Source organism: Thunnus albacares, chromosome 11 (genome assembly GCF_914725855.1).
Source record: "Thunnus albacares chromosome 11, fThuAlb1.1, whole genome shotgun sequence".
NCBI lineage: Eukaryota > Metazoa > Chordata > Actinopteri > Scombriformes > Scombridae > Thunnus > Thunnus albacares.
Window position 1 is genome coordinate 29,986,197 of NC_058116.1, and position 72,089 is coordinate 30,058,285.

At 42.7% G+C, this 72,089-nt stretch overlaps 2 protein-coding genes across 2 annotated transcripts; both read right to left on the minus strand.

Moving 5' to 3' along the window:
- Positions 1 to 12,572: 12,572 nt before the first annotated feature.
- efnb2a (ephrin-B2a) lies at positions 12,573 to 42,500 on the minus strand. Its single transcript, XM_044366461.1, has 5 exons — positions 41,542 to 42,500; positions 29,496 to 29,779; positions 20,305 to 20,397; positions 18,870 to 18,977; positions 12,573 to 16,839 (listed from the first exon to the last, which is right to left on the minus strand). Exons 1-5 carry the CDS (start codon positions 41,652 to 41,654, stop codon positions 16,436 to 16,438), a joined length of 1,002 nt encoding a protein of 333 aa, XP_044222396.1. The 5' UTR covers positions 41,655 to 42,500; the 3' UTR covers positions 12,573 to 16,435.
- A 3,564-nt stretch (positions 42,501 to 46,064) lies between these two features.
- arglu1a (arginine and glutamate rich 1a) lies at positions 46,065 to 57,304 on the minus strand. Its single transcript, XM_044365479.1, has 4 exons — positions 56,744 to 57,304; positions 52,093 to 52,318; positions 48,862 to 48,945; positions 46,065 to 47,987 (listed from the first exon to the last, which is right to left on the minus strand). The coding sequence occupies exons 1-4, from the start codon at positions 57,073 to 57,075 to the stop codon at positions 47,823 to 47,825; spliced, it is 807 nt and encodes a 268-aa protein (XP_044221414.1). The 5' UTR covers positions 57,076 to 57,304; the 3' UTR covers positions 46,065 to 47,822.
- Between the last annotated feature and the right edge of the window lie 14,785 nt (positions 57,305 to 72,089).

Genomic DNA, 72,089 nt, shown 5'->3' on the forward strand with positions numbered 1-72,089 from the left:
ATGGTCACAGGAATGGTAAAAATCGTTCCATTAGCGCCACCACACTTAAATACAGCGTTTTAGGCTAATTCCAGCTGTTTTAGGCCATTAACTGAATATCAGACACTTTGAATTACTGCAGACCATTTTCTGAAAAACATTTCCTACTTTTCAAGCAGCCATTTGTAACATTGTTCTTCATGTGAGAACAAAAAAAAAAAAAAAAATCAACCAAGTACTTGACATTTGCTTAAAATAGTTAAACCACCACTGTGAATGTACATTTATTATCAAGGGTACATATTGTTCCCAAGTGCAAATTTGTTTAGGAATTTGCACAATTTAAGTACATTATCATCTAAGACATGTCCTTCATGAAACTACCCTAATGTTGCTTTGTGTCAAAATAAAGTTTTATAGGAATAGTTTGACATTTTTTAGTTATGCTGCGTTCCAGACAACTCAAAACTTAAAAATATATCTGACCACCTGAAAAACCATCTACATATAGAGCACTTATCAGGCAACAAGCACAAAGAGCTTTCCAAGGTGAGGAAATTCAAACATAAGTAACATTAAGGACAATTGCAAAAGGTAGAAAACAAAAAAGAAAAATAAATATATCTATATATATATGTAGAAATGAAAGTATGATGGTCGCAGCATCGACAAGCAGACGCTCTGACGTCATTCAATATGGCAGCGTCCACAGAAGTGAACATGACATTGAGTTGATTAAGTTGAGTTGATTAAGTTAAGTTGATTACTTACCATGAATGGTAAGTAATCAAATTAAGGCCATATAGTAATTTCCCCTGCCTAAAACCACTGTAAATAAAATAAGACTGATTATCTATGTAAAGTGATGCATAAGAATCAATAAGAAGACAAGTTTCTTGTGGTCAGCCATTATGGTGTCGTGAGCCGCTTTACAACCTCCGACTTGAATGGTACGCCCCGTTAGATTTGAAGATTGATACCACTCTCATGTTTGAACACAAAAAATGAAGCTAGAGCTAGGAGGTGGTTAGCCTAGCTTAGCATAAAGACTGGAAACAGGGGGAACTGCTAGCCTCGCTCTGTCCCAAACACAAAAACTCCACCTACCAACATCTCTAAATTCTCTCATTAACATGTTTTATCTTGTTTGTTTAATCCATGGAAATAGTTTCCCTCTGTCTTTATGCTAAGCTAAGCTAAAGTCTCCTTGCTCAACCCTTATATTTAGCAGACAGACTCAGTTAAGTCTCAGCAAGAAGGAAAATCATCTATTTTGAACAGTTTCTTTTATATTGTGCTCACATGGTGCATATTTCTAAATAAAGTTTTATCAAATAGCTTCAGAGTAATTGACATACAGAAAACCTTTGGCCAGGTGGTGAAAGTCCAGCAGAGGAGTACTGGTTGGTTTTTGTGTATCCTGGGAAGTAAAGAAGCCACAGTGTGGATCATTAGTATCTGTGACAGTGTTTGTGTGTGTTTTAGGGATGTATGTGACTCACCACCACCGGGACAGCACGGTGAACTTCAAACACTGCAGCGACTCCTCGGGGGTCCATCATGGTGGGACTGACATGGTTCTAATGATGGTGTTGTGATTCTGGCAATAAAGGTGACTGAGCAGTTCAAGGGAAGGATGGTCCCATGACGACACGGTGACTGACAGCTCCCGGGTCGCCGTGGACAGCGGGAGGGAGGGATTCCTGCACCGATGCGTCCCTTGATTTGTTGTCGGCGAGCTTGATTGACACGTGATGGTGACATGGCTTCAGCTCCTCTCATTTCAACATCCCATAAGTATACAAGTTAAACCATCACACTGCACTGACAAAACATACTTTCTCACTTACCTCTAGTAGTATCTGACCTTGTAGATGTATGTGTTTAGGTTTTTAGATTTCCATTTTTAAGATTTCTGCATCTACTGCAATACAGTAGAGGTGAATTGAATTTGCTTGAGGTGAATCTCAAGAAACAATCACTTGTTTTCTCTGGATAATCCACACATCTCTCTGTGAACTGTTTTTTTTATTGGAACTACTTTCTACTGAAGGAGCAGTTAAGAACAGGACTGTCTTCACCAGAAAAACAACAGCGTTTGTCATTTTCTTCAAAGCAAACCATGTTTTACGTTCTCTTCATCTAGTGGCCATGCAAATATTAATCACTGTTTCTCAGAAGCAAAGGTGGAAGTGGTGTGAAATTGCAAAATTTCGCAAAACCCTGTCAGTGAAGGAGGGCTGGTACCAACAGTCAGCGCTGTTTTCTGTTAACCACGACCTCCATCTGCCCCTAACGTTTGCCAAGTCATAGTATTTCTATTGGAAAGCATCAGCTGTAGTTCATGTTTAGTGCTAATTATCAAATGTTATCATGCTAACATGCTAAATTAAGACGGTGAACTTGATGCGTTGTCATTGTGAGCATGTTAGTAAGCTGATTTTAGGTACAGCGGTGTTTTGTGGTAAAGCCTCAAAGAGCTGCTAGCATGACTGGAACTTGGTTTTCATAGACAGATCTGATGTTTTTGTCTCTTTGGTGAAGCTTTAGTGGATTTTTAAGTCAAATGCTTCATGTACATCATCATTTATTCGCTAAATCTGTTTCCGTTGCACTTTGTCACATTTCGCTTTTATCGCTACACCAACTTTTCCACCTCAGCCAAACATAAAAACTTAAATTGAACACAAATTGATAATGTGAATGTGAATAAAAACCTTTAGCCTTGTTTTAGCCCAAACTATGATCTTTCAATAACTTTAATCTTTAAATTAACTTTAAATTAAATGTCATCTGTTTTGCACCTAGAAGGAAAAGAGAAAATATGTTTTTTCATAATTTGGGTGCGCTGACCCTCTTTTAATATATTTTTAAAATACATGTATTTTTTTATTACTTTATGCATGTTTTATACTGATTTTTTTTATTATCATCAACTCTTGTGGATACTAATTTCCCTTCAGTAAAAGTTATGTCAGGAACATCACCAAACGACGGTTAGTTAAAGAGTCAGCAGTGTGTGTGTGTGTGTGTGTGTGTGTGTGTGTGTGTGTGTGTGTGTGTGTGTCGTCATTGTAAGGACCACACATAGAGGTTTAATTAGTGATATGATATGTCAGTTATTTGCATGTAATGTGTGATTAAAATCCAACCGGCCTGTTTTTAATTTTGATAACGGTTGAGACTGCATTGTTTCGGAGCTAGGTGAAGCTGATAACGAGGTAAGTGGAGCCCGATATAGACTCCACAATAGGAGGATTTGTATAACGATATATAAAATGATGGTTTCTTATTTGGGTTCAGGTTCTTTGTCCCGAGATCAAGGCCTCGGTTTGCTTTGTGTTGCTCTTGATGCACAGTAAACCTACTCACATCCAGTGTTTAGTGTGTTCTTTAAGTCTGAATATACATTTAAGTTTCTCAGTTAAGTTGAGGGAGATCTGAAGGTTTCCTACAACACTCTCCAAAGAAACCAGGGTGACTATTAGTGCTATTAGTGGTGTCTAACAGCAGAGTGACTCCTCTCACCAGTCTGATGTAAAATCTAACACTGAGCTGAACAATTAGCTGAAGTCTGTCAGGAAGTGCAAATAAAGAAGTTTAGAATTAGTGTTGTAGTGGTGGCTGCTCTGTTGTTCCTGAAAGAGACAAGAAAAATACCAAAAGCAGTTAGCATAGCATCCAGATTAGTAGCTAATACTAATAACAGATAATCACATATAAACCTTCATCATATTAGAACAAACAGGGGCAAAGACCAACATCACTGTCCTGTCACTTGTGAAATCTGGGAGTGTTGTTGAGAGTTTCATTATGTCAGACACATGTGACATTTAAACGGTATGACTAACAGTTCAAAAATAGAAGAAGGACGATGATTCTGAGTCATTACATTTTATCAAAATTACAGGAAAAGTGAGGGAATTAAAGAGGAAATTGCAGAACAGATTGAGATAAGAGAAAGCTTCTTTTGTTCCTTTTTCTACACGTGACACCGAGCGCCACCGACGCTAACGCCTTCCATTCATCCACACAACAGGAGAAGTGTGTCTGCGCGATATCCCAGCAGAGCAACAACAGGTGAGCGAGGCTCTCCACGCAGGGAATGGAGACACATTTCTTTTTAAGGAGTGTGTGTACACGTGCGGTTAGACTGTTGTCTGATTAGCTGAAGGTGTCGGCTGTATTTGAATAACTCAACACTGTGTCAACAAAGTCAACACCCAAATGGTCATGACTAAGAGCGGTGTGGTTCATCACGAGTTCAACACCGCGTACTGAAACTGAAACTCTCTGTTTGTTGTGTCTGAATTACACTGCTTCATATTCATCACTAAAATATGAACTAAGTATTTATTTACTGAGTTAAAACTGGGATGTTTGTGCCTCATATATCTTATTCCTTTGTGTCATAAAGCTCCATTTGGCCAAAAACTGTTCCTCCATTCCCATGAACACACACACTTTTAGTTTATTTTGACTCAATCCCACACACACCATCCCGCCGCTAGAAATACTCACACACACAGAGCACCAAATGTGGATTAATACGCAGCAGAAAATAGTCCCCAAAAATGCACTATTTCCTCCTGTTAGAGTGACGTTTCACAGACCGGGCAGGGAAGTGATGAGGGACGGACAACACATTGTTAGATTTGGTCTTTTTTATCAGAGTTTTGCTGACAATAACAAAAATATAGAATAACACCAGACCTATCCTTTAAGAGAAGGCAACTGAATTACACATGATTCATTTTAAAGACTGAAAACAGCAACTTTACATTTACTCTCTGAACAAAAAGCTCAATATTCAATTCTCAATCAATAGTTTATTTATGTAAAAATGTAACCATGTAACCATTTTAAACTGTAACAATTAATAAAAATGACTACATGTAATGTGAAAGGAATCACTTGTAGTGACAAATCCACTGAGAATCTCTACAAAGTGAGTCAGAAACAGGTTTATTGACAAGCAGGTTTGCAGGATTTACAAGGAATTTGCCTTCTTGTTGTGAAGCATAACATAGTATCACAAGTCATGTAATAATAGATAACAGAAAATTACAGTTAAAATATGTCAAATATATTCTAAACTGAAAAGAGCTGTTAGAGTTTAATATACATATATTGACCAGGAATGTGCAAATGTGCAAAAACTAACATGTTCAGAATTGTGTTGACGTAACGCAGCATGATGGATGTAGTGGGTGCAGCATTTAGCAGCTGAAGACTCACATATTTCTCTCAAGAGTTTGTAGAAAACAAAACAGAGCTATAAAAGGAAGAGCAAATATTAGACTTTCATTCATCAGGAGTTGACGAGCTAATCCTGCTTAGTGTCTGTTTGCTGCTGTAACATGTATATAACATATATAAGGTTATATAAGGTGATAATGTTGTGTTTTAAGCATGTTCCTCTGCTTCCAAATGGCCAAAATAATTCAATAAATGCAGCTTTAAAGATGCAAAATGTTATCTTAAGTTTTACTACAGGCTTCTTGTAATTGTTTTCTATATTATTGGACTTTGTATGTTAACTGTTTTTCCACCTGTTTATGGAGGAGGAGGAGATTAACTGATATGGAGACATTTAAGAATGCAGATGTCTGATGACCACAAGGAGTCTATTTCTTCATGTTAAGTCAGTGATATGATGAATATCTTCTATGCAAACACTCCCACGAGCAGCATTCATATTCCTGGATGAGTCATAAAGTAGGAGTCATGAGTTTCTGTGTGGATTATCTACTTATTGTAAGATATCGATGCACCCCGGTGACTTACATGTTTACTCCCTTCACATATCAGAAACTGGGAGGTAATTCCACCTTCACATGATGCAGCTGCATGCATAGTTGAGTAATAAACTTACTCAACAGAGCTTATCTGTGCTTGTGTCTGCCCACGAATGCTGCTGCAGTGGGAAAAAAAAACAATCAAACACAACGTGCATTTCAAATCACACAGGAATTCTCCACAGTGGTCGACATGAGTGCATCAATTTTTGAAAATAAAGTTATGTTAGTATGCAAAATGAGTGCAGCAATCACAGTTGTTGTTGTTTTTTTTTTATTTCACACGCCCAGAACTAGATATGTACAGTACGCCAGCACACGCAGATCTGCATTCAAAGCAGCCTCCAGAGAGATTTCATCCAACTCAAACAACTCCAACCAAAAAATCCCAGCAGCTGTCTTCACAGAGACATAATCAACATTGACACAGGAACCTCCTGAGTATTTAAGACACCGGCCCTCCGGTTCTGAACAATGTTAAATTACAGACATGTGGAGTGAGGTTAAGGGCCAAAAAAACCTGACTACTACTCGCCCGTGATAAACTCCTCAGCCTCCTCAAAATGAAAAACCCATTAAACACCCGCAACGCCTCGTCGCTTCTCAACAGCGCTCCGCCGTCCGAGGCATGAAAGCGAAGGAGATAAAACGGAAACGTTAAATAGGAAAAAAACATCAGAAAGTTTCCTCCTCCCCCCACCCCCCCCCCCCCCCCCCTCCCCCCTTTTCAAAGTATGTGAGCGAGATGCAAGGAGATGACGGACCACCGTGAGAGAGCGAGCGATGGGAGGCTCACAATTTTGTTTTCTCTTTTTGTTTCCTGCTTTTTTTTTTTTTTTTTTTTTCATCTTGGCTTCTCAGGCAGACTTTTTTTTTTTTTCTTTCTTTCTTTTTGATAAACAGTCAAGAGCTGAGCTACAGTGCAGAGAAGATATTTTCATTTTCTAGCTGCTGCCTCATAAACAGAAAGCTGTGAAGACAATGTGGTTAGAAATGATGAATATATAGCCAGTGGCTTTAATATCTTTAATACTCTCTGTGGACGTGGCGGAGAATGGAACAGTGTATTAGATAATGATGAAAAAGAGGAAAAAAGATGGTGAGCTCTTTTCAACTCTGAGGTTTTGTGTTCCATTAGGATTTTTTACTGCAGATGGTAGCCGTAATGCTTCACTCAGGGCTAACAAGACAACTTTTTTTTTTTTTTTTTTTTTTACGGTTATAGCCTCACAGTTTCAAGGCACTGAGTGTTAAATGCTGGTGTGGACAAAACAACAGGAACACCTTCAATCTGGTAATCCACCTGTACTGACGGTCTTCTTCATTACTAGTATTTTGTAGCAAAATGCACTTAGCGTGGCTAGTTTGGTTACTTCAACATAAAGAGCTCATTACAGTAAAACGTTTGCCAAAATGATGGCAGATTGAATGCAGTGTTAACTATGGCTTGATTGTGCAATTAGATAATGTGTAATGTTGTGTCTCCTCTGCAGGATGCTCAGGCTAAAAGTGTCCCCAGGGTGTCTGAGCACCAATTTAAAGATTCTGGGTGATACCAAGTAGTAATTATCGTAGGGTTGTTAGTGTATTTTGATATGCTGTACATGTTTCCTATGATTCTATTGTAATGTGTAACATAAATAAAGATCATGTAGACTATTTGACATTAGTGTAATATAAATGTATTTTAATGTGTTTGTTGTGTTTTGTGTAGTTTCCGTATGGTGTTGTAGGGATCAAGGTCGTTGCCACTGGCAGGTTATATAAGGCAGCCAGTTTCAAGCGCAGCTGCTGTCAGGATCACATGCTGCCTGTGGTCAGAATTATGACTGTTATTGTACTATGTCTTCATTGTGGGTGATATGAACATCTGGTTGGTAACCTCTGTCTCAAGCCTCCTGCTTTTAAGTCTAGCCGCTAAGCGGCCATCCTTAACACCACTGATGCAATGTGGGTGTTGAGTAAACACCATAAACCTTAAAGTCCAACTGAAATTACACATCATCCTTCTTTGCTGTCAAAAATAATGTCATTGTGTTTTTAAATGTATTGTTAATACTTTGATATTATTAAAATGAAGAAAAAAGGTCTTTGGAAAAATATCAGAAATGTTCCTTTTTGTCTCAGCTGGTGTCTGTGTTTGTGTTTGATTGACCACAGCTGGCAGACTACTGGTGTTACAGTGAACAGAAGACAAACATTACGGTACAGAGACAAAATCAACAAACTGCTGTAGCTACAAGTCACGGACAGACAGCGTGTCGCTAACAGGAAGAGCAACAACCAAACCAGCATCTAACAGGTCAGAAGTGACATTTTCAGGTATGTTTACATGATGTTTAATGTGCTGCAGCTGAGCAGCTAATCAGCTATCTTGGCTGCCAATTGACGTTAGCGGTGCACTTTCCCTGTTGAATGTTTGTTTGGTGGCTCGTTCAACAAGCTAAGGTGCAGGACAAGATGTGTTTATGTTTGTAATGCTTTAGCAGAAAGGTAAATGTGGGTTGTTGTGTTGTGGAGCAGGATGCAATCAGGCTCAGTGTGACCATCTACGCTTAGCACAAGCACAAGGACTGAAAATGGAGAAACAACTAGCCTTTGTTTAATCCATACAAAAATCAAATTATGGAAAGGCTAGTTGTTTCTCCCTGCTACTGGTTTTTGTGCTAAGCTAAGCGGACCAGCTGCTGGCTGTAGCTTAACATTTATCATACATGACAGTGGTATATTTTCTCATCTCCAAAAAAGCACATTTCATATAATTTCATACCATTCCTTTATGGTCAGGGTACGTTTGAAATCAATTATTTTGTATGATGAGTTCTCTTAAGTCAGAAAAGTGAGAGTTTCAGGCGCTGTTTGACAATTTGACAAGCACCTACAGTACAGTAATATGAAGCATACTCGCCGTTTTACACAGGTAAATACAGAACTGTTGTGCAGGATTGAGTTACAGTGTGTTTCTGTTGTTTTTTTTGGCTCTCTGTGGCTGTTTTTGGATGGCACAAAGTGCAAGGTTAATTTACTAATCCATGAAAACATGGGAATGACAGCACTCCCATCATAATCAACCAACACTGATTACAGCAATGTGACCATGATTGGTATAGCCAAAAAAAAATAAATTTTTTTCCTACAACATAAATAAATAAATAAATAAAAAGGAACCTCTTTTGATAGCTTGATACCTCCAACCTTGTTGCAAGGTTTTAATCGCAAATTCGGCAGTTCAGTCTTTTTCAGAAAGCAAATATAGACCCAAAGACCTTGGGTTGATGCTAAAATAAAGCCAAGACTTTAATCTAGACTTGGCTAAAAATGTTGGCTCGCTGGATCATTGGCTGTCATAGCTATAATCTTGCCTGTTGCTTGATATTCTGGCTTGCAGACTCTTTGGCTGAGCAGAAAGCTACGGTGGCTATAGTTGATAGGCTATATGAGCTGATTTGGTGGCGGGCTGATTGGTATTAGCCAGCTATAGTAGAAGGGATGTCTGGCTCGCTGTGGTTGAATCTCTGCCTGGTAATACTCTGGCAGGTTCCTGTCCTGACTCACTGGCAGCATGGCTGGTTATACAGGCTAGTTGCCTGGATATATTGGCCCACAATACAACAAGACTGACTCACCGGCTTAGTGACAAGTTGGCCCTGTGCTGGTTCTGTTTCAGAGAGCAGCCATCATCCCACTGATAGGAAACAGGATCCCTTAATCACCGTCTCCATATTACACCAACAAAGAGTGGGTGACTCTACACGCAGCTGACACACCTTCACTACTCTACGTCCTCGATACTCGTTGTGCTGCAAGACTGACGGTTTGTACACTCTGTTGACAAAAGTATGTGGACGCTCCTTCCTATATATCTGTCTTCTGTGGTTCTGGAGGAGCTTTCTAAACTCTTCTGTAAAGGCCAAAAACCTGCATCTCTTTAGACCTCTTAAAGGGGCTTCAGACTTGGGTTTGAAGTTCTCTCTGTCTCTCATTTTACATTCTTGACACAAATATTTCTGCCACTTTTCATGTGAGCAATTAAGTGGACTATAAATATCTTCCAGGAGAGATTATTGAGCTCTGATTGACCATAAACTGACTTTAAGCTTCTAAATAGATCCAACTGAACCTGACCGGTGCTGCTGCCTGATTCTGAGACTGAACCTGAAATGAGATATGAAGCAGTCTGTGTGTATTCAGGCAGTTCGTTTTTTTGTTTGAAACCAAATTTTAAAAGATGGATTTTTGTTGTTTTTTTTCCTTTTTTTCAAAAAAAGTGAGAAATGGATGAAAAAAACAAATTCATAAAACGGTCCAATTTTGTTTTTTGCAAATTCCTTTTTTGCATTTTTTCTTTTAAAGAATTGAAGAATGAAGAAAAGCAGACAGGTGACACGGAAGTTAAACTAAAGAGATCAAAATAAAAGCCAAGATGATAAAATGGCCTTTTTATAACATTATGAAAGTACAGGATCTGTACCTAATAAATACATAAATGCAAACATAGGCTACATAAATAAAGATCTTCTTTTGTTTTTTTCATTTAGACATGAAATATCTTTTATGTATCTGTCTTTAAGTGTGTGATATATTGATTAGTTGCATCGTGTGAATTAATAGTCTGATATGTGGAAATAGCCTGTGTGGTTCTTCCTGAATAGTGTCGTCTGCAGCGTGTTACCAATTTATTGATCAAGCTAATGTTCACTTTTTATAGCTATTGCTTGTTGATGGCTACGTTACGTATCCGTCCTGAGCTGTGACATGTCACATAATGGACAAATCAATCTGCCAAAGCTGTATTGATCATATTGATTTGCAGTAGGAAGCCTTTTTAGGTCATTTATTTTATCAATAACAGCAAAATAATCATAAATACATATAATGTAGGTATTTTTCTGTATTAGTGGCCTCTACGGTGGAGTTTATAGAAGGGTAGAGTATAGTATAGTAGAGTATACGATGCAATGTAGCTAGCCAAATATTCCATTTCTAATTTGTGTTGGTTAGGTGATGAATGCAAAAAAAGTAATATTTTACTGCACATTAAAATACACAAAAGTTATGAAAATGTGAAATTCCCTGATATTCCAGAATAAATCAATAAGTTTGTAAAATTCCCTGACTTTCTACGTCTGGAATAAATGCTTTTAAAGTCTGTAACTTTCCAGATTTTCCAGAAATAGTATTCACTTCATGTACTATTGGTTGCATACTACTAAATAGCATGTTAGTATAGAGTTTTGGACGCAGTCTTGGTCTAAATGAACTAAGTAGAATATTACCTGTAAATGGAGAAACTCCATTTTAAGGGCCCCTCGATGTCGGCCAATAGTGGAAGAGAAGTAACATTTAAGATTGAATTTATTTATTTATCTTCTAAGGTTACCCTGGTATATTTCAGCTTTTGATTTTGACAACAAAAAACCAAAAATGGCTTCTTTTTTCCTTTTTTTTATAATTAAAGAAATGTAAAAAACTATGGTATTTCCTCTTTTTTTGCTTTCGGTTTCAAATGAAAAAAATAACTGCCTGAACGTACACCGACCCGTAGCTACGTATATTCTGCTTTATTTCCTCTATAGTTGACTGTCAGCTAATGAAAGCATTGGATACGCTGCGTGTCTCCTCTTTCCACTGAGCGTTGCATGCAACACATTACACATCTGGATTCAGACAATATTGGCACAGTCAGACAGAGAGAAACAGAGAAGTTTCTTGACAAACTACATTTGAAAATAACCAAACCCAAACTCGACCAGAGCCAGAAGCTTTACAGAACACAACCGCCTTAACCGAAACATGAATACTTTGTCAGGACCTGTCAGGTTTGAGTTGGATGACTCTATTACAAACTGGGAGCTCGGGGAGTTATTAGAGACAGGAAAAATCCCATAATAGGGAATAAAACTCAGTTTGTGCTGCTTCTATTTTGATTTTCTTTTTTAATCTGCTACTCACAATTCCTCAACCTACACGGATACTAAATAAACATCCTTTCAATGCTACAATGATATTTTAAACAACTGTGTGCTTCCAACAGTTTTTAGGAGGCCTTTTCCTGCTCATCCAGCTCCATAAAGACACAGTTTTCCCAGTTTGGAGTGGAAGAAACTTGACTCAACATCAGTGTTGAACTTCCAGCCAAGGATTGAAATATATAGTTATTATAGCAGCAGATTAATCTGATTAATCGTTTTGAAATGACATTTTTCAGCTGTAATATTTGGCGGATCTAAATATATTTGACCATATAATATATACTGCACATGTTATAAATTATTATTATTATAAAAGCATCACTTTCAATGAGAATTTTTTTTTCTAAAAACACAAAATATGTCATCTACACAACTGAAGTTTGTTCCCCTGGAGTTGAAATAAGTAAATAAAAACTGTCATATGAACTTTTTTTTTTACTTTCAAGTTGTGTGAAACAATAAAAATAAATAAAGACATTATTTATTCATGCAGCGTGAACAACAAAGCATCACGAGCAGACAGCACGTCCATAGGAAAAACATTTTATTGAAAAACATTTTCAGTTTGTAACAGACTGGTGGAATGTGTGTCATTTATCCTCACTTTGAACTTCTTTAAATTTTTGAATGTTAAAACCATTTTTTTTTTTCACAGCCTGGCCATCTCATACTGCAAGGAAAGTTGGGGGGGCGGGGGGGGGGGGGGCTGGAGGGGGGAGAAGAGGGTAAACAGCCACACCCGGTAACCATGACAACCAACCATGACATGACGAAAGAAAAACCAGGGGGGGGGTGGGGGGGGGTAGACGAAAAAAAAAAACAAATAAAACAATGCAAATATAATACTGTGTCACCTACAAACTGGACTGAAATTAAATCATAAACAGACCAAAAAAAACCAAAAAAAAACAAAAAAAAAAAGAAACTAATTCAATAAATATTTATGGTACACACTTATGGCACAAATATGCAGCAGTCGGTTTGGCAACTTTTCTCTCATTTTTTTTTTTTTTTTTTAAAACCAAATTACCATGGAAACAGTGCAAAAGGGGAGGGAGTGGGGAGGACACGGGCTTTCCATCGAGCGCTAGCTAAAATACATAGCAAAAAATTCAAATTTTATACAAAACATCTTACTTTAAGAGTTTATAAAAAAATGTTTTTTATTGGGTTCTGGTCAATATTTACATAAGCTATTTACCAAAAAAGTAGTATGCTCTGTTTTACTGAAGTGTATTCCATTTTTTCTGTACTTTTTTTTTCCATTTACTTTCCTAAAAAGGTGAATAAGGCTATTGTAACAACCCAGGATCCATATACAATACAAACATTAATGTATTTACAGTTTCTTACCTACAGAAGTACGGTGCAAAATTACTGAGTCAAGTGACCAAGGGCTGACCATACGAGCAAGGCATTTTACATTAGCCTGAGGTGCTTCTCCTAGCCCGCGTGCTAAGACTCTCACAGCATCGCTACGACGTTTCATAACGGGGTCGATCGTAACCCGGTCGATGTTGGGAGAGTGTTAGTCGGGTGGCAGCTAAGAAAAGGACGCCAGATTCAAAGAAACTAATAAGATTGTCATATTCTGCCGCAGACAGACAGCAACTAAACAGCCATTTGTTTGTTGTATGTGTGTTTTTTTTTTCACCTTTTTCTTTAAATACCTGTTCAGGTGTGATATATATGCTTTTTTAATGGTTTCATTTTTCACAGTTTACCTTTGTACTACGGCACACAGTCAAAAAAAAAAACAGGAAAAAAAAAAAAAGGTTCAAATAATACTACAAATAATGCAGGAAATAAAAACTAACAGCAGGCTTGTGTGACGTACTTTGCTAGTTTTGTGTCATTTGTTTGTTGTTACATCTTTCAGTGGTTAAGAACACTTTCCATAGGTGGTTTTTTTTTTTTCTCTGAATTGATTAAAAAAATAAATAAGAATTGCATATTTGCAGATTTTGTAGCCTCTTAGAGGCACAAACCTCAGATCATACAAGGCTTGGCTTTTCGGTGAAATTTTGATGTTCTTTATGAACAAAATGACGATGATGTCGATGATGGGCTGATATATGCTCGGGTTCACGGCCTAAAGTCACGATTATGATCGTAAGCCGGCGATATCGATGAATGTGAAGTTACTGAAATATAGACTTGCTCAACACACGCACGCTCACGCACACACACACATACATACACACATGCACAGAAAACATGAAGGGTGTGTATGAGGAGAATAAAGTGAGGGGGGGTGGGGGGGGCGATGGGTGTTCATGGGAATTATCCTTTGGGAGATGCTACACTGAGTGAGTGTGGGAGACACAGCTACTCTGCCCTTGTGTACACCAACGTGAGCTATTTTTGGGTCAGATAACTCTACTCCCCTCGGAGCCGGGGGCCCGGGGCCCGGGGCCCGGGGCCGCCCTCCCCCTGGTCCTCCTTCCCAGGAGAGCTCATGAAAATATGGGACTCAGTGGGTCGAGAGATATCAAATAATCAAAAACCTAGATTGCATAATGTGCACTTATACCATAATATATTAGCGTTACTTCTTCTTCTTCTTCTTCTTCTTCTTCTTCTTCTTCTCCATGCCGCCTGACAACACCTGTGCTCTATGTGTCTATCATAAATAAATTCTGCTTTTTATTTTTATTTTTTTCATTTTTTTAATCTTTGTAATGTCCTTTTTTTTTTTAAATGTACATCTATTTTGTAAGAAAAAAAAAAAAAAGAAGTAAATTAAAAACTCACAATATGGAAATGCTAATGGAGATTGAGAAACAGTGACAATGTAAGTAAATGTCCCTGTGCTTTTTTTTTTTTTTTTGAAAACAAGAATAGGAGAGCACCGGTCACACTGATTTGGGCCCTCAGGGCACCCTTAATCATCCTTGGACATAAACATTACAGTACCTAGAGCTGTTTCAGCCAGCTATGCTAACCTCAACTAGATCTCGGGCCTCTTCTTCACCTGATGCGAAAAAAACGGCAGTAAGGCGAATTGAAATTTTTCTTATTGCCCCTAAAACTTTCCCAGAGAAGCTGAGTCGAGCCGTCGCTACTTAAATCTGACGGGATACAGCTGCTCTCCCATGTCTCTAGCTATCACTGTGTCTCTTTACTGTGGACGGCTGCGAAGAGTGGAGGTACCAAAAAAAGGGGGGGCGGGGTTTGGGGGGGTTGGGGGGTTGGGGGTTAAAAGTGCTGCTCTATGTATATGAAAGTCCTCCACTCTTCCCAGAAGCCACCTGGGCAGACGCCTCCTCCCTCACTCCTTTTTTTTTTTTTGCGCTCTCTCTCTCTCGCCCCCCCTCTCTCTCCTAGCAACTGTTGTTTGGGTCACTTTTGTGTTTGAATGTCACGTACGATATGACGTGTCACTAAAGGATAAGAAAACCTCTATCTGCACTTGAACTACACCAGGATATGAAAACCAGATACGACCAAAAAAAAACAAAAAAAACAAGACCAGTAAATGTTGACAGTACAAAAAAAAAAAAAAGAGAATCTATTTTTTTTCCTTAAAACCTTCAAGTAACATCTGAAAGAGGTGTTTTGCTGAAAACATAAGGAGAAATGGTGTAAATCCACACTGAAACCCAAACAGTTCACATCGACCGGTGAGACCATGTGTGTGTCTGTCTGTGTGTGTGTGTGTGTGTTTGTGTGTGTGTGTGTGTGTGTGTGTGTGTGTACATGTGATGGTGAGAATGTGGGTGAATGCAGGGTGAATGGGTGATCTCTGCGAATCAGTCAGGAAAAAGTCCCAGAGAGGATCGGTGCAAGAATCTCTCTCCTCTTTTTTTTTTTTCCTCTCGTGTCCGGCTGGATAAATCCACAGAGTCTCTCTGGCTAGTGAGCATCAAAGTGTGGGGGGGGGGGGAGGTGGGGGGGAGGGAGGGGGGGCAGCAATTTTTGTGAGTTCATGGTCAAGCCCACGTCCTGTATCACCTCTCCTCCTCCTCGCTCGTGTTTAAGTTCCCCTCTCTCTCTTATTCCAAGCAGAAGTCTCTCTTCAGGTGAGGCCGAATGACTTTTTCCCCTCCTCTCTTTTTTTTTTTTTCCCAGGAAAAAAAAAACACTTCAACGTCCGTACATCCATCTGTCTGTCCCATCCGAGAAAAAAAAAAAAAACATGCTGTGTGCATCTGTCTAACTTTCTGATCCCACAACACTCAGTTCCCCCCCCGCCCCCCCTCACACAAAAAAAATGCTGCAGTGCACAAAACAATACAGGGAGCAACATCGGGGAAAGAAGAAGAAGAAGATAGAGATCATTCTCCTCTATGTTTCCCAAAAAAGAGCCCCAGAGAGCAGCAGCAGTGGCAGCAGCAGCCTTCTCTCAGGCCACGCCCCCCCCCCCGCCGACCACCACCACCACCGCCACCACCCCGTCCCGTCCCGTCCGCACCGACTATGAACAAACCAGAGCGACAAGGTATCAGCAAAACTTTTGATAAAGAAAAAAAAATAGTGACAAAACATCAGAGGAGAGGAGGAGGAGTTGACAGAGTGAGAGAGAGAGAGAGAGAGAGAGATAGAGAGATAAAGAGAGAGAAAGAGCGAGAGTGTTCGTTTGCAGGCGTGCCGGCGGCGCCGGCCGGAACCAAAAAAACAAAAAACCCGCTCTGCCCAGGGATTGTTCCAGTTTGTTTCTTGCTTTTTTTAAAAAAAAGTTCCACCTCAGACTTTGTAATAGATGTTGGCGGGACTCTGCGGCGGCATCTCTTGAACTATGTAGACCGGGTGGCCGTAGTCGCCGCTGACCTTCTCGTAGTGCGGGCAGAAGACGCTGTCAGCAGTCCTAAGCGGGATGATGATGTCGCTGGGCTCCGAGCCGTTATTGTTCCCGCCGCCTCCGCTCCGTTTAGGCGTTGCCAGGGTGCTTAGCGACAGCGTGGCCGCGTGCTGAGGCGAGTGCTTGCGGTGCCGCCGCCGGTATTTGAGCAACAGCAGGACCAGCATGATGATGATGATGATGAAGATGACGCTGCCCGAGGCGATGCCCACGAAGATGGCCACCTCCGAGCCGATGACGCTGGAGGATTTCCCGGTGTTGTTGGCGTCGCTTTCTCTAGGCGCTACACCTGGGAGAGAGAAAGATAGAGAGGAAGAAGTGAGTGAAATGACAGTATGAGCTGTTTGTTCAGCGGCTCATCGTTCAAACTCTGAGTATAAATGTGAAATCTCTTCATGGAGGAAACACAGACTGAACTTTTAAGGTCGAGGTATGCTTGAAATAAACTAGTCCATACATGGTGTCGTCCAAAGATGACGTGGTGTTGTCAGAAAGGAGGGAACTAGTGATAACAGCACACATTTGATTTAAAAAACGGGGGTAGAGTAAAAGCGTTTGATTGTTGGAAAAGTTGTTGGAAACATTTCCGGATGAGGTCCCTGCAATCCTGACATCAGACAGAGATGTGAGAGGAAGGGAGGAAGGGAGGGAGAGGAGGGAGGAAGAGGAGAGGAGGAGGTTTCTGATGCTGTTCAAGGATCTGAAAAGCACTTTGGTTGAAGATAACTGACCCCTTTCAAGTCTTTTCTCTGCCTTTACCTTTGTATTGTTCACGCTCATTCCATCATGTCACAATAATAAAGGTATAGTGAAGCGAGCCGGCGGCGGCAGCAGCACGGTGGCTGAGAGTGAAGCCTGCTCACAGACGGGCTTTTTTTGTATAAAGGTCACATTCGATCGGTGGCTATTCAAATTCAGCCGGTGAAGACGGCAACCTTGAAACTAGGGCAATCAAAAGCTCTGATAGTAGATGATACAACGGGCTGGGGGGGGACGGGGGGGGGGGGGGGGGGGGATACAGAGGCAAACGGCACTTAGATAAATTACATTTTGAAAGACATAAAAAAAAAGTAACTTCATTTTCTAACTAACAGCCCCGGCAGGAAGAAAATAAGACATTTGTAAGATATTTGATGGCATCATGTGACATCAATTATGAAAGCCAAGCTGTGCTCTGACTCCCAGCGATGGACACTCTGGTTCACATCCAACACTGAAGGGTGGATGCGTTCTGTACTTCCCCCCCTGGTACAGGTGGATTACTGCGTCCCCCCCACCCCCCCTACAACCCTGTCTGCTGCTGTTTTCCTGAAGGTCCTAACAGTGCTTTTTTTTGCTGTGGTATGGGGGGGCGGGGGGGGGATAGGAGATGGCAGGCAGCCCAAAAGCAAGGACCCTTACGTTGTTTTACAAAGGGATTATGCTGCCTCAGACGCTCTGCCCATAGCACTCTGACGCCCATATGCTCCCGCTAGCAGCCGGGAACGGAGGGATGAGACATAAAAAAAAAAAAAAGCATGATGGGGGAACAGGAAAACGCAGAGACAAGATGCTGATGTCTGCAGAAGACGGTGCCAGCGTGGATTTAACGGGCAGGATGGCAGGTCGGCGAGCTTGTCATCGCAACGGATTTGGGAATGAAAACAGAAAGTGTCGGGTGAGGCCACGCCCTGGGTGAACCGGGACACATGGGGAAGGACTGGAGGACTGTTTATATAGGTCAGCTTGTTTTTGTTCTTGGCCCCTTCCTGTTTCTTTTTTTTTTTTTTTTTTTTTTCTGAGCACAGCTCGCTGCGGAAATTGCCAGCCTGATTTTCTTCTAGGCAGATTTTTAACTGCAATATAATAGCCGAGATAAGAGCGGTCTGCACGGAGCTGCACGTCGTCTCGTCTGAGTCGTGATTCGGTGCAGAAACAAGTGTGTGTCTGTGCTAAGAACAGGTCGTTAAAAAAAAAGATGGCAGACAGCGATCGGATCATTTTCCTGAAAATGTCACTTAAGCGGCGGGTTAAGGCTGGAATGGAGCCAGCGTGGAGATACCTTATAAGTCCTTGAGAGGCCGGAGATGCCTATCAGTTTTATGGGCAACATTCAATTACTGGCTGATGAATCGCTGACCTTTCTTTCCTGCGCTTTCACACACACACACACACACACACACACACACACACACCTCACACACACACACACACACATGCTTGCTATCTACTCTCTTAGCTGGCCCAACAATCGTGCGCCCCAAATGCCAAACTGTTTCAATAAATCCTACACTCAATTACCACTTTCCCAGGATTTAAGCCAAGAATAGGTGAGCTCACCTGGTTTTTCCAGCACGTCGTTAGTTTTGTCGTCCTTGCCGTCTGGGTGCTTGGGAGAGTAGGGTACTCTGGTGGGGTTGTATTTGGGTGAGATAGGGTCAGAGGGATCTGCAAAAAAAACACAGATAAGATGCACAGGGATTAATAAGGACACAGTTTATGCTAATGTTTAGCATTTGTCAAGTCAATCAGGTGAGTATCTTCATCCTGGTTGTCGTGTGGAGGTTAACTGCTGGTGTTTCGTTGGATAGACTTCACAGAATTCAAACCCATCCTTTAACTAATCACTGATGATCTTAAAAAAAAAAAAAAAAGTCATCTCCTCCTCTTTGAGCACCGATAACGCTTCTCAAAAGCAAATTTAAAGCCTTGCTAACGCAGCCAAATTTCCTTGACTTCCTCAATTTGGATCCACATAAAAGCAAAGTGTTTCCGTAGATACGGCCCCCTCATGATCCAGATAATACTGTAATCAGCCATAAAGAGTGGTTAATGGTTGTTTTTGGGTTCTGCGATGGGTCCATATGGTTTGAAATGCTGCTAAAAACGGCCGTCAGTATATATCCGTTGCGGTTCTGAAGCTGAGCAGACTACAAAACAGTCACGAGGCGATTCTCTGAGCATCTGTTGTTATAATCACTAGTGTTCTCAGGTTAAACTCCTCTTAACCGTACCAGAACCACACTTAATAGTACATTTCATCAAACGCATCAGCTGATTTTCAATACTATTAAGCACCAGAACCAATTTCCAGGGCTTGTTCGGCACCTGTTCTTCCCCTTCCTCAAAGTGCAGCAGCTTCAATTAATTCCCTGACCTTCAGCGATTCTCAATAGCTCTGAAGCCGGCGCCGACGAGAGAGGGTGGACCTCTGGAAATTATCACACCGGGTGGCAGTCGGGCAACTGATTTATGAATAATTATTGCCATAATTAAGATTAGGTTTCGGTCTGTCTGGTGTGACCACGTGTGCACGCTTCAGAGGGGGCGGGGGGGTGTGTGTGAAGGTGTCACACATGCAAAGTCAAAGATCATGAGCATTGATTGTGTTTGTGTGCGTCTAAACTAAATTTGCATGTGTAGAAAGCCTTCCGCTTGAAAGAGCTCATAACAGCAGATGCTTCCAGTGCATGTGTGCATGCAAGCATACGCAATTGCGTGTGAATATGTGTGTGTGTGTGTGTATGTTTCAGTGCATTAGGCTTCCGCTAGATTACATTTCCTGCCCCCCCTCGCAGCCCCCAGGTGTCATGGAGACGATGGAGCTGTATGCTGCACAGCCTCCTATGACCTTATTCGGGCATTTTCAGAGTCTCTCACACAATTTTGCACAATGTACAAGCGGTGCTGCTGCTGCTGCTGCTGCCGCTGCGTCGTCGCTGCCTGCTCATGCCTGCAGGCGCTCACCACCGTAATTCAATAATACAATACTCACTTTGTCCCACTTTCATGATTATCTTCATGGACTTGGTCTTGCACACTCCCCCCTCCTGGTTGTCGATGCCCTCCATGGTGCCGTTAGATGTAGCTACATCAGACAAGAGAAAGAGAGAGAGAGAGAGAAGAACAAGGTTAGAATTAGCTGTCACTGCGAGCATCTGCTACAGAAAAAAAAGATGTGTCGGGGGGTAATTGTGTTGCCATATATGCCTTAAGCCTATCTCAGAAAAACAGCCAGTTCCCAAAGACAACAGAGACACTGAAAGCTTTCCGTTGAGGAAGGATATGAGTCATACCCCCCCTTAATAAAATCACAATTCACCCGTTCATCACCTCAGTTGCTCCGCACCGGCAGAATATTTCACATCCCCAAAGTCAATTAGCTTGAGTAATTGTGACTGTAATATCTCTAACTGTGCTGATGGGCCTCATGAAGGAGGCAGTTAAAGGAGGTGAGGAGAGAGAGGGAGAGACAGAGAGAGAGAGGGGGAGAGACAGAGAGAGAGAGGGAGAGAGAGACAGAGAGAGAGAGGGAGACGACTACGGCGGCTACGGCTGCAATGACAGCGGCCATCTTGGCAAGCCGCAGGAAATTTGGCTGCTTATTGTGCATTAACGCTAACGACACTCCAGAGAGCGGTAGCCAGTTATTAAAGAACACACTTTTTGGATTTTTTAAAAAGCCCTCAAATACTCAGATCTAAAAGCCAAAACCTGCTACCAGGCTTAAAGAAGAAGAAGAAGAAGAAGAAGAAGGATCTGCTGACAACAGAGAAAAGATGAAAATAGGAAGGGCACTTTTTCAGGAGAGGCAGTGAAATTAAGGGTAACAGAGGGAGGTGATAAATACCTCAATGGCCCTGAGATGAAAAGAACTTAAAGGATCTTAAAAACTTGTTTAAACACAGGAGAAAACAGAAGTGCTAACCGCTAAACACTGTGTTTAAGGGACAGCGGCAGATGTTGGGAGAGGAATCTGGTGGGGCGGTGCAAGACGTCCCACGTGTGACGAGGAGGAACAAAACAGGCCCTGTAAGCAGATGCTGTGAAGGCTTTTTTTTTTTTTTTTTTTACAAAAAATGGAAACTGCACTTTTGAATTTCTAGTGTCAGACTTTTAGTGCAGATGTGGCCCACACACACATGGACAAGATCCAGAGGAGCGAGCTGCCAAAGAGCTCAATCAGCTGGAGGGCCATTAGCTGCCACCTCTCTGCATGTATCTGCTTTTTATCTGTGCTGCCTCCGGAGGCTGCAGGACGGAACTGCAGCTAAATCGGGATGTGAGGGGGACAAGAGAGCTGGCGAGGAGGGAGGGAGGGAGGGAGGGGAAGGTGGGGGAGAGGGGGGGGGGAGGAGGTGGAGGGAGTTGGGCTTGTGGTCTATCAGGTCAGTAACACAGAGGCTAACGAGCTGCCAGGGCTTAGCGGCTTGGCGTCCCGCCAGCGCGCAGTGGCCCGCATTCACTACGACTGCTGCCCCCCCCCCCACACCCCCCCTCCTTCCTCTCCAGCCTCTCCTTCTCTCCCCACTCCTTCCAACAACACCCCATCATCCCCAGTTTCCTCCTCTCTAGGGTGGCCACCTTACCTTCTTCCCTAAACTCCCTTAACACACATTCACCGCCTCCTCCTCCTCCTCCTCCTCCTCCTCCTCCTCCCTCGTTGCCACCTCAACATGTTCCACCTCCCGTTCATCCTGCTGCCTTTTTTTTTTTTTTTTTTTTCCCCCGAAGCTTTTCCATCAACTGCAAGGGAATTGAAAGGCAGGTGCTTCATCGAGATCCCGATTGAAATTGCTTTGAAAAATTAAGCTCTACTTTCTCTTTCTCCTCCTCCTCCTCCCCGTCATCCCTTTCCGTTTTTTTTTTTTTTTTCCTCTCTCTCTCTCTCTCTTTTCCTTTCCTCCCTCCCAGCTACCAATCATTTTGATCCGAATCCCCTTGCCTCAATAAGACGGTGATGGGAGCGGACACAAAGAGCATGTTAACAAGGACTCCCTCCCTCCCTCCCTCCCTCCCTTCCATCTTGCCTCCTCTCTCTCTCCCCCCCTTTCTCCCGCTCTAGCTGACCTATGGCTTTCCAGTGGAGACCGAAAAGCACATTACAGACAAAGCTCCTTAAAGGCTTGTGCTCCTGTGACCGTATGTGTGTGTGTGTGTGTGTGTGTGTGTGTGTGTGTGTGTGTGTCTGTTGCATAAACCTGTTAGCACAACACATTTTATATCTTGCAGGATGTCATTAACCTTTCTAACAGTTTTACTTTGATGAGCGATCGACACGACGAGGGTGCGTATGCGCGGTAGTGTTACGCGGGATGTGGACGTGCACACGCTCAAAAGCAAATATGCCTGAGGGGTCAGAGTTCACAGGATGTGAAGGGTGGTGAACCGCACAGAAGGTGTATTTAGGGCTCATCTGCCATGCCTTCTTCTTTCCTTCCTTATCTCGGTTCTATTTAACACTGAAGATAAAAAAAAAACACAAACATCCCCCTTTTAAAGTTTCCAAAAAAACACCTCCTTTTCAAACTGGGCTGCAACATTTCATTGACGTTTAAAAGAAATCTGAAAAACTCCAATTTGGAGTCGTTTTAAACTTCTTCTTCTTCCCCTTTAAATGCGGAGTAAAACACACACACACACCCGCCATGCCAAGGCTGCAGTCCAGGCAAGCCTGACTTGGATTTAAACAGAATGCGATTGTTGAATTGGCCGAGGCTTGCTGAATGACTTGGCCGTCCTCGGCTCAGCCAGACGAGGCCAGGTCAGGCCCGGACTGGGAGAGCAGACTAACTGGCTAGAGGTAACCAGATAATCCGTAATACTAGGGGAACATGGTTGGAGGAGGAAGGGTGGGATAGACCCGGTACATATAAGGCCCTCCACAAATGGATTTAGTCACAAACTACAGCTGGCATTACAACTATTCGGATAAGACTCGCAGACAGCGGAGGGAAAAAGGTGAGAGAGAGAGAGAGAGAGAGAGAGAGAGGTGGAAGAATACCAGAAGAAAAAAAACGGTGAGAAAGATTAACCCTTGATTCAGCTTGTGTGTGACCTTCTGCAGGCACACAGAGAAGAAGAAGAAGAAGAAGAAGAAGAAGAAGAAGAAGAAGAAGAAGGAAAAAGTCTGATTTTCCTTCACTCCATTATGACTGTGGACTCTGGAGCGTGTGGTTTCGATGGGGTTTTTTGGGGGTTGAAATAGACTGGTCCCATACACACACATGCGCTCACATATATATACTCATGAATGCAAAAACAGGCTCCGCAACAGGGGAAAAAAAAGACCATCAGGAAAAATCACTCACCAGCTGTGACAAGGTATCGCTTGAGACCAAAGTGACAGCTTGAGTGAGTCTGTAAAAAAAAAAACGTGCCAGCACACACACACACACCTACACACACACACCTACACACACACCTACATGTCACATGTAGTCTCAAACAAATGGTACAAGTGTGTCAAAGAAAGTGTCCTCAAGTGTCTCTATGTGTTACAGCCACCTGTGAAATTAGCGCGAGAGCACACACAGCTCTCCAACCACAATCCCACCCTACGCCATAAAAAACACACACACACCACAAGTCACTCAATCTCCCCCCCACCCACCCACCCCCATCCTCAACCTCCTTAACTTAATTTACCCTCTTTAACTTAATTTTCTCGTGTTTATCAAATCAACAGAGTGGAAAATCACGCCGTGTTTAACGAGACAGTCAATTGTGAGCTGCAGTCGAGATAAAGACGGGCGCGGGCTCTTAACTCCATTTCCTTCTGTCTGCTAATGCAACTAGCGAATAGCAAAAAAAGAAAACCCTCAAATGCTACATGTAGCTGAGCTAGTTTATACAAATATATATTTCAGATTGTATATTTGAGCATTTTCACAAATATGTGACATAACTCTTGAGCTTAAAGAGCCTTTTAAAGCTTTGAAAAACTACACTTTTGCCAAAACTCTGTGGGTATAATTAATACACAATGCACCGCCGAGAGACAATGCTGTGCCGCTCATAAATAGTGAATCAGAGCAAATGCATGGCAACATGAGGCGTCTCAGAGAGAACAGATAGGAAGAGAGACGGACTGTATTGCACACAGACAGAGAGAGAGAGAGAGAGAGAATGAACGGATGGACAGAATGAGGATGTGTCCCGGAAAGACTGAAAGAGAAGAAGAAGAAGAGGAAGAAGAAGAAGAGAGACAAAGGCAGCTATGATCTAAACACTGAGTATAATTGCCATCCGTCGGGTAGCTGTGGAGCGTGAAGCCATCATCTCAGCGCCGGGGTTTGTGGGCTGGTTAATGCCCGTCACTGCCGTGTGGCCTAATCGCCCGTGACAGTGGGCGCCTTTGCATTCAGGGACCCCACTGACCTCAGAAACAGGTCGGGTCAAAGCCGGGTTACCCCAAATACCAAAGCTGCCTATAATAACCAACTGCTACCGGTCAGCGCTGCTCCGCTCAAACACACACACACAAACATTCGAAATCAATTATTTAAAATCTGCATTTATGACCATTTTACATTACATTCACTCAGTTATTACAGCAGTGAGAAGTGGTAAAATTACAATTACAAAAAAGCAGAGTTTGACTGCGAGTTGAAGCAGGAATCCACTTGTTTTTTAGCCTTTTTTCTCTCTCCGTGCAGACAGACAGTAGAGTAACATCGACTGCTGCTGATTAATCCTGCCTCCCGTTTTCATGATGTGATAATAACGCCAGCACCAATCTAATACTGGTGAATCTGGATAGTTTGAATCAGTCGAAAAAAAAACCTGAAAGTGCATTTTAAATTCACGTCTAATTTAATGAGAGGGAATTTTCTGTCTAAAAGAGCTCAGAGTAGATTCACACAAACAGTCAGAGTAGTTTTCTGTTGTGAGTGAAGCAAAAAAAAGGTGATTAAATTCTTGATGAAATTTCCCTGTGCATGTCTGCTCTGACTGTAAATTCATGCCATGTCCTTCTCCTGCCCTCTTTAGCTCATCTCTCTCATACCGCCTCTCGCTATGCCCCCATTCCCTTCAGCTCTACTTCTCATCTCTCTCTCTCTCTCTCTCTCTATATTCCCTCCTTCTCTCTCTCTTTAGCTCTCTTTCCTGTTTCTCCCTCCTTTACCCGTCCCTTCCTCTTCAGCTCTCTTTCGCTTTCGTCACTCTCCTCTCCGCTTTCTGCCCCCCCCCCCACTCCCTCTCTCTCCCTCTCTCTCTCTATCCCTCTCTCTATCTCTCTCTCTCTCCCTCTTTAGCTCATGTAATCATCTAGCTCACTAGGTTCTCGGCTTCAGGCCATGCTGCCGCAAACAATCACATCAAACTCATCTGCTCTCAACTGGAGCAACACTGCGCGCTGCCTCTTTAAAAGCACACACACACACACACACACACACACACACATACACATACACATGTGCATGCACAAATACACAAACGTGCACACATGTATGAGCAGCGGCAGAAATCTCTGCAGATATACAGCAGCAGCAGCACAGGATACACAGTTTGCATATTCACAACCACATGGAAAGCTACACACACACACACACACACACACACACACATATACGTACAAGCAGGCCATATAACACACACTAACGCTGACTTACACAAGTTTTTTGTCATTGGTGCAGAGGAAAAAAAAAAAAAAAATCTGACCGCCTGTCAGTCTTTGCTGCAGGGTCGTACAGGAAGAGACAGACAGAACGCTGAGGCCTGATGTTACAGTTGTTTGAATCTAAAAGGGGAGGTTTGGGTGTTGGAGTGCAGGGGATGGGATGGGGGGGGGGTAGTGCGAGCACTCCCATGTAATCTAGGTCTAGCCTTGGCACAATACTCAACACAAGGCAGCGCTAATCCAATTGGTTGAGACTCAGATCCGTAGCATTGATGTAGGGGCCTTGGCAATTGTGAGAAGAAATGGAGGATTAAACGCTGGTTAATTAATTACGTATCGAGTGCTCACTCCAAAAAGACTAATGAAATCCTCGTGGTGAACTTTCTGAGTCGGTGTCACACTCTGATGGATCTTGGACAACACTTGTGGTGGGAAGGCGGAGGGGCTTGGGGGGGAGGAGGGAGGGGGAGGGGGGTTCGGGGATAAACACACACACACACACAACCACACACACACATATAATAAGATGGAGATGCTTCCACGTAGATGTACACAGGGCAAGTGCATCCATCAATACCTTTACCTCCTTCACCCAGCACACACACATTGATGCCTACAAGCAAAGATTCACACATTGCACTCGCTCCGACACTGCAAGGTAAAAACAACCATGACTCCACCTACGTGCACCTCTGTGTATTCGTCTCTCTCTCTCTCTCTTTTTTTTTTTTTTACTGTTTGCTTGTGCTTTACTCCTGGTGTTTACCCATGCAAAGCTTGAGAGATTCTCCAAGCGACAAATTCGTCAAAAAAAAAAACAAAAACAAAAACAGGAATACCACTAAATACACAACATAGTGCCACAATGCAACTGCAGTGGGCCGTTAAAAGCTGTAGAACTGGGGCAAGAGTTAGCCAAGAAGAGGCAATTAACAGCGAAAACGTGACACACTCCAATGGAGAAACGGCTCCTTCTTTCCCCTCTTTAGGCTACACATTAGCATTTTGGGTGAATGTGGAGGGAGGAGGAGGAGGAGGAGGAAGGGAGGTGGACTGGAGTTGGTGTTGGTGGAGGGGAATTTGCAAGAACTGCAAAATTGGATTTTCCAAACCCTCTTTTTTTTTTAAAAAAAGTTCCAAATTGAACTTTCCCCACCACTCTTTTCTGTTCCAACTTGTCAACTCTGGCAGGCGGATGAAGGAGAGACGGTGGGAAATTGAATATTCTCATCTGCTGAGGTCGTGATGGAGAGTTGTGATTGAAACACATGTTATAGATAGATGGAGCGAGGGGGACAGTTGTTATGTACCTGTGCAGCTGTGTGTGTGTCTCCTTAGGGACTCCTTAGTGTGTGTGTGTGCAGTATCTCACACACATGTATGCACCCCCTACATGTACCCCGTGTTGCTCCTTCTCATTCATGTCCTTAATTAACCTGGACTTAATCCTGTCTTGCAGACTCTCATCCACCGACTATGTGATCACATTCAGCGGCAGGAGCACAGGCAGAGCACCGAGGAGAACCAGGGTAAGTAAACACCAGCATCGGCTCATCAATAATTAACTGCAGCGCTTGGGTGGAGGGAGCCGAGGAGGAGACGAGAGGAGGGTGATCACGTCTGCGCCTCTTCAGTCAGAAGCCTTTGTAGTCCTTCAGCACACACACACACACACACACACACACACACACACAGACCACATCTAATGGTTTGTTCAGCTTATGTGGGTGTACATGCACACAGATTGTATTTGTGTGTGTGTGCGCCGGTTTATTTGCCACCTAACTGGAAAAGCTCACACTGTCACAAATTTAACCTGCTTTATTTGCTCCAACATATTTGCCTCGAATACATGTCTGACCTGTCAGACGACAACAGCACCTGTTAGACTCTTAACACTACGAGGCATGCCCCGCCATGCAAAGTATCCTGCAGCTATGACACATTAGTGGCAGAGCAGCTACTGTTGCCTGTTTGCTTTTAAACTAAAGTTAAGTCAAACTGGATGAGCATATTGTGTCGGCCTGTTTTTTTTTCTGAAACAGCTGCTTCACAGATTCTCTCGGCAGAACTTCTGAGCGCCGTGGAGCTCAGAAGAAAATGAAGGAGTTGGCTACTGCGAAAAAGAGAGATTTATACAGGACGGTATGACTAGTTGCTACCTTGCACATTTGTTTTGCAAAGCTGAACTTCCTCTACCATAGTAATCTGTTTGGATAAGATGCAGTATTTCCTGCTCTTCTTTCCTTCCCTCTTTCACTCTCCTTTCTTCCTCTTCCTTCTACTCAGTCAGAAATATGGCCCTTCCTCTCCTGTGACAGCTCACAGATGGCTGTGGCAGAGCCTCACAGATGGTCCTATCTGCGGCGCACCCCCCTCAGCGTCACACAGATGGTTCAGTCCACCTCCCATGTTTCAAACCAGGGGGCCGTCGCTAAAACCCCATCAAAACTTCCTTCCCAGGATGGCGTTAGTACATCACAGGCAATCAGCAAAGCGGAGTGGCCACACCTGTACCGCACAGGACTGGATAGAGAGTCATTTCTAAGCAAAAAAAAAAAAACACAAAGGGGGGGGGGGCTGTGACGAGCACAAGCTGCTGAGGGGACTCATAGCTGAAGGGTTCAATATGCTTTAAAATTCACTAGTGTGTACAAAGTGTCTCGCATGTTCAGAACGGCTGCACCGCCTGAAAGATTTAAGCGGCGCACACTCGCATGTAAAGTGAACTGATTGTGTAAAGACTGAGGAGAGAGCTGGAGAGAGAGACAACCTCGCATCCTTTGACATTTGCACACAACGCGTGCCGGACGATCACAGCATGCAAGCGCTCGTCGGACTGTCAGTTTCATAAAAATCGTCTGAGGCAGCGCCCCCAAAAAATTCCCAACATCAGAAAGGTGTGGAAGCTTCAGACGCTGCTCGACGATCTAACAAGCACTTTCACTGAAGCAACTACTTACTCGCACTTTTCCTCCAGCTTTGAATAGTTTGGCTTTAAGATTCTGACGTTAGATCTTGCTAGAGGCTTGATTTATACAACAAGCGAATCCCCCACGGAGAGAGAGAATCTTTGAAAAACCCCCTTCTTTGAAAGGTATTTTAACATAACTTCAAATGGACCTAAAATGTTTACTTGTGTGTAGTGTTGTTTACTTGCTTATATCTCTAGGATCTCCAGGAAAAAAATAAAAAATCATCCTTTGGATCTGTGATGTATAAGGAACTCTCGGTTATCTGGCGATGACACGTCGTCTACTTTCCCCCCTCAACCTCAGTTTCATCTACTTCAGGTTTTTTTTGTCCATCAATACCTTTAGAGAAGATGTATGAACTTGCAACAACAGTACATCTTGTAAGAATGACTCAAATGAATGTTTGCCAGGTTGTGGGAAGATCTCAGCTTAAAAATTCACCATCTCTAACTGACCAGTTTTTGATACAATCACACAACAAACTAGAACCAAGAAATTCAAGGTATGAACCCAACAGCTGGTTCTTCAACCTTGTGGAACTATTAAAGGTTGTTTTTCCCCTTTAGGGACAGAGCAGTTAGTACTTACAGATGATGTAGTAGTCTTTCCCCCTGAAGAACTCCAGGCCCCATAGATTAGGGCTGAACTCCTGAAACTTGAGGGTGAACTTGACGTCCTGGTCGGGTTTGACACAGTTGAGGAGCGGCGTGTCGGCCTTGGTGATGGTGCAGCTCTCCAGCTGCTCCCTGGGCACCATGTACACCTTGTAATACTCCACGCCATCGGTTATCCCGCCGTCCACGCGGGGGCACACAATGTCCAACTTATCCCCGATCTGGGGGTACAATACCACGCCTTGGCCTGGCACGAATCTGAAAGGAGACGCAGGGACAAGGGCAGAGAGAGAGAGAGAGAAAGGATATTAGTTAGCTGCAGAAAAACTTATGATAAGTCATTTATTATGCATCGCGCATTGGAGTGTTTGCCATCGAGCCTCTCCGTATCGTATTATTGATGTGGTAATTACTGATTGTGTCCATTAATTTTAGATGATGACGGATAATAGCGGGAACGGTGTATGTGTGCGTACCCGTGCGGTGCAAAGTGACCCCGTATCTGAAGATAAAATCACAGAGCTTTTTTCTTCAGCGTCGTGGCGGAGACGGAAAGAGCGAATAATTAACCGGATAAATGAGGAGAAGAAGGCGGCGGCGGCGGCGCGCTTCCCGGATGCGAGCGGGGGGGGAAATGGCAGAACGGCGCCGGCATATAAAACAGAAAATTAAAAAACGATAAAAAACTCAGCAGCTCGGTGAGACGAATTCACAACAAAAAAAGAACAGCACCCTGAAACACACACACACACACACATACACACACACACACACACACACAGAAAGACAGAGAGCCTGGAGGGGTTTGTCTGGGAGTGTAGTTGAATTTCCCTAAATTCTTCCCAAAAGTAAAATAATGTTGCCATTTAGTCTCCCAGTACAGAGAGACCCTGCAGCATTCCTGTGATCGCACACACACACACACACACACACACACACACACACACACATACACACATACACACACTCCCAGTTGGAGTTTGAGTTGTAGGTGAAACCTTGTATTTATCTGCTAAATGAATTTGCCCCACGCTTGAATACAATTTGAAATGTTAACCATGAACGCCCAGGAGGCTTTTTATGGCATGCTGACAAAACTGGTACAAGCAAAGATACACAGGAATGCACTGCAAATACTGATTCATGAAAATGATGAAAATATGTAGCGGGAACATTTAGGTTTAACATGTTGATCTTATGCACTCGTGTGTCTGGTGACTGGGGATTGGATTTCTAGCAATGGAGTGCTGCGACTAACAGTTATTCTCAGTATTTTCTTGATTAATTAGTTGTTTGGCCTTGAAAATGTAGTGAAAATGCCTGTCAAACTTTCCTTAAGCCCACGTTGATGCCATCAGATTGCTTATTTTCTCAGATCCAACAGTCTAAAATCTAAAGACAAAGAAAAGCAGCAAATACTCAACAACTGACAAACTGGAAACAGGAATTTTTAGTTGTTTTTGCTTGAAAAATGACCATTTTTAGGAGCGCATTCAAGAAAAACTCGCATTACTGAATAAAAATGTTATTTTCTTTAAGTAATCAATAAATCATTTAGTCGATAAAATGTAAGAAAATAGCGAAAATGCTAATCATGATTCTCCAGAGTGGCGTTGGGCAGGAGATGAGATGGGCAGGCCCAGCATCTCTCAGTGACCTTTGACCCCTCTTCCTGGAAAGAAAGTACAAGAAAGCATCCGATCGTCTCATTTCAAAAGCAATGAGACCGGAAACACTATCCTGCTCTCCCAGGGACGACCCAACACCAGCGAGAGGCTTTTACTGTTTTTTTTTTTTTTTTTTTTCCTCTGACTACAAAGACAGGCACCGCAGGGCGGCAGGGGAGCCTTCACGCAGGGGACCGGTGGCGAGGCACAGACGATTCATAATTAACAACAAGCGCTAAATGAAATAGTGGGGTGGTTGGTGGTGGGGGGAAAAAAAATTCAAAGCATAATCAGTTTTACATACATACATTCTGGCTGCTCGCTCTCTCACAGAAACACATCCTCTCCTCCTCTTCCTCTTCTATCTCTGTCACACATTCTTTCAAACGGTACGCGTTGTTTCTCCGAGAGCATGCATCATCTTCTTCTTCTTTCTTTTGGCTTCTGGCGTTAGCATGTGCACAAGTGAGCACCGCACGGATGCACACGCACTATATATACACACACACACACACACACACACACACACACACACACATAAACACAAGCTCGTGCACAACGGCTAACTAGGGCGGGTGAATATTTTTTCTTCCCCCCCTGAGGACACATTCAGCGGTGGTACAGTGTGTCCAGTGACGGACACAGAGAGAGAGAGAGAGAGAGAGAGAGAGACAGGAAGGATATGTATGTCTATGTATTGCAGTGCCATCTGGCATCATCTCATCTGTGTGTGTGTGTGTGTGTGTATTTGTGTGTGTGTGGAGGAGGGGGAAAGGTCCTTAGAAAAGCCTTGGGGGGGTCTTCACTTCTACACAAATGCTGTGGAGTTGTATGTGTGTGCATTAACCTCGTGTGCATGTGTGTGTGTGTGGCTGGAAGCGTTCACTCATTCATTCATGCGTGTAAGTGTGTATGTGTGTTTATACAGGACTGAAAGCGTACATGCATGTGCTCATTTTAAATGTGTGCAGACATGCGAGTGCATGTTAGTGTGTGTGTGTGTGTGTGTGTGTGTGTGTGTGTGTGTGTGTGTGTGTGGCATAGCTCATGGTGGCCATTATTTATCTAAAGAGGTTGATCTAGATGTGCTTCCATAATGACATCACAAAGAGGTGAAGACCAGATCTCTATCCTACAGCTCCACGTGCTTATCGCTCCGTCCCATCATGCTCAGCTAGTCGGGATCCGTGTGTGTGTGTGTGTGTGTGTGTGTGTGTGTGTGTGTGTGTGTGTTCAGGTACTTCTGTCCTCTTAAGGAATGGGCTCTTAAGTCCTAAAGTGTTAGAGTTAGGATTTAATTAGATATTTGACATTTAAAGGAATAATTTGTCATTTCAGGAAATTCGCTCAGAGGCTGAGATGAGAAAATCTTTATCATGTGTGTGTGTGTGTAAAGTAAGTCAGGACAAGTTTAAGCTAGTTTAGCATAAATACATGTAGAAACAATTAACCTGTGGCAAAAAATACACCTGCCAGAGCCTTTAAAGCTCATTAATTAGCATGTTGTGAATTGTTTGCTAGCCTGTACACAAACAGAAGGTAGTTTTAGGGGCAGTTATGTGCTGGAACGACCCAGGAAATAGCCGGAGATGCTACCTAAACTGTTAGTTTTAGCACATAACGTCCCCTTTTTTAAGTTTCTATCCATGTACGGGTTAAACGTTAAACAAAAAGACTTGCTGTAGAGGTGATGGTTACTGTGCGGAGCCTGTTTTTATGCTAAGTTAAGCTGACACGACCACGTCCTGACTTCAACTCTGTAATTAACTCACAGACATCAATCTTCTCATCTCGCTCAGATTTCACCAAAATGATCGACTATTCTTTCATAATTCACAACAGCTAGAATTAGGTTTAGCTTTCAGATAATTAATGTCGCTAAAAATTAGTCTTACGGTCTAATTTGAGGCAATTATGAAACCAAAAATGTCACGACACAACCCACACACACACACACACACACACACACATAGGCCCACACCCACTGTACGCACGCACACATCGGTGAACACATCGGTGAATTATTTCTGTCTGATGACAAACTCCATCAAACATTTTCTGACAATATTATCAATCAGGGCGTCGGAACTCATGCTCTGCTAGCATGAAAGCTATCTGTACAGGAAGTGGGCAACTAGGAGGAGATCAAACATTTCCAGAGCTAAAACACACACACACATACACACACACACACAGATATGTAAGAGCTAAAGGAAATGTTGTCCTCATCTCATCTCTCACACAAACACTCTGGGTGTGTATTTGTGTGTGTTTTCCAGTACTGAATATGAGATAAGGTATCATAATGACTGTATCCTGCTCTTTCACTGTCTTTACAATTCAGAATTGAGATCTGCCTTAGCCGGGGGCAAAAAAAGAAACACACACACACACACACACACACACACCATCCTCTCTATTACACGCTTGTATTTTAGCCAGCTGATTTACAGCAAAGTGCTGAATAATAAGAGCAATTCAATAAATGCTGACAAAGAGGAATAAAACAGTTTGAGTGTTGGTTTAAAGATAAACTGCCAAGAGACTGATATTAAGGGCAAATATGAGCTGTTCTGGATCGTCTTGCGGCGAAAAAACACAAAAGGGGGGGGGGGGGCCTAAAGAGAAAAAGAAAAAAATGGCGAGGAAACAAGAGAAAGAGATGAAGACAAGAGATTGTCAAGTTAGACACTCATTCATCTGTTCTGCGCCTCCCTCCTGCGCTCCGTCGCCGGGTAAATGTGTGTGTGTCGGGCAGCAGACACCTGGTCTAATGGCAGCCATTAGAACAAAACACCAGGTACACAAGGTCACCCAGAGCCTACCGCATAGATAGAGAGAAAAGGATGGAAGAGCCAGAGAGAAGAAGGGAGGGGCAGATAACAAATAAAAGCTCGCCACACCACCATCTCATGATTATAAATGCATTTGACCCCCCCTCCACCCTGCTTTCAGGCACACTTGGCCCTTCACCCCTCCTGTTTTGCAACTATCAACCCTTTTCTTTAGTAAGACTCCCCCGCACCATAAATATTCCTGAGCTAAAAGGAACCCAGAGCGCTTTATCACCGAAGAGTCTGCTGCTTGTCCTCAAGTTTAGACACTCAAAAAACATTAAAGGAGGTTAAAGAAGAATGTAAACAGTTGCTGATGATCTGTAAAGAATAATACGGATAACAGCCATGAAAGAGGTTTACTTAGACTCTGTGTTGATTCCTTAATTAAATACCTTTTACCTCCCACTGTTCTACCAGCGGGACTCCAGAATTTTTATGAACTCTTTAAAGTCTTATTAAAAGTAACAGGAGGATAAACACGTATGTATCGATAGATTCTACTCTCCTCCTCTTTTTTAATTATTGTGGTTGTTTTCAAAAAGAACGTCGTAACTTTAGCAGAGTTATAAACTGAAACATCCATTCAAAAGCAGCTTTCCAATATCAATATACACGGTAATAAATATGAAAGTAAATAAAGTGAATGTGTATTTAATGATGTGTGAATGTGCTGTATGACATCATAGTAAACAGAATAAAGAAAGTGAGATAATCATGTGTAACTTTCTGACTCATTGGGAGACGTCAGTCAGGTGACAAAAGTAAAGTAGAGCAGGAAAGCTGGAAAACTTCACGTGAAGCGATTAGTAGATTAATTGATTAGTTGATTAAGTCGATTTAAACGATACGTTAATCTTTTAAGTCAATTATCAGGTTGAAAAACAGTAAACATTTGCTGCTTTTGGCTTCTTAAAGTGTGAAGATTTGCTGCTTTTCTATGTTTTGAATCAGACAAATAATAAAAAAAAGACATTTGAAGACGTAACTTCACGCTTTGTGAACTTGTGACGGATGTTTTTGACTATTTTATAAACTAAACTATCAGTAGACTACATTAATCACTCATGAAAAGTTGCTAATGTAACGCCTGTGTGTCATCTCCAATGACTCTCTTAGGTGTTTTTCTCCAGTTTTTCTGTCATGTCACGCACCATTTGTGCTTCCTCACAATGAGGGCAACACTCACTGGAAAAAGTGTCCCACTGTATAATCACTGGAGGTGAAGAGAGCGCGAAAAAAAAAAAAAAGGGGGAAGAAAGAAAGAGACCTCTCTTCATCCCCTCTCTCTCTCTCTCATCACAGTTTATCCTCCTCTCAGCCCTCCTCCTCCTCCTCCTCCTCCTCCTCCTCCTCACAATCACACACACACACACACCAACTGCTCTGAGAGAAAGTTAACAGAGAAGCTGAACAGTGCTGTCGGCTCTATCAGCCGGCCTCATTTCTCTCATCTCTAACTACGCTGTCAGGCCATTTGTTGGGAAGGTGAAAACAGCCACAGGTGCCTGAACTCTCTCTCTTTCTCTCTCTCTCTCTCTCTCTCTCTCTCTCTCTCTCTCTCTCTTCACAATCTTCTCGCTAAGGAAAAAAAAAAAGTGCTTTTATAATACTAAGAAGGTTTTCATAATAGAACGGGGGGGAAAAATCAGACAGCTGCAATTTTCAACTAACAAAAAAAAAGCCTTCACAGCTTTTGTTGAGGAAGAAAAAAAAAAAAAAAAAAAAGGATTTTAAAGCAATGGCTTCTTCTGCTCATGATTGCTCTTCATAGTCCGTCCACGTCCGCTCGCTTTTGACAGATGGAGTGGAACTTTTAATAATACAGAAACCGAACAAAAAAGAAAAAAAAAAAAAAAAAAGGAAAAAGAGGGAGTTTAAAGTCAAGCGTATGAAACGGTAACACACAAGTGGATGAAATTAGCTTGGCGGGGCCGTTGTTCATTCCGGTTTCAGGAGGTTTTTATAACCTTCATCTGCCGAGCGGAAGTGAAATTAAGACGGATCTCTTCGCCGTGACGTGACAAACAAGCGCTGACTCGGCCGCACAGGTGGGTGACACTCTGGGGGGGGGGTGACATCTGTTTTTCTCGTTTGTCTTCTTCACCTTTTAAGTTTGGTGTCCTTTTTTTAGTGTGTGTGGAGGGAGGGGGGGGGGGTTTGGGGGAGGAGAGAGGAAGTGTTTGGGGCAAAAGGAGCAAAGGGAGAGGAAAGAAAAAGAAACGAGGAGGAGGAGGAGAAGGAGGAGGAGGAGGATTGTAGACCTACTTCCTGAGGTTATGACCACTGCATCTGTCACCAGTAATGAAAAAACAACAACAAGTGAGATCTATAAACCTGTTCTCCTCTTTTCCTGGTGTCCTCCTGTCACTGCACATCTCTATATGACCCCTTCATTCCTCTCTCCCCCCCCCCCACCCTCTCTCTCTCTCTCTCTCTCTCTCTTTCTCTTTCTCTCTTTCAGACTTTCTATTTAAACCACTGGATTGTTGGATCTGAGTGTGACAAAACAAGAGCCACAGCAGCGGTGTAATCCCCCCACCACCACCACCACCACCCGTCCGTCCGTCCGTCCAAATATCCCCTCCGTTCTCTTCCTGTGGCCGTGAAGTTATGAGAAGAAACAAAGTGAAAAGAGGAGGAGGAGGAGGAGGAGGAGGAGGAGGAGGGTGAATATTTACTGCGGATCAAGAGCAACTGTTTGACTCTGGATCCCGGCTGCAATGCAAGGATTCATTAAGGCGGCAGACAAAGAGGCCAAGCCGGAGCGTAGCGAGGGGTTAATCCACCCGCCGATTCTTCACAACGCCCCGGCTCTCGCCCTCTGTCGGCCGAGGGGACAGAGGTCTTTATGCTGACTGTCACCCTATCCTCCCCCCCCCACCACCACTTCTTCTTCTTCTTCTTCTTCTTCTGCATCCTCTCCGGTTCTGTGTGTCTGCGCTCCGTGCCTTCAGCCTCTACCTTTCATCCAGTAATCCAGGCCTTTGGGATCTGAGCAGGCCTAGACATAATTACCCTCCTCGCCTCAAGGGGCCCTGATGCTTTCTTCTCTCTTTCTCTCAATTTTCCCACTCTTTCACCCCTTTTTTTTCTTCTTTTATTACACAATCTTAATCATCAACTTTTCTCTTGGCAGTAATCATATAAAAAAAAAAAAAAAAAAAAAGACACGTCAACCTCCATAACCCCCCCCCCCCTCCTCCCTGGCAGGCTTGTGTCGAACACGGCGGGATTTAACTTCTTCGCCTTCCATATTTTTCCTACAGCGAGTCCTCTGTCGTCCTCTCACCCTCGCCGCCGGTCGGTCGATGTAGCTAAATTAAAACAACTGATCTCTCTCTCTCTCTCTCTGTGAGAGAGAAGGGAGAGGCAAAATTAGAGGCTCTCCAGGGGTTTTTTTTTTTTTGTGGAAGAAGAAGAGGGAGGGCATCGTTACGACATTCAGCGCAAGGCCTCATCAGTCATTCATGATGGACCTGCATCTCTCTATGCCCTCCCTCTCTGAAACCCCCCCCCTCACCCCCTCACCCCTTACATTCACAAAAAAAAGGACCCACAGAGGTGCCCCCGTCACTGCCCGGTCACAAAGGGCCTTTGGGCTTCTATGTAATCTCTTAATGAACTGCAGTGGAGGAGAGGGAGCGCTCCTTTTACATAAACCATGTAAAGCAGGCCTCTCTTTTGTTTCTCCCTCCCAACTACAAAATGGATTACCAGAAGAAGGAGGTGTGTGTGTGTGTGTGTGTGTGTGTGTGTGTGTGTGATGTGATGTGTCTATATATGTGTGTGTGTGTTGGAGAGACTGGGGTGAGGAGAAGGAGGAGGTGGGGTCATTCTCTCTCTCTCTCTTTTTTTTTTTTTTCTTGGGAGGTTCATGCATAAGGGCAGTAAAGTAGTAAAGCGCAAACAACAATGAGGTTTAATCGACACAGCCGTGGGCCCTGTGGAGGGTTTTTTTTTTTTTTAGATAGATGCACACACACACACACATAGAGAGAGAGAGAGAGAGAGAGAGAGAGAGAGCCTAGCTGTTTCTTTATCCTCTCCCCAGCCTACACACAAAGGCATTAGACTGGCCCGGAGCCTTCACATTTCTAACATTCATCCTTCCTGAATAGTCAAAGAGGACGACTAACACAAACTAAAAGAGAGAGAGAGAGAGAGAGAGAGAGAGAGAGAGACGCGGAGGCAGGGACAACTCGGGTCTGTCGAGCATATTGCTGACCTGCTGAATAAAGATATTCACGCTTTTTTTTTGGGGGGGGGGGGGGGGGGGTTCTCTGTTACCGTGGAGGAATAACTAACGCACAGGCATGACGACTTTCAACAACCTGTGAAAAGGAAAAGGAAGAATATTTATCTCATACATACAGCTAGACCCCCCCCCTCCCTCCTCCATCCTGGTCTTGGAAGTTTAGTAATGATTCTCTAAGGTGTCTGCATCTCCTCCTCGGTTATCAGCAGTAATTGAATTCAACAGGAGAAAAGGTCACACTTGTTTTTTTTTTTTTTTTGCAGGGTGTCTGTCTGAGAGAAGCAGAGAACTTGAACTACAAACTTATTGTTCTCGCTCTGTTCCTGCTTCCATCTGACTAACAAAGGGACATTTACCTTAAAAAAAAGAAAGAAAAACAGGTCTGGGTGGGGTGGGAGGGGGGGGGTCACACAATGATATCACTCTCTGGCCTTTTACCTCTGAACTCCTCACCCAGACAGAACGCAAAGAATGCGCACATGCACACGCTAATTCAGCGGAATGCCCGCCCGTCCGCCCGCATTTGTGGCGGCCAGAGGCCTATACTTGCTCCAGCAGCAGAGGGGTGGACGCATTTTCTGTCTCTCTCTCTCTCTCTCTTTCTCTCTCATTCTCCTCTTCTTTTTCTCTTTTTCAAAATCAAAACTGACGCGCCAAGTGAAATGACAGACTCATAGTTTTTTCAAGGGCTGCAGGATCCAAAATGGAGAGGGTTTCATGTTCTGGCTCTGTGGAGAAAGGTATTTTAAAAAAAGCACTAAATGACTTGTTGGGTGCTCTCTGTATAGAAAACAGGCTTACAGTGAAAGTACCGTCTATACATAGCTGTTGGCTTCTACATCATACTCAAATGTCTCCTGCTGAAACCATTATGTGGCGTTTTTGTCGTCACTGTCTCTCAAACTCAAATGGCACCATATATGCAGCGGCCTCCACACACAACAACTCACTACATCATGCCTTTATTTTTAATCAGAGTATAGAGCACAGCGCCGTTTAGGGCTCATATATGTGCAACAACAACCCATATTAACCTTTAAAATGCGTTTTCCTGCAGCTCTTCTCTCTCTCCTACCAAGTTATAAGTATGAATTGCTGCGTCATTTGGTGCACAGTCTGGATAAAAAACGGACACAGATGGCCGTGGCAGTCAAGAGGCTAGAAGGCCGAGTGTGCCGCATATAGAATAAAAAAAACCCGAAGCTCAGTCCCGCAGACGACGCAGCAAATCCCGTCTACACATCACACACGCCACAAGTTAACGCTCATTTACAGCAGTTAAACCTGCACAGCAAAGCAACAATAGACACCTGTTATGCCATCCTAACCTCTCTCTATCTCTCTCTATCTCTCTCCACTGAGGGGGGGGGTAGAAAAGAAGAGCTTTCTGGCTGTACTGGAGGGAAGGAAAAGCTGAATTATTGAGCGGAGTTTGGAGTTTGGCCGTGACGAAACGGCCACAAAGAGGGGCGCCCCCCGCCGGGCTGAAACCAGGGGTGTAGAGGAGGAGAAAGACACCTTTTTTTTTTTTATTTGCAGAAAAAAAAAAAGAGTTTAACCGCCTTTCTTGGCCAAAAGGAATGTTTGGGAGGCAAATGTAGTCTGGATTACTTTAGATTGGTGGATGTGATATGAAAAACAAAGGCAGGAAAACGAGCATGTTGTTCTTTAGGCCCTGTGGTTGTTTGCCTTATTTCCTTAAGATCGCCCATAAGGAGTCAGAGAAAATGAACTATTTTTAACACACACACAACAGTATGGGACATCCTGCAATCAACAATCTAACCCCCCTCCTGCCCCCCCTCCTCCTCTCCAGAACCGCTGCTGCTGAGACGGTTCTATGTTCTGGCTTCTGACAGGAGCTAGAAATGGCTGTAAATGATTGGGAGAGCAGCGGGTCGGGAGGCGCACGAACGCTCTATTAAAAGTTCTTTTTTTTTTTTTTTATCTCATAAACCATATTTCCATCGTAAATCCCTCTAAAATGTAGCTCTTTGTTCAGTTAATTATTTCATTCTTTCCGCACAAAGTGTTGGAAACAGCAACAGAGCATCAGAGGCCCCGGTGGAGCGTCCCAGCAGCTCCACCAAGCCTCTGCCTCGTCATGTTCAGCACAACCACCATTCATTCCTCGCCCGTTTCTCTACATTATGTTCATTATAGAGGATAAAATAACATCCAAATACTGTGCATATACATCTGCTGGGGTGGTGGGGTGGTGGGGGGGTGGAGGAGGGGAGGGGGGGGGGGGGGGGGTATACGTGGGCCTGCTAATGAGCTCAACACACCTTCAAAGATCTACTGTTTTTAATTGATTACGAACCTGTTACAGTCAAATATGAATAATAACACGTCTAACCGAAGTTATTAGTATTGACCGAAGAAGCGAAGCGTAAAATTGCCTCCAAAATTCATTTCACTTCAAACAACCCCCCCCCCCCCCCCCTCTTCTCCCCCCCTCAAAAAAAAAAAAAAAACGTGCCACACATCTCATTAATTCCATATATAATATGCCCACAAACAACAAATAATACATTAATCACACAAACTACTGAGCTGTGTTTCCATCTGAAGCGGCTTTGTATAATGTTGAGTGCCACCATAACGCACGGCCGACCGGGCCCTCGCCGTCCACTGCGCGTAAATATTCCCCAACGGCGACAAAACACACAAACAGCACTTCTATCAGTTAAAGCAGCCAAAGCGACGAGACGAGAGCTAAATACACTTTCTGTGATTCTGACAGGTGTTTTTTTTTGTTTTTTTTGGATGACTAGGAAGGCTCGGATGGATTTTAAGCGTTATTTCTTTCATATCCAGTGTGTTTAACCTCGATACTTCTCCGTAATAAAAACCCTCAAACTCAGTTCAAACAGTGTGGGAGTTAAGCTGCAGCAGCGGGTAGAGAATGATTCGGGATATTTACGTGTCATTTAGGTTCTGTGTGAAACCGAGCTGTATTTATTCTGACAAAATCTCTACTTTCCAGACGCGATTCCAACACATCGCCTCTGCGTGTTGTTATAAAAAAAACTGAATAATATTCAAATTTTAAATGACTCTGAGAGCTCTTTGTTCTAGTGGATGTGTGCTGGATTGAAGAGTTGTGTTATTTTACGCATATGAGCTACGGGCGGGCGGGCGACATTAAATTGCCTGATTTTTCTACGGAGTCTGGCATGAAATCGTCTCTCCACAACACGGCGGAGCGTCTACGGCACTACGGGAGCCAGTAATCAACGCGGTTTGTGTTCCACTTACTTGGTGTTTGTTGTGTTCCAGTAGATGGACTCCAAGATGAGCGCCCGGCACAAGTCCACTTTGAAGGCAATAAACAAAACTCCAAAATAATATCTCCACATCGAGTCCCCCATGGTTAGCCTGCGCGCCTCCGGTTGGCTGCACAATCCCCGTCTCAAAAAAAAAACCCAGATATGTATGTCCCACAAAAAAAATCAGAGAGGACAAACGCTCCAGAAAAGGGCTGACCGCGGCAATTTCTTCACCTTATATCCCGATCCAGATGGAGGGTGGTGGGGGGGGGATGCGCACAAACCCAGACACGTACTAGAGCATCTCCAGATGAGAGACCTGCTCCAAAAAGCCAAAAAAAGGCGCACGGCAGTAGTTCATTCAGCAGACAGTGCGTTAGTATTCTCCCCTGTTTAGAGCGCAGACTTCAACCCCGCTGCAATAGGCTACATTCCTCACAGGAAAGGAAAGAAAAGTGGTGTTGTCCACTGTGAACCGGGCGGCAGATGGAAATCAATACCTACAAATATAAATCCCTCTGCGTTATAGTCCAGCAGTGCTCGCCAAAATCCACAGCAGCAGCAGCAGCAGCAGCAGCAGAGAGGACAGTGATGGCTGGTGGTGGAATGGTGAGATATTCCCCTTTCAGCTGGTGCTGGTGGTGGTGAGCAACAAACTGTGGGTGACAGCAGCAGCAGCAGCAGCAGCAGCAGCAAAATGAGAAGGGCGAAACAATGAGGTCGGATGGTCAAAATTAAGAAAATGATCAAATATGAGAATGAAATAAATCAAAGGAGCTGGAATGGAAGTTCTCATACTAAGAGGTCCCCCCTCCTCAACAAAAAAAAAACAAGTGCGCTGCGGCTGAATCCTGCAGATCCGTTCCCCCTCTTAAAAACGCCCGCAGACAACGCAGGGATGAAGCCTCAGCTCTGCTCCGAAACCTGGATGGAAAGTAACTGCAAGGGACCGCGACTGGGAATATTTGGTGGAGCTGGTTTTACCCAGGCCCCGCCCCACAACGCCTCTGATTGGTCCCTCGGCGGAGAAGTCAACAGGAGCTCTGCTGTCAGTCAAACAGGGCAACTGGTTCAGTACGGTCACTAGTGGTGAGCAAAATGTGGAGATTATAGTTGAATCCCACTTTTTTTTTTTTTTTTTGGTGAAAAGGCAGGTGCACGAATAAGACTTCAACCTGAGTATATTATAACATAATAACAGTGTCAGAAATTATAATACACAATAGTACCTGAAGTGATATTACACAACTATATCATTATTTATAATTATAGTCCAGTAATATATAAAAAGATGAGTGAAAAGAATACATATCGGTGCGTCCCGTTACTTCATCAAACCAGACTTCATGTATATTAAATGTTTTATTCATCATAAAAGCATCATAGCTTTCAAACAACATATATCGTGCACTTCTCGCGCGTTTTGTAGTTTCTGTAGATGGTCCCGTTATGAAAAAAAAAAACCCGAGGAGACATTTGGAGCCATAATGAGCTCATAGAGAGGATCCACAGAGCTGCATGTCTCCATTCACTGCGCTGCAAAAAAAAGCACCTCAGCTTTTTCTTTTCTTCCAAAAGGCACGAGCGCCCACTAGCGGAATAAAAAATCCGCTTCATAGACAGCCGAGGAAAAGTCAGAAACAATCGAATTATGTTTTATTTTACATGTTAAAAAACTGGAAAAAAATCACAAAATACTACTTGTTAATTTACTACAAATAAAACAGAACATTGTAGTATTTATAATAGATGTTGTTTCACAGTACAGATGTAGTTTTAAAGAGGAAATTCACATGTTCTTGAAACTTTTCAGTAGTTAAAAAACAAGACTTTGCTTTTTCACTTTTTCCCTTAATTCTCCTTCTATCGAACTGTATCGACATGATTATTGACATTATTAAATTATATTGCTTTATAATCGCTCCACGAGCTGGTTAAACTTTTTTTTTTTTTTTTACAATTACATTAAAGTTCCTTCAAAGCCTCATTGAAATGGCACACACAGTCACACTCAGTGCAAACACTCAATTTTAGTCAATGGCCTCTAATTTAACGAGCTCACACACTTACACACACACACTTACACACACACACCTCTGATAGATTACAGCTCCGAGGTTTTAACGTGTGAAGTTTTGACACTTTTTAACGACTTAATTCGATCAGGCTGTTGTTTTTTAAAAGGCAGTCGCTGTGGATTGAGCCTGTTTGCTTTTAAGCTTGATAATCAAGCTGATAGCCTGTAACACCGAGGAGATAATTGACGAGTCCCGATTCCTCTTCTTCTCTTCCTGACCTGGAATAAACACGGAGAAGAAGAAGAAGGGGGGGTTGGACACACACACAAGAGGCTTCACTCACCGCAGACTGGATGTTTATTGCAGCTGCGTGGACATTTCATTAATTTAATTCAAAAAGGAGGGTTAAAGGAAAGGCAGGAGGGGGGGGGGGATGTATTCGATTAACAAGACTGACATGTGGGCCCCTCCGGAACCTTCTCTAAATATTTAAGTTGATTCTGGCTGCAGATGAAGGAGAAATCTTTAAAATATTTCTATAGAATGTGTCTAATAAGTTTCCTGAGATCTTTTAATGGTATTTAATGTGATGTTTTTGGAGCTTGTAAGTTGACTTTTTGTTGTCTGTCTGTTCATATGTGGTATAAATAGTGTAATAATGTCTTTAAACAGTTGTTTAATCGGCTAAATGTTCCTTTAACGCACCGTTGTTTTTCTTCTTGTGGTCATTTAAAGTGTCTTTGACAGTTAAGTGTGAGTGAAACTATCATCAACTCAGCGTCACTTGGTTTATATTTTAATTTCATGTCATGTTGTGTAGTTTTGTTGTGGCTCTAAAGTGTAATTTTAAAGATAATCACACAGGCTCTTTATTTATAAAAAAAACTTCCTTCCTGCTTCTACGTGGCTAAAAAACAAACAAGTCTTCAACCCGTCGGCGCTGTGATTGCTGCGGAGCGTCTTTCCTGAAGATCAGCACGGCTGACAAAAGAGATGGGAAACACACACTCACACTCACACACACACTCTCACACACTCACACACACTTAAACACACTTAACTGTGAATCTTTGAGCTTGACAATTACAAACAAGACAAACAAATTTGGACTTTATTCTACTGTTGTTCCTTTAATGTGAAAAGATGAAGCAAAGGGAAATTCTCCTGATGACACTTTGTTCATTTAATTTGATTTAAAGGCAACAAAAAAGAAGCACACAATGTTTGCAATAAAGTATTTTATTTTGAAACTAAAACCTAAAAAAATAACTTTAATAATAATAATAATAGTAATCATAATAACAGTTCAAACTATGCTGCAAGAATTCTTTGTCATTTACTTAAAATAGGAGAAAAATAAAACTATTTCCCAACTTGAGTTAATTTTTCTTTAAAATGTAGTTTGTGTGTGGAGAATAAAGTGAAAGGCAGCTTTGTTTTCACCCACTGAATCCTGCGTGTTTTAATGACCGGACTCCGCTCAGCTGTGCGGGGCTGGAGGCTGCAGCAGCAGCAGCAGCAGCAGCAGCGGGGCAGGCAGCGGGGCAGACAGGCCGCCGGTGGAGCCGCGGCCCGCCGGGCACCGGAGCCGGTGTTGACCTCTTCACTTTTATGTGCTGTGGTTGTGCAGCAACACTTTAATCCGCACATAACTTGACAAGCGGGTCATATGTGTTGACATTTTTTATTTTTTTTTTTTAGAAAGAAAAGTCTTGATAGGAAAGATAATTATCAGCAATCTGCGGTGCATGTCAGTCCTTTAATAATTCATCACATAATCAAACATTCAAATCTTCATCCATCACTGCTTCACTTGCATCCTTTAAACGTCGCTGTCAGCTGCAGTCAGACTCATTCTGCTTGCATGTTTTTTTGCCTGTTAAATCAAAACTGTTTCCAAACACACACACACACACACACACACACGGATGTGAGTTGTGTGTGTGTGTGAACTCATCTGTCATCGACCTCTTGTGCACAATAGGAAGGCGACGTGCTCGACTCACGGTCTGTTTGCGGTGATCTCACTCTTTTGTCACATCAGCATTCACTCTCTGGAAAAACAAAAAGCAGCGGCTGCAAAGCAGGAGAAGAGTCTCAAACCCGGAGCTGCCAGCTAATTATGCGCTGTTATTACAGGGGGATTTCGTTTAACTTGACGTTGATGTATTGCTCCCCGCACGGCTTTCTGGGTAGAGAAATGTATTGTGGTTGTGCTGACAAAAAAAAAACCTCAAAACGGTGCCAGTAATGCCATTGAAACTCGTCATTGACCAGGTCAGATGACTACTAATTTAAAAGGACTGTGTAGAGTGACTTCAATTTGAATTAAGGCCACGCGGAGCAGCGACTGAACCTTCTTAATGAAACCAGTTCAGAGTAAAACCCGCCTTTTTACCAGGTGGGTTCACTCTTCATCTCTTCCTTCTCTTATTTGTAGTTAAACCCAATAATATAATAAATTATGAATATCACACACACATACACATAAACATCAGTGGAGGCATTCGATGCATTTATTGAACTGTTCAGTCCCTTGACAATTGGGGGGGGGGAGGGGGGGGATTACATGACAAATTCAAAAAATCCCTCAATATAACAAAAAAGTCATTATACCCACCTGAGGTCAGCCTGTCGGTCACACACACACTTTCTCATTCACTCACACACACACACACACACACACTCACACACATAAACACACACACACACACACACAGCTGACCTCAAACCTTATCTTACCTGAACTTGTCCATCCTCTACGAATCAAAGACTTACCAAGTGAGGCGGCTCGCCAAGTTAACTTACTACTACAGAACTCTGAGACACAACATGGTTTGTATGGTTGGGGGGGGGTCTGTTTTTGTACAATTCACTGTTTTTCCGCCCCCTTCCCCCCACACCTGACCCCACCCCACCCCACCCAAGACAAAAAAAAATAATAAAATAAAAGCTCAAGTATTTAGCATTACTGTGACTCTTCTAAGTGTGGATCAGTTTCATAAACACAATCAAACTTTTTGAGGAGTGGGAGTGGAAGTCAGCACACATCACAGCAAGGGCTAATAACATTACATCATACAGGAAATGTCCTCTCTTTCTTTTTCCTCCATTACCCACAAGCCCCCCCCCCCCGCCCTCCCCTCCTTTATCACAGATGAGACATCCTGCGGTGGGTTTGTGGTTCAGTCATGGGCAGTTTGGGAGTTGAGCTTTTGAGTTCACCTGCACACGCAGAAGCTTCAAAATCTAAACTTTATTGTTTCCTTTCAGAACGACGTGCTGCTGCTTAATGTTATGAAAGAAATGCAACGCGAGGTGAGGGCACGAGGAAAAGAAAGAATATATATATATATATATATGTATGAACAGAGCTCATTGGTGGGAGGAAGAGGAAGTGAGGAAGACACAAACCTGTCGACTGGACGGGAAGTTAACTGTGCTTTTTTTTTAAAAAAAGGGGGCTGCGCTGTGATTTGTCACCGCCGCGTCAGCCCGCTTTAGGAATCTTATTTAAAAAAAAAAAAAAAGTGAAAACAGGAAAACCACAAGCCAACTCCCAAACTGCACATAAAGTTATGTTTTTTTGTTTTGTTTTGTTTTTTTACAGAAAGCTGAACTAGACAAAGTCACACTTATTCTTCTATATCAGGGACTGACGGCGTTCTATCGTAGTTGCTGGCTGTGTAGACATGAGAAGATGAAGAGCAGAGGAGGTGCACAGTGACTCGCTGTTACACCAGAGTTAAGACTTTTAAAGGGGGGAGGGGGGAGGACAGGGGAGGGGGGGGGGGCGAGGGACATGTTATAGCATTCTACATCAAAAGTTCAAGTTCCCTAAAAATGAAAATAAAACTGAGAAGAAAAAGAAAAAAAAAAAAACAAAAAAAGCACAAATAAGAGTCATCTGTGCGGTGAGGATGAGGAAGGATGTGGAGGGAGCAGTCAGGTCCTTCGAAGAGGAGGGGAGGAGGAGGGGGGGGGGATGAAGAGCGTCCTCCTCTTCAAGACCAGGCGGGGGCCTTCACATGGACGAGCAAAGTTTTCACACCGGGTTGCGCCCCCCCCCCCCTGCTTTTTTTTTTTTCCATCCTTCTTCGGCACTTCCAAAACGAAGCGAGCGTTCCACAGAGGAGGAGGAGGAATGGGGGGGTCGATGGAAAGGGGTAGGGGGGGGTGATGAAGGCAGGGCGTGATATGTGGACGAAAAGGGGGTTGGGGGGGGAGGGGGGGGGGGGGGAGCAAAAGTCTCTCATTCGGTGGCCTTGAGGGAGAAGGAGAGCTTGGGCCTGGACTTGCCCTTGCCGAGGATGATTTTCTGCTCTTCCTTCTGCTGCTTTTGACGGTCCTGCTCCAGCTTCATGCGCTCCTCGTGAATCTTTCTCTGCTCCTCCACAATACGCAACTGATCCTCGGCCTGTTCGTCGAGAGGGGGGGGGGGGAAGGAGGAGGGAAAAAAAAAAAGCAAACACACAGAGCAGAAACAATAAGAGAGGTCAGACAAGGACACAAGGAGACAATGCCCTTTAAAAGCCAAGTGACCACAAATTACTGGCATTTTCTTTATCCCTCCGCTTTAGACGCACATTACGACGTCTGCTTTTTCTTTTCTTTTTTTCTTGTGCGTGTGTGCAGCTGTTTACTAAAGCCTCAGCTTGTCCGAATCAAGCCTGAATCAAATAAACACCGCTTTATATATTAGTCAGACTTAAGCTTATATAGCCAACAGGAAAAAAAAAAAAAAAAACAGACAGAGGATTGTTAACCACGACTGATAACCATCAATTCAAAGCCACTTAATAGAAGCAGGTTCTTGCCAAAACGCTATTAAGTTATTCAGTCATGTTGTGCAGCGAGTGAAAGCCTTAAGGTCTCAATCAGTGGAAGGACGGAGATTTGTGATTAAAAAGACAGATAACTGACGTTAAAAGTGCATAAACTGGACGTGATGTGCGACGCTTTTCCTGACTGCAGTCAGAAGTTCCTTTAGAGAATCAGGATGGTGCAAAAATTAAGAACTCCGTCCTTGTTTTTAAGGGTTTTCTAACAACATTTAAGTGTCGTGTTAACATGGGGACGGATGGTGTTAGACGTTTTGTATGTGATGTAGAGACAGCATGCGAAAAACATGTAAATTGAGGGTTATGAATCTGACAGAAATGTATCCAAAAAAGAGGCAAGAAAGGGTTTTTTTTTGTGTGTGTGTGTGTGTGTGTGTGTGTGTGTGTGTGTGTGTGTGTGTGTGTGTGTGTGTGTGTGTGTGTGTGTGCTGTTCACAGAGCAGGGCGTACCAGTTTGGCCTGAGCTTCGGCGATCTTGCGGTTATTCTCCTCCAGGATTTTTTCCAGCTCCTCCCGCTTAGATTTTTCTTCCTCCTAGACGGGTGACACGGTGCCATGTTAGCGCACGAACAGGCTACAGCCACAAAGCACTTTATGTACATACATACACACGCTTGGCCTCTAATTGTCACACACACACACACACACATACACACACGCATACACACACTCGCCACCAACACACACACACAACTAACTCATTACACCACAGAGAAGTTTGTTTAGCCTCTTGCACATGACCACACTGTGGCATTCTTTGCAGTCAGCCTGAATTGTTTTAAAAATACATAGTGGGGGCACAAAGCATAAAGAAACTGTGGGGGGAAAAAAATGAACCCTCTATTATTTATTTTTTTATTTTTTCCCCTCCCTCTACTGCTGTTAATACCCTCCTAGAGAAATTTAAAAAAAAAAAAGCGAAGCCACACCTAGGGGCGCTCGCTGCCATTATTGTGAAAGAATTAAGATTTAAACACAAAAAGAGTTTCCAAAAAAAAAAAAAAAAAAAAAAAAACCCACTCATCACACTCATAAATAGAAGACAGATATATTAAAAATGACAGACAATACAATCTAGAAGAAAATACAATGGCTGGGTTTTTTTTTTTTAACATCATTATAAGCAAGAGGAAAAAAAGGATACAAATAAAGGAGGGAATAGTTTTGGCTCACCAATGCACGTATACCTACGCATTTTCCTTGCCTGTGTACCTACACAACTGGTGAAAGCATTCGGCATTAAACGGTTGAATATTTACTGTCTCGTCCGGACTGTGTGGCCCCTGCAGAGACAGAGAAGCGCTCCTGGGGTTGGGTGGGTGGGTAGGTAGGTAGGTAGGTATGGGGGGACTCTGCCGTACTGCGCCCGCGGCATTCCTCTTTATAACTGATCACTGTACTTGCTTAGCCTGCGCCTGCAGCCACAGCTCACAATTCATTTCTTTTTTCTTTTTTTGTGTGTTGTTGTGTTTTGTTTTGTTTTTTTTTCCTTTTTCTTTACAGTGGATGAGTCCCCACTGAGACGATAGCAGAGCGAAGGAGGCGAGTACAGTACAAAGGAGTTGTGTCTGCGTGTGTTCGAGGAGGACCGGATCACGGTACACTTACAGTACAGGACACAAGAGTCACGGCTGAGCTGACAGGCTGCAGGCCAGCTCGAGGGGGGGTTCAAGTGCTAGTTAGGAAGGTGGTGAGTTGTGTTTCCAAAAAAAAAAAATTAAAAAAAACAACACAAATGTATTCAACAAATAACAATATTAAAAAAAAAAAAAAAAAACGTAGCAGCAGCCCTATAGGAGAAGCAGGTCATGAGAATAAAAAACACAGTACATTTGTTTTTCTTGGGAAGAAAAACTGTATAAAATAAATTATATTATATAACAGATTAAAAAAAAGGTTAGACCAGAGATAGTTAACCTTGTCATACAGGAAACAGGAAATGTAGAGGTCCGTCATTATGTATCCCAGAGCTGATGACGTCTAATAAAAAGATGCTCAAAACAAGGATTGTTAAAGGGAAGGTTAAAGAAAAAAACCTGTACAGGACAAACCGTCTGTGAAGTCAAAACAATTGTATAGAAACATTTCTGCACATCAGATTTTTTTTTTGTGTGTGTGTGAGAGTTAACAGGAGAGAGACAGGAGATCTCTACTCGTGTGTTTCAGAAAAAGACTGGAGGAGGAGGAGGAGTGGGTGACATTATACGTTTATCCAGCTAAATACTTAAAAAGAGGCTGGCCCTTTCACCCCTGCCGGTCCCGCTCGGTACAAAAAAAAAAAACAGAGTCTAAGGCCTGAGAGAGAGAGGAGGATTTAGAAAGAGCAGAGTGGTAGCGACAGAGCATAAGGCAGGAGAGGAGGGAGAGGGGGTGTGGGGGGTAGGAGGGGGGCTGAATAAGTCCAAGTAGGCAAAGGAGGCGCGCTCGGACTACATTTCTCACCCTATTAGTACCGAGTCACTGGCTGCTCCCTGTGCAAGTGAGGGTCACTAGGCTTTATCTGCTCCACTCATTCACAATACATTATTACTGTAGTGTAAACAAACCCGCTTTTCATAATGAAGCCCGGGGACGAGGGGAGCATGGGGGGGGGGGGGGGCACAGGGTTTGTCACACAGCTGTCTACCATAAACTCTAAAAAAAAGTTCTTTTAAGAACTGTTTAATGTTAAAGAAAAATCTCTGACTATGTGAAGATGTGTAAGCTCGATTTTAGGCCTTTGGGGGTAAAAAAAAAAAATAAAAAAGGTCAGTGATGGACAGATGGTGACTGTAAAACAGAAGTGTCATGTTGAGAGGAGAGCTCTTTATTACATACATAAATACGGAGATTATTACATATTTCAAAGTAAAAGATCAAAATGAACCGGTGGTTACAAAAAAAAAAAAAAAAATGGAGTCAGTTAATTGTTTTAACCCCGCCATGGTAAAACTCTCACTGACCAGTCAGGAAATCCCCCCCCCCCCTGTCCCCCCCCCCTCTAGACGCCAAAAATGTAACTGTTGTTTCAATGACTTGAAGTATGAATCAGGGAATATTTATACGTAAAGCCCCTGATATTCCCATAGTTCCAGCTTCTCTGTGCAATACCTGGAGGTGGATGTGAGAAAATAAATAAAGTTTGTATATTTTGGAGACTTGGAGACAAAAGTTTCTTTCATTTGTATAATTTGCAGCCTGGTTCTCAGATGCCCCCCCCCTCCCTCCCGAGTGAGTAACGTGGACTTGTAAGAAACGATCATATAAACATGAACGCAGCTACACGCATACATAATCTTAATTAGAAGTGATGCACAGACTATTTTTAACAAACTACGGGGAGCGCTTGATTAGTCAAGAGACTCTCAGATTGGTTCCTCTGGCTCTATAGTATGTTTTTTTATGCTGTGTGCACTTTGTTAGCATTAAATACATTATTTCCCAGCAGGACGGCCACTTCCAGGTACTGCGTCTCCCCTCACTGCAGTGAAACTTGTACCATGGCTGAGTTACGTTCTGAAAAGGTAAAAAAGGGAAGGGGGGGGGGGGGGTCCCCTCCACCTCCACCGTCCCCACGTGTCCCCCGTAGAAAGGCACCAGTCAGAGTGGGTGACTGGGAGGGGAGATGAGGACAGAGGGGGTAAGGGGTCGGGGAAGTATGGAGGGAAGGGAGGGGCTGCGTTCCAAACGACCGAGCGTTACCTCTCTGGCCTTCTGCGCCGCCAACTCGGCCTGCCGTTGCCTCTCCAGCTCCTCCAGCAGCTGCCGCTCCATGATGCGCTTCGCCTCCTCGACGCGCCGCAGCACCTCCCGCTCGATCTCGTCCTTCCGTTTCTCCAGCTCCTCCTCCACCCGCTTGGCCACGAGCTCCTCCACTCGCCGCGCCGTCTCCTCCTCGATCAGCTTCTCCTCGATCTCCTGCTGGCGGCTGGAGGAACGGCGGAGAACAGATGAAGGGAGGGGAAAGGAAACAAAGCAAAAGACACATATGACACAAAACTAGAACAGGAACAGAACAGCGTTGTGTCGTCATCATGTCGCTGTGATCGTGATCTCTGCCAGTTCTTTAAATTACATGTGGTGTCACAGCTCTTAACATTTCTGACTTCAGTCTATAGCGGGCTCACTTCGTACATATTTCCACTGTGCCCTCAGCAGGGCCGACCACAGGGCCGTAACATCCCGGGTCACTGCGGTCACTCCCCGTTGAGTGCGAGACCTCATGGTTGGGCTCTTTTGTAAGAGTAAAGCCAAGCAAATTTGTCTTCAAGACAAAACTGATTGGTTCAATATGTGTGTATCATGCAGGAAACTGCAGGGAAAGAGCCATTTTTTTTAAACCTTCGCTATATTAAACTGTCAGTAGTTATAGATCCTGTGAAACACGGCTTTCCAGAAAGTTTTGTTTCACTGTGAATTTTTACTTTCATCCAACAGCAAAGAGTTGCAGGAAGAAACTGAGCTTTAAAAAAACATTTTTCTTTCTCTTTGTGAAGTTTAACTGGTGACGGGATTCCAAATTTACAGTCTGATTAATATCCATCAACACATCCGTTGCATCGTTTCATATTAGAATGAAAATATTTGATTACACTGATTTCTGGAAAGTGCATTCTTGATTCAAAACCAATTCAACCAATTGAATGAATAGAAAAGAGGCACAATTTCCAGTGTGTTGCTCCAGTATACTGTGTGCCAAACCAATCACTGGTGTCCTTATTCCACTGAAATTCAATATGAAAGATAACTGACAGATAAGATAAATGGTCCGCAGCCTCTTTATTATTTTATCAAGTTAACTGCATTAATTAATTAGGAACTTAATTAATTTGAAAGCATCTTACAGTCTCCTGCCTGTATGAGAATAACAGAACGAGGGGGGAGGTCGACTGCTCTGCTGTGTTAGTATTAACATCACGTCGTGGCGGAGGAGAGCAGCCTCTCTGCTGCTCTGTTCGCTCTGGGGAAAGACGTCGCCGTCCGAGGCGCTGAGCGGCCGCAGGGTTTCTGCAGACTGAGTTACTTTCTTCACCTCGGAGTTGGTTTAAGTTGTTTAATGCTGCCGCGTGTGTGTGTTGGTCAGCTGGTCTTGTTTGCCGCTCCTCTCCGTTAACATTAACAGAAAGTTAACAATATACTACAAAACATGCTTCTAACCGCTGCCTTTTTTGCAGACAGCTGAAGATAACATGTGCACGCTGTAGGCTGCCCTCACAGTTGAGTTCCACCTTTTTCGTTTGGTCATGTTATTAACTAACATTTAAGAAAATTGATTTGTGAATCGATGCAGAATCGTCTCCCGCCCCTCCAACAATTAGTGTCTGTTTTTTTGTCAGTACAACACATTTAAATGAAAGGACAGATGGTAAAAGAGCAACAGTGAGCTGCAGAGCTGCAGGTGACAGGTGCGTACTGCATTCTGGGCGAAGCTCTAACCTTTTATCAAGCCATTTGTGTTATATGGAAAAACACTCCCATCGTGCCTGTATCATTACAGCTGCTTACTGCAGAGCCCAGTGCAGGTAGTTAAAATAAGCCTGTCCCATTCAGCAGCACTTAAGCCTTAATGTAAATGGAGGTCACCTGTCTTCCTGTTTACCTGTTGAAAACGCTTGTTAAACTGACCTTTTTTTATCCAATTGTACTCTTAACAGGAAGCCATTAAGATTTGGGAAGTGTGTTGTCACATCGCTTCTGGCACCGCTGTAAACACACAACATAACCTCCCCGGATTTGATTTCATTCTGTCAGCCACTGAGAAACCAGAGACCCTAACCCAACCCAGGCCCGAGTCCTTCCTTATCTAACAGTGTCTGTGTCTTGATATTTACATTTGTATGCCTGGTTAAGTGGCCCTGTGGCTATTAAGCAGTAGGAAAAAAGAGGCACTCAGGAGGCCAGCAGGTGTGGGACTGTGGCTCAGATTCTCAGGTGCTTGTGTGCCTCTGGCTACCACACACACACACACACCTTCACAATAGCAGCGTCCCTGTCTGACAGACACAACCTGCCAGCAGGCAATTAACGGGCCACGGTCATTATGTGTGTGGCGACCACTGAAGTGTTTTAGGATGCAGGGCTGTGACGGCGTCGCACTTATATAAGTCCCTCCTGAAGTAGGAAATGTATGTCTGCAGCAGCTGATCCAACCGTTGTTGTATAGTCACATTTATCTTTAAATGTCAGTAAAAGTACATTGCTGAAAGGCTGTTACCAACTATTATTTACATACTGATTTATACACTTATTTTAATTTTTCAGTTTTTCAATTAATCTCCAATATCTATTAAATATCCTACAGAAAACCTTTAAAATTTATGACATTAAATTGTTTTTCTGAGGCTGTAACTAACGAATGTTTGGTAGATTTGGTCAAAAATGACTTACACAATAGAAAAAACTATCAAAACTGTTATGAATTGTTTTCTGAGCTGTTGGTTAACAAATTAACCGACGGTATCAGCTAGTGTTTCTCCAATCAAGTTTTTTTTGGCCGCAGTCCCGTTCAAAGTCCTTTCATATTGGGCACTTGCCGATCCCAAGTCAATCTGATGCTTATATTTACATAGCAGCAGAAAATATGCAATGATCTCCTGTCTGATCCCCCCCCCCCAATGTTCCCACTCTGTTCTGATTGGCCAGCTTTCTGGAAGCCCGCCAAGGGGCAGCGGTATCAGTCGTGTTTAGTTACCGCTGATGAAAACCCAACATTAGCCGAGCTTCATTAGCGGTGCTAACAACCTGTCGACACAATAAGATAGAGATATTTGGAACTCGTTGTTCAGCGGATCAGTTATCGGAAATAATGCGGGGAGGAATAGTACGAGCACAAACAGCCACAGTGATAATGATGATGTTTGATGAAAAGATGACTAGTATACTCCCAACAGGTAAACTACTTATTTTACTTTGCTCTGCTGTGTAATGGAAAAACTTGAGTCATGGGTCAGCGTGAATAGCTTATTATTACTTTGTTATTTATAAAGTCTCCACTCTCCACTCAGAAATATGTTTTTCTTACTCATTCCTACAGTTGTGGACGTTTGAGCTTCACTGTGCAGAATAATGTCAGTGCAGAGTTTAAGAGTTTACTTGAAGGCCGTTTTCACATTTATCCGCTGAAGGAGGAAAGTTTCTCTGTGCTCACTGAAAATCTGATTTTGGGGATGGGGGGGGGGGCTATAGTCGTGATTTATGACATCAAAACAAGTTTGTAAGCCAATCCTGGACCAATAGATATATATATATCCAACAGACAGAAGTGTGATGTGGAAACTTGAAGCCTCCAGTGAATGGACTTTACAGTGAAGTACGAGGCATCTTGTATCCAGCAGTTTAACTTCTGAAATAAAATATATTTACATTTTCATAGATTCTGGAATTTTTAATGAGGGAGAAGGAGCAGGTTGGATTTTAAAGTGGTAATTATACTTTTTTTTGTGGAAAATCCATATCAGTCACACATTACTAATGCATGTTCATGTTTCAAGAAATATAAAAACATTGTCCTTTGAATAATAGTTTGTGTCTGATATGCCTTTTCCACAAAAAAATCAATTACTTAAACAGAAATTCTTGTAAATATGTACATTTTTAAAAGCTGAACTGCTGGATACAAGAAGCCTCCTGCTTCACAAGTTCATTCTTGGTGTACGTGCACTGGAGGCTTCAAGTTTCCACATCACACTTCTGTCTGTTGGACATATATAAATATCTATTGGTCCAGGATTGGCTCCCAACTTGTTTTGATGTCATTAATCATGACTGTAGACCCGCCCCTTAAACTCAGAGTCTCAATGAGCACATAGAAACTTTCCTCCTTCGGCGGATAAATGTGAAAACAGCCTTCAAGTATCAAACTCTGCACATACATCATTCTGCACAGTGAAGCTCAAACATTCACCTGTATGAACAAGAAGAAAAATGCATTTTTGTGTGGAGGGGGACTTTAAGTTTGAAGGTCTGAAAACAAGTCATTAATTACACAGTCAATACAATCATATCATTTGTAGAAGCTCTGAATCAGAATTCAAGCAAAACTGTATTTTTTATAACGTCAATTATCTTCAAATCCAAACTTCCTCTTAATTAAGTTCAACCCTGAGCTGTGCCCCAGATAGAAAGGTGAGCTGCCCCCCTGACTGCACCGGTATGATGATGATGATGATGATTGTCCCTGTGCAGTCAGGGCCTGCAACCCTGCAGAGCCTGCAGCCTGCAAAGTCGAGCTAACGTGATGTGTACAACTGAATACAGCTACCTAGCATGTTAGCTTAGCACATACTGCAGTTTAGACCTGGTACCGTTACATAACATCACTGTTATTGAGTCTCTCATTAAAATATACACTCACATCTTCCTTTGTCTCTCCATCTCGAGCTTCCTCTCTTCCTCCTCCTTCCTCTGCTTCTCGTCCAGCGCATTTCTTTTGCTCAGAGTCCGGCCGAAGATGTCGATGCGCTCTGGCGGCGAGGCAGCTCTGTCTCTGCGGGACGAGGCAGTAGTAGACCGGGAGCGGGAACGAGACTCTCTGCGTCGGTTCCTCTTCGATTCTCGGGACTTGGACCGCTTCTTAGACCTTTCCCTGTCTCTGGACCGCGACCGAGACCGGCTCCGTTTCTTGCTGTGCTTGCTGCTTTTGGAGTGTTTGGACCTGGACGAGCTGCGGCTCCGGGAGCGGCCCATGTTAACCGCTTACACCAAACTGCTGTCTTATGGCTGATATATGGCTAATATCTGAAATCCCGCTCCACCCGCTCCTCTTTAAACTTGTTGTTGACTATAACTGACCAAGTGTACTTGCTTCAACGGTTGTATTTTGTAGAAATAATCATGCGAAAGTGGTTGTTATGTTGCCCTACTAACTCGCTATAAAGAAAGATGGCGGTGTGTCGAGTTTCTAGTTTCCCAGCATGCACCGCGGGACTCGGTGTTTTCCGGCGGTCTTCGGGATTGGCCAGTCGAAATCCGAATGAACCGTCTGGAAACCCAGACAGTAGTCAACAAATGGTACAAGTGGATGAAGTATTTAGATCCTTTATATAAGAAAAAATACCAATACAGCAATGTAAAAATACTATATTACAAGTAAATGTCCTGCATGAAGAATCCTACTGAAGTAAAAGTACATAAGTATTATGAGCTTGATGTAGTTAAAGTATTGCAGTAAAAGTACATAAGTATTATGAGCTTGATGTAGTTAAAGTATTGCAGTAAAAGTAGTGGTTTGGTCCCTCTGACTGATATATTATTATATATGACATCATTAGATTATTAATAGTGAAGCATCAGTGTTAGAGCAGCATGTTACTGTTGTAGCTGCTGGAGGTGGAGCTAGTTTACACTACTTTATATACAGTTAGCTAGTTTAGTCCAGTGGTTCCCAACCTAGGGGTCGGGCCCCTCCAAAGGGTCATTGGATAAATCTGAGGGGTCGTGAGATGATTCATGGGAGCAAAGTCAAGGTTACACTTCCTTTTAGCTCAACAGAATAAGCCTTTATCTAAATCCTAATGAGCGAGGACACTATCATGGAGAAAACAACATTTGTGCTCTCCTATTAACAAACTGTACATACAAATTATACATTTGTGCATCTTAATGATTTGCACTCTCTAATTAATAATTTGTGTGCACAGTTCGTTGTTGGTTTTGCTCTGCACATGAGATTTGTTGACAATAAGAAAAATATAGAAAATCGCAGCCTTATCCTTCAACATTAAACAAAAGTATTTTAACAACAATAATAAAAAACTTTATTTATACAGCACTGGTGGTTAAACGTGATTAAAACATTTAAGTACTGCAATTAAGCTGTAAAATCTGGCAAATGAAATAAAACAATAAAATATATAGAAGATATGAAATTAAAAATCATAATAAAAACAATAAAACAGCAGCAGTAATAAAACAGATAAGATATGTTGGAAATAAAACAGTGTGGTGTCAAAGAAGTCATAAATATAACACCATATTGTTTTACATGCACACATAAACCGATGTATATCCAAATATCTCTGTCCAAAATCAAAATAATACTGCATGAAAATCAAAGTGTCTCTTTGTCCACGACGCTTACTGTCAGTTCTGTAGCAGCAGGAACTGAAGTTACAGCTGAGTTACGTCATTCAAGAGCACAACGGGCTCCATAAAATCCTCCTGTTTCCTCTCATCTTTTAAATAAAGGTAAAGTAAGTCACATTGCACAAAAACGTGTAATTTCTAATGTTTTATTGTAACACACGGAATGAATTGCTAAATGCTTTATACTTTATTATTATTATTATGATTATACTATAAAAATATACAAAATTCTGTTACTCAACTGTGGCTACTTGAATTAGTAGTCAGTAGTTTACTGTATCAAGGCCCTTCTATTAGGGATGTGCAGAGTCCAGTATTTGTATTTGTATCTGTATTTGTTGAGGCATCAAAATTATTTGTATTTGTATTCGAATAAAAGTGGAAAGAGGTTTAAAAATCCTGTTTTTGTTTTTATTACGCTTTTAATTTTAGAAAATTAAAGTGTCACAATAAGTGTTCATGAAGTGTTCCCTTGGGAGCGCTTCATTTGTGTCAGTGGTTCAGCTTTATCTCTGGGGAACACCCCCAACTCCGGGACTGATGTCCAAATAAGGAAATGTGCGTCATGCAGCAGGTGGATGTGACTCCCCTCGTTGAGACCTGCTGATAGACGTAACAGCGGAGCAGAGGAGAGACACTGAGATAGTGATGTAACATGTTTTTTTTTCTTTCTTTCCGAAAACAAATAATTTTTAAAATATTTGTATGAAACAAACATTCATAAAAAAAACAAAAAAAACAACACTATTTGTGCTTTGCCAAATAACATATTTGTATTCGGGCACACCCCTACCTCCTTATATCAATAATACGAATCAATAACTGCTGGAAATGTTGTCTTTGAAGAAGTCCCTCGGCTCTGGGATCGTGTCAGTGCCAGCTCTGAGGTTTAAATCTGCCAATATTGCCAGAAATGCACAAGAGATACACGTTAATAGGAAACACTAATGCCTTAAAAATGAAAAACAGCTGAGTTCTGAGAGCGAAAAGCTGCCAATCCTCTTTATTTTCCAACCAGTTCCCCATCAGAGCTGTTCAGTAGGTGTCAGCTGTGACGGTTAGTTACATGTGTTGCTCTGCTGTCGTCTTTGACAGCAAACAGCCAAAAACATTACACGGATTTCAATTTCTGTTCCTGTTTGACCCATATTTAACTTTGCTTGTGTCCATTTTTAAGTGTTGTTTTCATGCACTATCAGGGGGCTAAAATGACGCTTTTATCTGCAGCTTGTAAATATAGCTACAAGAACATCAGATAACCAAACCAACAGACAGAATGAGGGAGCAAAAAAAAAAAAAAACACACACAACTTGACAATGACACAATCCTGCACAGAAAAGATTGCCATCCCACTCTGGCAAAATGAGGCCATTGTGATAACTCTCCCTGGAGTGCCGCGCTCAAAATAAACGGCCATTACTATATTTAAAAACATATAACTCAAAAGCCCAGTGAATCAGCTTTATAAAAGGTCATACCACTCAAGCTAAAAATGAAAGTGCTCCATCTTCAGTGGGATTTTTTATTTTTCTGTCATTTGTTGGGTTTTTTTTTTTTCTAATTACCTGCAGCGTTCAGCATCTCAGAGTCTAATTTTAGTAGAAAGAGATCATTTGTTCACATGCGGTTGAGCTGTGTGGAGCTTCGATTGTAGATCAAGAATACTTTTAGTCGTTATGAACTGATAACAGTTGTCAGATGAGTCACTTTCATACCCACACAGATGAAAAAGGCCTTTGTATTAAGTAACGGTGCGTTCATCCATGAGCCTGTGCTCTTCTACGGTACAAGGCGCTGTCAGCTTTGAGTGTGCGCACACAAACAATACATATTTCCCTAGAATTAAAGAAAATTATGTGATTTTAGTTCCAGAAATTGAGGGCAAGTCTCGGTTCATCTATCCAGGAACTGCTTCCCCCCTCCTGCCCGCCCTCCCTCTTTCTTCTTTCTGCTTATGTCTCTGCTTGAAGCCAAAGAATCGATTTTCTGCAACTTGTGGTTGTGTTTTATTTTAATGATCTGCGAATTCTCTTCCAGGAGATGAGAGGAATCGGCATTAAAGAGCCTGAGATGTCTTGTTTTTTCGCTCGTGTAACGGGGGAAAGGAGAGGTGCTTAAAGCCCCTTTTGATGAATAATAGAAAATGTTTCATGGAGGTGGAGAGGAAAAGGTTTCCAGTGTGGTTCCGATGGGAGAGAAATAAAAAAAAAAAGGAGCCGAATTGGAGAAGAAGAAGTGGATGTGTAAGTGAAAAGAATTTGCAGAGTTTGTCTGCTTTCGCTCCTGGGTGGTTTGGGGTGAATGTCGAAGGAGATGCTTGTTATTACATGAACGAGGAAGCTGAGGTTGTTAGAAGGGGTTTCAAAGAACCCAAAGAGCAGGTTTCGTATTTCTCTAATCCGTATTTGAAAGGATGCCATGAGGAGGTAATCTCAGGAGAAACAATTTGGATGTGTCACTAATAATGACACGTCAGTCAAGGCTTAAAGGTGTATATGTCACAGGAGCACCACCTCCTCTTGCTTCGGTGGGAGAAGTTTTAGCCTAAATGATGATTCACTTGGTTACATAATGACTCGCTGATTGGCAGTGTTAATCAGCGTAAATGTAGCGGTGAAAATCTGAGTTAATAAAATGACTAGGAGATGAAACCCAAATGATTTTCTCTCAGTGTAACAGCATGCTGGATGTCTTTACACCTTCCTTAACTCTTATTTCTTTTTCTAGCACAGCAGCAGTAATCAACACATTTCTCCTCATGAACAGATTGGTTCTTAAAGTCGCACATACGAGTGATTGTATTCATCTATTCATATCGTTTTTCCTCCTTTGTGCGATTCTTTGGGCAGATCAGCAGTCGTAGTCGGCTGTGGACCAAAACAACCGCAACAAGACCCTTAATAAGAGGAAGCGGTCTTGGTTTGGTTTGTCGGTGGTGATCTGACCTCCATCTGATCCGACTACAAGGCTGCAAATTTGAGCTAAATGGTTCAAATCAGCTAAAATATATTTGAAAGAAAAACTCTGTAAAATTCATACTGTGGTCACTGTGTCAATGTGTCAGCCGAGAGGTTTGACAGCAGAGTTTTTGTTTTCAGGTTTTACTGGTATTTGGTATTTTACTCCAGCAGCTGCATCAGGGTCTTTATGCAGGTTGTTGTGCAGGGAAACATTCTCCGTCATCGATCTGTATGTCGATGACTCTCACGTCCCTTTAATCACAAGGAACAGGCTGCTGGGCTTCACGTAGCTGAACATGCACTGAGGTCATTCAGAGACGTTCATGTAGTTGTTTCTTTTATACAAGTACAGACTTTCTGTATGATATTTATGTTGTTTTTTCTTTTTTCAGTTTCTGTTTCTAACCTGCCTACTGACAGGAGCTCGATCAAGCAATGAGATCATTTAATGCACAACTCATGGAGAGACGTTCACATCGAGCCTCTATGAGCTACACTCACGCATAGTGTAGGTCACATTTATCCAATCTGAATCTTTTTAAATCCCTTATTGAATCTTGAGACTGAGACTAAGAAAAACGACACAATAGGTCGTCACACTCTTATGTACTGTTGTTTAATTTAACTGAACTCGATGCAAATCTTAGTAGGTTCACTTTTCAACATCTGCAAGTAAGTTAAGGCTAAAATCACTACAACTCAAAGATGTCTGATCACCTTTTCTCAATTCATGTTCACAACCCGTATCTACAAAATGAAAAGGAGAAGAGCTTAATATATGAAATGTTACATGACTGTTTCTATTCAAAACAAAAATCAGTACTTACGATAAATTTAATAAATATCAACAGTATATTCTGTATTTCTGTCCTCTATATACTGTACGACTTGACACAGTCAGCTGCAATGAGACAGTCTCTTCTTTATTGTTCACAAGGGAGAAATTTGGTTTGCTGCCAGGTGACATCAGTCACCATCAATAACATGACTACTGACTGCTCAGATTCAAGTGTGAAACTCTTCACTCTTGAGTTGTGATTAAAACTTAATCCACATTTGGTGCTCTAGTGAACGTCTCCACTCCAGCAGCGGGACGGTGTGTGTGTGTGGAAGTGAGTCAAACTAAACCACAGCATGTGTGTGTGTGTGTGTGTATGTGTGTGTTGATGGTAATGAAGCAACATGTCACCCAGTGTGGTATGGCTCATTGCTGTGTGTGTTTAATAGTTGTTGGACAACAATGGAGCTCTGTGGCACAGAGGAAAAGTCATCGCAGTCTGTGAAAGTGCTTCAGAGTACCAGCGTCCCACTGGCAGAGCAGTGGGAGGTAAAGGGTTAAACAGCTGGTCTAACTAAACTACATGATGTAATCTAGGTATTTATAATGCCTCTGAATTCATTTTTTAACAATAAAATGGAATTATATCACTTCCTGTTAACATGCATCCACCGCTACGACGGTAGAAACAGTCGCTTTAACTGATCTCCATGAGTTGAGCTGAATTTCACCAGAGACTCAAAGAGCATTTATGTATTTCCCCCAATAACCAAATTCCTTTAAAGCTTTTTTCTATATACTGTGCACATTCTTGGTAAGACTCTCTAAAAACGTCAAACTCGTAAAATGTAAAAGTTCCTTAAAATCTCTACTTTCCGCACAAAATCTCCTTATAGCTCAGATTCACCATCACTTCACCCTTAAACCCAAAGAAACACAACCCAGCTCTCCCAGTTCAAGTTAATCAAAAAGTCCATCCCTTTCACATTGTGTGATCAAAGTTGGCCCTCTTCTTTCACGGGTACTTTCAGGTCCCCTGACCCTGCCCCGTGGTTGCTCTTCAGGGGGAAAAACACTTAACAAACACAGGATCTCTTTTAAAAAGCCCCGCCACATTGTCACATTGTCATGTTGATGGCCCAGGGGTCCTGGCATAAAGAGCCATTGAGGAGGGGAACCTGAAAGCATGCTTTTCCGCCACCATCAACCCCCCGCCCCCCACCACCACCACCACCACCGCTGCTCTGAATGAGAACAGTTCTTTCACCCCGGGGCTCGGTATGAGAGAGGTGAGGAAGAGAGGGAGACAAAGAGGGGGAGGATGGTGGAGGTGGAGATTTTTTTTTTTTTAGGAGAGTGAAGAGATTGAGGATGTGGAGGAGAAGAGGGGAGGAGGTAGTTTAGGAGGTCAGTGGAGTGAAGAGTCTTGTCCTGAACTGCAGCGCTTGAACAGTGATAGCAGGAAATGTACCGATCAATATTCAATCATTAGAGCTTCTTATTACATTCCTGGAGTCATCTTTAGTCAGCAGTAAAGACCGGAGCAGTCTGACTTCTATTTTACATACCGGAGACTAACGATATAAATCACTGGATGGAACTATTCCTCATTATTTCAATAGATTTAATTGTATACAGATGATTTATTTACTGTCTGAAGTTAAAGTAATTATCTATGACTTATATTTTACAGTGTTTCATCCACCTGGTTTTAGTTGCATTTTCAATTTGTGCATAAAAAACCTGAGTGGAAACACTGAAAATGAGAACAAATATTGCAAAAAATAAGTTTTTACGCTTGACTGAAGTGGAAAAGTTGGTGTGTCGATAAAAGCAAAATGTGACAACGGAAACAGATTCAGTGATTTAGTCGTGACGTACATGAAGAGATGAAAAATAACAGCAACAAAAACATCAGATCTGTGAGGAGCGATGAGGAGACTGTAACCTTCATCAAATGAATACATGAAACAAACAGAAACGTCATATTTCCATCACGTTTTCCATCATTTCAGCTTTGACTGCTGCTCTTTTAATGCAGCCTGGTCGCCAGAATAAAACGTTGTTTCTGCAAACCACAGAAACGTTGAATATCTACGTTTCAACACGTGAAATACACATAAGCATATAAACATTTCTACAGTGACGTAGTTCACATGTGATCTATATGAGTTGATCTTTCTTATTAGGAGGAGGAGCGGCAGGTGGACGGTTAGTAAGTTTCTTTAAGTTGGAAATCAGCAGAGAACGGTTAAAGACCACCTCGAAACTGAAACCAATGTCCACTTCCTGTGTCAACCGTCAAAAGTCGGTGTTCTTAGCGAGACGTCAGGACATTTGCAGCCATTTTTCTGGCGAGAAAAACGCCATGATCTTTCCCCTAACCCTAACCAAGTGGTCTTTGTGCCTGAACCTAACCAGACCTTAACCACAGCGTTGTCACACCATAAAACATCATTATTCAACGGGTAGAAATGTTGATATGATACATATTACACATGTTGAAACGTAGATATTCAACGTTTTCTGTGGTTTGCAGAAACGTTCAATGCCAACGTTTCGTTCTGGCGACTGGGTTGTTTAATGACATCATGTCGTTATGTCCATTTCTTCTGAAACAGTTTAATGGCAGCGACTGGAGAATCACTGTTTATCTCGATGAACCAACTCCAAATATTTGCACTAAATCTGGACAGAAACTGAGCTGATATCTCCTCTCAGACATGAAGACAGAGTGATGTCTTTCTGTCGTTCACACAGAGGTGCAGATGTAGTTTAAAAACGTTCTGATAAAAGGAGGATGAAGACTGATTTTCGTTCGTTCAACGAGCTGCATCACTTTAAAAACTCATTTTGCTGTCGGAGCCTTAATTAAAGACGGCGGTGAGCTCCGGGGACGCTCGCTCGCTCGCTCGCCGCGCCGCTGCTCCTCACAGCGAATCTCACACTAAAACATTTTTGCTTCAATTTAATTATTTAACTTTTAGATCAAAGAACGAACTCCGCTGCCTGTTTCCTGACGTTCGGAAGCATTGAACGACGTTAACTCGGGACTCACATGCTGGATGTAAATCATTTCCCTGAATATTCATTTATTCATCCGTGTAGCTGGAATGAATGAAGATGTAAGATATAAGGAGGGAGAGACGGCTTTTTGGCTCGTTCACAGCCTTTATTTTAGAGATAAAGACAGATATTAAAGTCATTACAGTGATGTTAGAAGGCAGAACAAGACGTTTCTCACATCTCTGCATGTTTGACCTCAGATTTTTTTGTTAATCTGACAGCTTTCACTTCAGACTTGTGTCATATTGAAAGTGACGTGGAAGAGGTTTGACCTCATCAGATTTGCCTTCGTGACCTTTTCATAAAAGTGACCAGAGTCCTTCAATATATTTCTGCTCGGCTACAATCAGAGAGGAAGTTAAAAACCACATCAGACCGTACTTTCCCAAGACGCTCATTAAAGTTTCCCACGTCTACAGGAAAAGCCACCATGTGTTCTGTCAGGCTCCTTAAAGATCAACTCTTCCTCTAATAAAGCTTGAATGAGAAAAGTTTAAAGATATTATATATAAAAAAAGTATGATGCTTGCTTTTAAACATCTTATTCCTCTGCTATCTGCTACCGTGTGACCTTGACAACCTCCGCTGACCAGATGTCCTTCCTCTCGCCGACCATTACTCAAGATCAGCCATCGCAGCGAATCACCCGATTCAAAACCACTAACCCTTAAAAGAGCTCCCCATTCCCCGCTACGAGCACCATATGCCTAACGTCTTCCTCCCCGATGATTTGTTTGCGTCGAGGCCGGTGAAGAGACGGAGTCCGTCTCGTGTGTGACAGCCGCGTCCAACCTTCCTCTTAAGAGATGTAATTAAGTGTTAGAGGAGCTTCAGAGATGACCTCTGCGACAAAAGACTGCGAGGAAACTTGGCTGTCACCACCACGTATATATGTGACAAGCGTTGGTCAGCGTGAGGAAGGAGGGGAGGAGGGGAGGGGATCATCTTTCACGAGAGGGCTGGATGAGTAAAGAGAGAGAGGAGGACAGGTGATTCTGACAGGCCAAAGCGGAGAGGTCAAGGGTCAGGTTTTGAAGTATTGGCCCGACGGGGAAGCTGATCTGGTTAAGCTCTTGTCTCTATTTTCATCTGAGACGAACTGTCTGCTTCTCTTCTTCTGCACCCCGGAGGTCTCTCCCTTCCCCTGCCATTCAAATGTGAAAATAAGCTAAAGGTTAAGGTATCGCAGCAATTATCAGTCGAAATTAAAAACTGTGAGTGAGCGCGGTAGGGGGGTTAGGGTCGGTTGTTTGCTCGACTGAAAAGACATATGAAAAGGGCAAAGGATTGATGGGAACATGAGCTGCGCTGTGTGCCAGCGCACCACGTCGACTGTGGAGGCTGCAGTTTTATGTCAAAACAGGGGCGAATAAAGAATTTGACTTAAAAGACTCTGCAGCCCTCTTAAGTGTGTCTTTGGCATATCCTTTGGTCCGAGGGGAATGAGATTTACTCCTGCGACTCTTTCATCTCCCTCCTCTCTTTTCTTTTCTTCGGCTGGCTTTTCTCCCACAGCGGCGTGCTCGGAGGAGAGCGTGGCGGCGTGTGCGTGTGAAAGTGTGTGTGAGATTCACAGCATGGGAAAAAGAGCACTCCTGAGAAACTACAAACAGGAAGAGAGACACATCCATCACAAGAACGCACACACACACACACACACACACACACCCTCCTCCTCCTGCCGCCAAACACACACACACACACACACACACACACACACAGTTGACAATTCACTCTCCTTGCTTGCCACTGTTCCCCTGCTGTAACAATAGCTGTTTCCTGAAGGCTGGGGTCATGGTGACGTTGTGAGCAACCAGCCCGCCGATGTGTGTGTGAAAACTCAAGAACCCGGCGAAATAGGAAGGAGCCAAGATCTTACTCAACATGCAACCATCACTCAGACAAGGGGGGACTGTTTTTTTTTTTCATATTATACATTGGCTTCCTCACTCATCACTCTTCATCTTAGCATGACGCAAACATTTCGCAAGGGAAGGTGCAGCTCACTGGTTTGCTGCTCCTGAATACAGCATGACTCAGTTTAATCAGCGCGGCACAAAACGCGCAGCAGTGATTTCTATCTGTTCACAGGCCGGAACAGCTTCAACCTCTGAGATATGGACTTTCTGGCTGCCGTTCAGGAATCACTTCATCTCGACTGGCACGGGGGTAGCACATTCACTCTCAGGTCGGAGGAGGGATAATCAGTCATAGCGAGATGAAAGCAGGAAACACTGAAGGCTTCAGACACCTTCTATTAGTTTGAGACCTTTAGAGCAACACCGAGTGCATCAGAGGGAACGAGGTGCTCGTGCTTTGTCGGGTTCTTGCCTCAACTTTCAGTTTTCAGTGAGAAGAAGCTCTTGTCATTCTCCAAAAGCATCGACAGCCCCGATGGTTAGCATGAATAGATGAGTTTGCCACCTCACGTTGATGCGCCCACACCCATCCGCTGCCTCCAGGCTTTTAGATGATGATTGTTGCGGAGGGAGTGCAAGAGTTCAGGGTGGCAGATGTGTGTTTGCGCTCTCATCTTGACGTTGTGAGAAAAGTGTAATCTGGAGCTCAGAAGTTAGACGGTCCATAAAGTCGTGTTCAGACAGTACTGCATGAAAAAAAAAAAAAAAAACCCTGCACCCTCATTCATTTCAACGAGACCAGGTGTCGACACAGAACCCTCCCGCGACGAAACGCTCGGTCATCTGGCAAAAACCTGGCTCGTGTTTTTGCAACATGCGGCGTCACACTCTCCTGTCTCGCCAATCAAAACAGGCAGGTGCACATTACTGGTAGATGACTGCAGAACATGAAGAGCATCACTTGGTTTATTGAATTGGATTTCTAATTTTTAGGCTTTTTTTTTATTAATCTTTTAAATATGCTCTACCACTTTACTGATTACTGCTCATTGTGTTCTGCAGGAATACCAGGGGCACAACAGTGTATTTTGTACATTTGGAGATTATGTGCTTCTATTGTGTGTATTTTTCTATATGTAGCTCTGTGCAACACCTGAGCCCGAGACAGATTTCTCCTCTGGGTCAGTATGTCACAAAAGGTGGGTGAGTAGAGCAGGTGGACCCGAATGCAGAGACGGCAGGCAAGCAAGATGCGATGCAGAAATATTTAATGCAAAAAATGCAAAAGTCACAGGAGACACAGATACAGGAACACGGAATAAACATAGAACAAAAGCAGACGACTCGACAAAGACCGAACTGAAAACTGGACTATAAATACACGAGACACAAGTGAAACACACGAGGTGATCAAACACAGGAAGTAAAGGTAACAAGACACAAGGAGAAAATATTTCAAAATAAAACAGGAACTAAAGTAAACAGACAACAGGTGACACACAACACTCGGGCGGACTGGGAGCAGATAAACTGGGGAAGACACTATAGGAGCAGGACTGGGCTAACACACAAGAGGAAACACACAAGGGAAACAAAAAAGCAAAACCAGGCAACATAAATGCAACACTGAAAACTCAAGAGAACAAAATACACAAAGAGTTCAAAAACCACAGAAGAAGTCCCGGTATGACGTGATACAATAAAGTATATCTTATCTTGATCCTACAGATGGAGGAGAAAATAATTATGCTAACTTAAATCCTTCCTCATTAATGCAGCCTCATCTTTTTTAAATGCAGTCTGAATACACAGCATACATCTTTTTCTGACTGTTTGGGGCCTCCACCTACACTAAGATAGTCTCATCTGAAAGAGGAGCTTTTTGAGAGCAGCCCTCAGAGTCGAGGCTGTAGCCAGGATTTTTTGCATACTGAGGTCATATAAGTTCACGTGCCAACAACGTATCCTAATGCAGACACCGAGAGAGAAAAAAAAAGATGTTTTTGTGAATGCTTTTCTTCTCATGTGACCCCCAAATGTAGTTTAAAAGCCTTCCTCATACTGCCAGGAATACAAGCCTTTAGGGATAATATAATATTTGCTGGCCTAAAAGTCATTTAAATAAAATATTTTGGCTCTAACTGGAATCAACCTTTAAAATTTCTCAGCATGTGTAAATTTATTTGATTTTGGAATATGTTGCACTACGTTGCTGAAACCACCTCAATTCCCAGAAAAATGGACATGACAAAGTATGAAAGTCTTTCATAAACTGCAGCAGACACACACACACACACACATGTGTCCTTGTGGTTTGGTGTATTTTGGACAAACAAAAGAGCCTCTGAAGAGCTGAACACAGAACTGCTATATAATGATGGAATATGCTATGGCACGACAGTATGCTCGTTATGGCTCTGCAGCCTAATTAAAGTTCTGGAGAATTAGAAAAGAATTTCCTTTTTACCAAGAGGTGGTGATATAATGAACTTCACCGAGAGGCATTTCTCTCCACACTCTTAGCCTCTGGCCTCAATAAAGAGCTAAAGCTGTCATGCTGCTTCCTCTAATTTATGATACGGCTGCTGCCTTTTGTGTTTGATTTCATGTACCTCTAAGATATATATGTATTGTTTTTCTGTCTTGTTTTTAATGTACGGATATCGGCTCAGGCAATCATCGCCCCCTATATCAATTAGGGGTGTACCCGAATACAAATACATTATTCGGCAAAGCACAAATAGTTGTTTTTTATACGAATATTTGTTAGTTAGAGGTCTGTCTGCAAAGAGGTGAAGAGTAAAGTTTTAGCTCAGTAATCAGCGCAGTCGTCTATGATCTGAGAGACTCCAGTTTATTCATAACCACTTATTGTAACACTTTAATTTTCTGAAATTAAAAGCGTAATAAAAGCAAAAATTTGTAAGCCTCTTTCCACTTTTATTCGAATACAAATACAAATACAAATAATTTTGCTGCCTCAACAAATACAGATACAAATAGTGGACTCTCTGCACATCCCTAATATTAATTATCTTGTTCCATTTTCTACCCAATAACAAAAGTACACCTGTCCTTGTCCTTTGACTCTGATGAAGACACAGTAGTGTTGAAACGTCGGTCTGTTTGTACCATTAAAGGCTGCAAATCAATCAGTTCACTCATCTGAAATTTACTGCGGGATATGATCTCCGTTTCCTCGACGGCGTCTGCAGCTCTGGAACTCCGAAACAGTCAACCTTGCATTGTTTTTTGTAGATGAGAGGATCCAAGTTTTTTTGTTGGAAAAAAGACGGCAGCTCAGGGACGGTCCGGGGGTGTGTAGCAGTAAAGTTAAAGATCCCCTCCAGACATATAAAAAGTACTCTGCTTGGAACAATAATGTGTCTCTGATATGATTTTTCCACAAAAAAAGTATAATTAAAATACTTTAAATGGCATCTTGTGCTTCTGAATATACAAATATTACGTTTTGGATACAAGATGTTTCCTCCTTCACTGTAAAGTCTGTTATCAGTGTTTTTGCACCGGAGGCTTCAAGTTTCCGCATCACACCTTTTGTACTGGACCACGATTGGCTCAAAACTAGTTGTGATGTCATAAATCATACTTGCAGGTCCCTTTTCCCCTTAAAAAATCTGATCTTCAATGAGCTCAGAGAAACTTTCCACTTTCAGTCAAACTCTGCACATAAATCATTCTGCACAGCGAAGCTCCGACATCACAGCGAAGCAACAAGAAGAAAAAAAGATGTTTTTGAGAGGAAGGGAGACTTTTAAGAAACATTTTGTCACATTGAATTTTTTGTCTGTGATCACTCATTTTAACTGTCAGTATAGCTGATATCATAAAGTAGGCTACAACCATTAACCTGTATTTATGTCCTGAAAATAAAATAGTAATTGGATTGATGTCTCAGCACTGCAGCGAAGGTAAGTAATATTTAACAGCCACAATGTTTTATGCTTCTTTAACCGTCTGATGAGAGAGAAACAGAGTAGAGGGTGAGTCTGTGGGACAGGATTAACTAGCTGCGACTCAACAGAGTAACCAGACTGTTTGTTCTAAACACATGTGATGCAATTTCCTGTCTACCAATCGAAAGGGGACGGAGAAAAGGAGACGTATCCTTTCTGCTATTGTTCAGGCAGATCTGTACAGAAATGACCTGTGTGGATGTGTGTGTGTGTGTGTGTGTGTGTGTGTGTGTGTGTGTGTGTGTGTGTGTGTGTGGAGGAAGAGGGTTCCAGGGTGTGACGGGGATCCAGGGCTTCAGTGTGTTTGTTTGGCTTCGTTGTTGAGGAGAATCAGTGCTGATGGTGATTAAAGACCGAGACTTTTACCAAGACGCTTCACGTAATGCCAGAAGTAATCAATGCTTTCCTGTCCATGTATTACCGCATCTCACTCTTCTCCTTGCTTTGGCATTTCCACAGAAACACGTCAGGCCCGGCTGACTGCGGTAAAATGTCGGGGCGAGGTTGTTCGGTGCTTCTTGGTGGCTGTTCAGGGGATTGGGTGGGACTGATGGTGGTGGTGGCAGAAGAGAGAGAGAGAGAGAGAGAGAGAGAGAGAGACCATTCAGCCTCACTAATCAGGGACTTTACTCATTTAGTTTGGTTTATTTTCAGCTCTGCATTTTCTTTTTCTTACTTTCACAAGCTGACAACACCAGTGCAACACAATGCAAAACTTTAAGAGAGGAAGTTGCAGCTTTCATCTGATATTTTCATGCTCTTAGCATAAAGCTGTTTCACCTTCACCGCCCACTCTCCTGCCTGTGAGATGCTAGCAGAGAACAGACTGCTCATATTATGAAAGGTTGCATGCATATGAACATATACACAGTGTATGTATTGTGCTATGCAACCGTTCTGTTGTAAAAAAAAAAATTATCCATCACAATGCACAGCAAAGTGAACCAAAATATAACGACGATTATAACTTCACAG

Excerpts from the sequence above, each read along its gene's own strand:
- arglu1a (XM_044365479.1), bottom strand. The coding sequence starts at position 57,075 with ATGGGCCGCTCCCGGAGCCGCAGCTCGTCCAGGTCCAAACACTCCAAA. Across the intron at positions 48,946-52,092 it reads CGGCGCAGAAGGCCAGAGAG|GAGGAAGAAAAATCTAAGCG; the intron begins GTAACGCTCGGT and ends TCACCCGTCTAG. Across the intron at positions 47,988-48,861 it reads CCGAAGCTCAGGCCAAACTG|GCCGAGGATCAGTTGCGTAT; the intron begins GTACGCCCTGCT and ends CTCGACGAACAG.
- efnb2a (XM_044366461.1), bottom strand. The coding sequence starts at position 41,654 with ATGGGGGACTCGATGTGGAGATATTATTTTGGAGTTTTGTTTATTGCC. Across the intron at positions 18,978-20,304 it reads AATCATGAAAGTGGGACAAA|ATCCCTCTGACCCTATCTCA; the intron begins GTGAGTATTGTA and ends TTTTTTTTGCAG. Across the intron at positions 16,840-18,869 it reads CGACGTGCTGGAAAAACCAG|GTGTAGCGCCTAGAGAAAGC; the intron begins GTGAGCTCACCT and ends TCTCTCTCCCAG.